The sequence below is a fragment of the Urocampus carinirostris genome, chromosome 17 (genome assembly GCF_059441175.1).
Source record: "Urocampus carinirostris isolate Australia breed hairy pipefish chromosome 17, RoL_Ucar_1.0, whole genome shotgun sequence".
In the NCBI taxonomy this organism is placed as follows: Eukaryota; Metazoa; Chordata; class Actinopteri; order Syngnathiformes; family Syngnathidae; genus Urocampus; species Urocampus carinirostris.
The window spans coordinates 33,763,523-33,833,859 of NC_142365.1; the positions used below are offsets into that span (position 1 = coordinate 33,763,523).

The 70,337-nt window shown below is 41.1% G+C and overlaps 1 protein-coding gene and 2 pseudogenes across 1 annotated transcript; 1 reads left to right on the plus strand and 2 right to left on the minus strand.

The window, feature by feature from the left end:
* Window positions 1–447: 447 nt before the first annotated feature.
* Window positions 448–24,577, plus strand: chrdl2 (chordin-like 2). Its single transcript, XM_088321721.1, is given in 12 exon segments — window positions 448–547; window positions 726–835; window positions 891–984; window positions 3,783–3,925; window positions 13,670–13,763; window positions 16,359–16,417; window positions 16,512–16,589; window positions 16,591–16,659; window positions 19,548–19,716; window positions 21,682–21,849; window positions 21,920–22,012; window positions 23,962–24,577. Coding segments are annotated over 12 exon segments (1,311 nt in total). The 3' UTR covers window positions 24,096–24,577.
* On the minus strand, window positions 19,043–19,190 carry LOC148349863 (U2 spliceosomal RNA; annotated as a pseudogene).
* A 27,978-nt stretch (window positions 24,578–52,555) lies between the features above and the next one.
* Window positions 52,556–55,076, minus strand: LOC148349864 (insulin-like growth factor 1 receptor pseudogene; annotated as a pseudogene).
* Window positions 55,077–70,337: the final 15,261 nt, after the last annotated feature.

Sequence of the window (70,337 nt, forward strand, 5' to 3'; positions counted from 1 at the left end):
AAGCATGAATTTTAATCCCTGCATCAGACTGGGACAGCATAGGGTGAATTTTTGCAATGTTGGTACGATGGAAAAAAGTTGTTCTAGTAATTTTCTTAACGTGTAACGTGTGACACCTGCACTTTTGACTGAGTCACTCTGGGTGATATTACATTTGTCCATATTCAGAGCAGTTTCTGAGAACAAAACACGGTATTTAGATGGACGAATAACTAACAGGTTCTGTTATTTAAAAAAAAAAAGTTTGCAAGGACGTGTCCACTCTTGTTTCTAAATTAAGCGTGCCCCAGCTATACAAATAAATGTGACTTGACTTTTTGGTTTACATATTCTCTGTCCTGGAGGGGGCGCCACAACTGCTTTCGTCTCGTCGATTGGATCCTGTGAAAACATACGTACGTGGAATTCTACTGGGTAACTATTGTGGAGTTTGCATTAAGGAGGACAATGAAGTCTCTCTTGGTGTCTTTGATTCTCATTTGCTGCGCAGAAGCTCAGCAGAGAGGTCGGAAAGGTAAGATGAAGGCAATTGTGGATCTTCTGAGGCAAAAGCTGCAGTTTCCTTTCTCTACAAGCTTTTTCTGAGAAAGTCTACTATTTTTTGGCCAGTCGGACTCTTCAGTGGAATCAGATGACATTTGCTTTTACCGTTTGGAATTATTTGAGGTGACGTGAGCGTCTTTTGTTGTTCTTTTTGAGCGTATTCTGTGACTTGTATGCAGGTTCAGGGGCGCCGTGCATCTTTAAAGACAAATCCTTCAGACCAGGAGACACTTGGCATCCTTTCTTGGAGCCCTTCGGACCGCTTTTGTGCGTGCGTTGCTCCTGCAACCAGGTAATTGAAATGTTGGCCATATTTATGATGTGAGAAGATGCAAATGCGCTTTTAGAAAGGTCAGGTCAAATGCAACAAAATCAAGTGTCCTTCACTCTCCTGCGGGAGGACTGTTGCTGACCCGCAGCACTGTTGTCCCCGATGCTCAGGTACAAGTCTGTCTTTATTGCATTTAATGGGCATACATCTTTTCAGATTTCAACAGATGTTTTTATTTGAAAATAGATCTGTCCAAACCATGGATGAAACCAGTCCATTTTGGTGGGTGATCAACCACTCCCAAATTGAACCAAGAACCCCAAAAGTGTTAGCATTACAAAAACTTGTTGTTCCTTAATAAGAGACGGGATAAGTTTAAATATGATTTTTTTTTAAAAAGCTGGAAAAAAATCAAAAAAGAAAAAAGAAAGGGAAAAAAAGAAAACAAAACAAAATGTGACATCGCAACTGCCTTGAAATGGGTTAGTCCATGGGCCGGGAACCTATAGCTCGTGGGCCATATATGGCTCTTTTCATGAGTACATATGGCTCGGAGATAAAAATGAACTTGTGTAAATTTTAATATATTACTTAATGCTAAGATGATTTCCACATACAAGGAGGTAAGACTTTTGCAAGAGTTCGGTCTAGTATATATAGGACACAATTTCAACCACAGTTTACAATCAGGGTGTCACACCAGCAGACCCGGTTTTGGCTGTAAATCGCTAAGTTAACCTTTATATGGAAGCTCATTAAACAATTGGGGTCCACTGTTGAGACACCTAATGATAAAAACTCACAAAACATTTAACCCAAATCAAATGTTTTACCCAGAAGTTCTAACAAAGCACAAAGTGCAATTTCATTGGATCAGCGGTAGAAATGGGCAGGACTATTCACAGGAATAAACGCGCCTGCGCCCCTTCTTGCCCAGTGCCATCTGCACTAAAGTTGGTGTCCCCGTTTGCAGTTTTTTTTTGACATTCATTCAAAAAACTTGCACCTTGTTTTGAAAACGATTATTTAGGGAAAAACAAGAGACAAAATGAGCATCAACACTCTTAAATAACTGTGGGAGGGAGTGGAATCTCAAGTGGTATATGCATTGGGACACATGCATTATATTTTATTTCCAAGATTTTATCAAACCATCAAACATCACACAGTGAAATGAAAAGTGCAGAATAATTCTTTTTTTTGTCAGGAAAGCAGGTTTGGCAGTTTTGTTGAATTTTGTTTTAAAATACATAGTGTGGCTCTAAAAAAAAATCAAAATATTTTTGCATTTATAGCTCTTCAAGTCAAAATGGTTCCTGACCCCTGGTTTAGTCCATTTGATTGCTAGCACCGCTCTTGCCCCTCTCCCCGCTCCTCTTTTGCTCGGCTAGTGTAACTTGGGACATTGCAAAAGAGTCTGTGGAGGCTCTGGATAATTACGCTGAGGGTATTTAATACAGTCGTTATGTTGAACAAATATCTTAGGACCAAATACCTTGACTTTGTTATCATCAACAACTTTCAGTTCTCATTTTAGCCGCATTGAATCGAATGCAATGACCAGCCTTGCTTAAAAAGTTATGTGTGTGGTCATCTCCCCAGCACCAGCATCTCTCATCTCATTAGCTGCACCGCTTATCCTCAGTAGGGTCGCGGGGGTGCTGGAGCCCATCCCAGCAATCATCGGGCAGTGGGCAGGGGACACCCTGAACTGGTTGCCAGCCAGTCGCAGGGCACACAGGGACAGACAAGCATACACTCGCTCATTTACACTTAGGAACAATTTGAACTGGCCAATTAACCTGAAATGCATTTTTTGGGGGGAATGTGGGAGGAAACCGGAGTGCCCGGAGGAAACCCACGCAAGCACGGGGAGAACATACAAACTCCACACAGGAAGTCCGGTAGCTGAATTTGAACCCACACAGGAGGTTCCCAAGACCTTAGAACTGTGCCGCACACGTGCTAACCACTGCGCCGCCGTGCTGCCCAGCATGGACATACCAAAATTACTTTAAGTAAAATGAAATAAAAATGTTTAACCAGCTGTCCAGACATTCTTCCTTTTAATGCTCAATTACCTGCAATTTCAATTAAATCTGAAACAGTCATAAATTCACTAAAGCACAGGTGTCAAACAGGCGGCCCGCGGAAACAACACTCAGAGAAGCGCAAGAGAAAAACAAGTTGCAGGGTGAAATATGTCCATTAGATGTTGCCAAAGAAAGGTGCCTCGAACAAAGACACTGTATTTGTATTTATTTTTCTCCAGCTCTCTTTCTCCCTCTCTCTTTTCCACTCCTTTTCTCCCACTCCCTGTCTCTGTCTCTTTCACTCTGTGTCTCTCTTTTTCTCTTCCTTTGGCTTTTTGTCCCTTTCTCTCTGTCTTTTTAACTTCTTTGCTCTAACTTCCTTTTTTCCTTTTCTCTCGTTACTCTTTCTCTCTTCATACCCTTTACGCTTTCTTTCCTCTTTTTTCTCCTTCTGTCTTTCTATTTCTCTTTGGATTTCTTTCTTCCGCTCCCTTTCTTTCCCCCTTTCTCACGACTTTTTATCTTTCTTTCTCAGGCTCTCTCCCTCTCTCTTTGTTCCGCCCTCTCTTTTCTTTTCCCTCCCTCTTTCTCTTATTTCTTTCTTTTTCTTTCTTTTTAATCTACTAGTCCGGCCCCCGACAGAATGTTTGTTCTATCGTGTGGCCCCCGAGATAAAATGAGTTTGACACCCCTGCACTAAAGAATAAAACTCAAAATGATTCATGTACACAAATGGAGTAGTTTGCATATATACTTGTTCTCAGCGACATCATGTGGCAAAATATTACACTGTGTCGCTTTAAGGCATGTACCCTTTGCCACGTGGGAATAAGGCCAATTAATGCGCCACTTGAATGTTTCACTGCAGCAAGAAACACAAGGACAAAAACCCCTACATGCTATACGCTAATAAATTCTACTTTGTGTTTTCTTAGACCAACCCAAGATGCCTGCAGGTCTGAGAGCTCCTCTGAAGTTGTGCAGATATAATGGAAGTGTATATCAACCAGGACAGACTTTTACCAAGCGTAATTTAGCGGCCAAGCCAAGCAACCAGTGTGCCATGTGCTCATGTTCTGTGAGTTGTCTAGTCTTCCTTCTTCACTTTTGTTTGATTTTTTATTTCCTTGCCCAGCAATCAGGCTTGGGAAGTAACGGAATGCATAAAAAGGCGTGACGTAATACGGATTAAAAAAAGGTCATTGTTATCTGTAACAGTTTCAGAAAAAAAAATCTAATTTATTTGGTTAAAAAAAGCATAACTCTGCAAGATTACAAGGTTGACAATGTGTATTGTTTGTTGATGCCCTTACGAAATACATTTCGGTTTGGTCATCCTGGATGGGGGATTATCTCACTTGCGGACCCTTCTCAAGGTTCCTTCATTTTCCACACGTTGAGTTTTTGATTTTTTTTTTTTTCTTGACCTCATGTAGGTTTTATATCAGCGGATGGTGAAACAAGTGTCTGTAGTCTGCAATAGTCTGAAGTCTGTACAGCAGCCCTTTCAGACTTCTTGTGAATAGGGATATACAAATAAACATGACTTGACTTGACAATTCAAAAGTATATTTACAGGTACTCATTGCGCCAATGGACAAATTATGTTTCATACGTATTTGAGCGGGCGGCATGGTAGCTGAGTGGTAAGCGTATCCGTGGCACAGTTCTGAGGTCATGGGTTCAAATCCAGCTACCAGCCATCCTGTGCGGAGCATGTTCTCCCTGTGCTTGTGTGGGTTTCATCCAGGCACTCCAGTTTTCTTCCACGTTATTTGGCCAGACCGAATTATCCATAGGTGAATGAGCGAGTGAGTTGTATGTCTCTGTGTACCCTGTAAGTGGCTGGTAACCAGTTTAGGGTGTACCCTGCCCACTGCCTAAAGATGGATGGGATGGGCTCAAGCACCCCCAGACGACCCTACTGAGGATAAGCGGTGTAGATAATGGATGGGTGTATTTGGGCGGCAACCAAAAATAATTGTCATAATCTATCAATCTATGAATTTTGATGACTCGATAAAACTAATTTTCAATGTCCTCTTCTTTATTCAAATATTGTTTTGCATGGATCCACAAAACAACCTAATATTCTTTAGTATAAACCTATTTTAAAAAGCAAAGTGTTTGTCAATTAACTTGACTGTTAACAAAAATACATACAAATATATTCCATACACCTGTAAATATGTAAGATACTCTCTTCCTACCACTGTATCTAAAGATCATATTATACTTTGACTTATCATGCAAAACAAAAGGTAAAGCGCAATACATTGCGTGTCATGAGTTGCATTTTTTCAACCACAAAATTGTTTAGCCAAAAATGTAAAAACCCACTTTTGAAAATATTGTTAAAAAAATTGGGGGATAAATATTTGAATAGGGCAGCACGGTGGCGCAGTGGTTAGCGCGTGTGCGGCACAGTTCTAAGGTCTTGGGAACCTCCTGTGTGGGTTCAAATCCAGCTACCGGACTTCCTGTGCGGAGTTTGTATGTTCTCCCCGTGCTTGCGTGGGTTTCCTCCGGGCACTCCGGTTTCCTTCCACATTCCAAAGACATGCATTTCAGGTGGATTGGCCGGTCCAAATTGTCCCTAAGTGTGAATGAGCGAGCGAGTTGTCTGTCCCTGTGTGCCCTGTGATTGGCTGGCAACCAGTTCAGGGTGTCCCCTGCCCACTGCCCGATGATTGCTGGGATGGGCTCCAACACCCCGCGACCCTACTGAGGATAAGCGGTGCAGCTAATGAGATGAGATGAGATGAAAATGTGTAGAGCTAACTGTTAGGTTCAAGTTTCCAACATTTATAATAAAACGCTCTGCAATATAGGACAAAGAGAATCGGTTCTTTATAATTAGTTACTTTATTAATCATCATATTGAGAGCAGCCGAGATTCTGCTGTTAGACATCTTTTCGCTCGCTCTGCCCTGCTTGCTGCGCTCTGGCTCGGCTCGGCTCTGGCTCTGAGGATCTCCTCGAAAAACCTCCCTTCTAATATTCAGTTTTTGCCTTTGCTACGTAGAGTTGATTAGTCTTCTTTCGAAGGCCTGCTTTCCATCCAATGATGACAGGTGACCTTGGTCCTGGGAAACTCCTTTTTCCCAGGCTCTTTGGTGAAGAACAATCTTGAGTTATGGGATGCCAGGTCAGGATGTATTTCGTTGGTATGTGAGAACAAAACACAGTCTGTACATCAAAACACAACTCATAGCCTTGGAGAGTAGTTTACAGGCTGAGAACTCTTCAAAATGGCTGAGAACACATATAACATATTAAATGTCAACTGTAGGATAAATACAACTCCATTATTCCCTCCTCTTTATCCTACTGGTGATATAATACTTCATTCAACTGTCATTTCGCAATACGATTTTTAACAGAGAAATCATGAACACAACAACAGTTGTTACACTTAGAGGTTGTCGTCATAATGACCAGGATCTGAGTAAAAAACATGAAAATGCAGAGACAGGCAATCATCATCAACATTTGTGTCATTACAATTTTCACCATCGTCATTTTTATGGTAATTGCCAGAGTCATCGTCAGCATCGGTGTCCGAGGGCAACAGAGCATACAAAGGTACCATCTTTGCCTGCATTGGGGCAAGAGCTGTTGTAATTAGTCTCGTTAGCAATGTTCTTATGCACGGAATACAACAACATCCACACAATGTGAGAATTGCCGCAAAAACGGCTATCGCCATCATAGCTGATATATTATTTTTTATATTTTCCAAACGTATCTCCAAAACCATCCCACATTGATGTGTCAACTCCTGAGTGGTCTCTCATCTTGTTGTTAAGTGACCTGAGGCCTTCCAGGGCCTTTGTCAGACTTCCGTCTGCTGCCGTGTTGTTCGGTATGAACGTGCAACATTGGTCACCAAAGATAGAACAGACCCCTCCCTTTTCAGCCAGTAGCATATCAACAGCAATCCGGTTCTGGAAAGCCATGAGGGAGGTAGCAGAGAGTTGCTCGTGTATGGCGGAGAAACCTTGTTCTGTTTTGTTTCCTAACTTCTGCACATTGAAATGGATATAGTTTTTTCTGTCAACATTTTTATTAATTGTACACCAATAACAAATCAAAGATTCAAAACCCGCTGCTACTTGATCTGCTAATTTGTATTCATCTGGTACGCCTCTTGGAACACCGATGCTGTCGATGTATGTAGGATCATTGTCACTCCAGGCATAGGTAGACCTTTACTTTTCCATGCATGTGGTAACAAGCTCTTCACAGATGTTAGCAATTCAGGGATTGTGGTGGCGGTTATAGACACAGGTAAAATAAGAGACACAGATGCACACAATCCTGTGGTATTGTACGGTAGTCTATCATACAACTTGTCTCCTCCACACCACCACCAGATGTCACTCCGGGAGAGTGGTTTAAATGTTATATTGACTGTCAACATTTGGTGACATTGTATACCCTTCAGACTACACACAACACAATCAGTCATGACAGCATGTGCCGCCTGCTCAGCCATTAGCAACCAGTTGTTATCTATCCTTGAAATTCCTGTGGTAACTTTGAACCACCCATTAATGTCTTCGACTGACATGCTTACTGATGTGATATTTGTCGTTACAGAGTAGTTACTTAATTTTGGCTGATCAGTCGATTTCATACTGTCATTTACACACACTACGACCGGGAAAAAGAAGGGGTCCATGCCCGAGGACCAGGCCCATAACGTGAAACCCCAGCACGTGCTGTTAAAAAAAATCTGATTCCGGAGGTCGAATTGTCTGGTTTGTAACGGTTATAGTCAGTTGTAAATTGCTTCCTTGATGCTGCAATTTAACCCGATTTTTTTTTGAAATACCGGGCCTCAAAGCTGTCCCCTGGGGTCCAGTACTCCCCTGCTTCCGTTATAACCAAATACTCCCACCCTTGGAACGCTCTGTGTCCAAACACGTACCACCAGTACTCCTCCCACCCTTGCCCAGTAATATGTGTTGGCTGTCCCCCTAGACTGCCTCACTGGAACCCTTTTAAAGAGGTTATCGGTATGGACATCACAATGGTGGCATTTGGTGGCACAGTCACTGTCACAGAGTTGCTATAGGTCCACGATATTAACCAAGGAGTGCACGTTGTGGCGTGTTTACTGGAGAGTCGGCACATTCCACTAACACCCCTGCTTTTATTAAATTTTCAATCACTGGTTGTATCCCAGCCATAGCATCTGGCTTGAGTGGATATTGTTTTATTCTAGGGCGATGCTCTGTTTTTGGTCTGACTACTACAGGAGATGCCCCTTTTACAAGGCCCACGTCCGTAGGCCCCTGAGACCATAATTTCTCGGGAATCTGCGTCAACGATTCCTCGTCCTCTCCGGTTAAAAAGATTTGTCATTCTTGTTCTTCTATTAAGTGTACTTCTGACTGCACTGTCACCGACCAGAAAAGAGCCTTTCTTGTTAATCCTGTGGAGTTGCTATACGAAGTAATCGTACCCGTTTCTCTCCAATCTTTGGCTCTTTCTCCTTTGTACACTAATTTTTCCAAGTCTTGCCATTTGATGCTCTTCTTTTTGCACAACGAGATATGCGGTACGCATCTATCCATAAGCCAGTTATGCTGTTTAAACAGTGACTTGAGTGGGTCAGGTAAGAATACTGCTGCTATGGCATTTGACTTTATGTCTGAATACTATCTTGGCCTAGTCACGCTGTTTGGTGTTGCTCAGCAGAGCTTTCTTCTTCACATTCAAAGGACATGTGACCTTTCGACCGCAGGCCCAACACTTTACGTCTCGTCCTCCTAATTGAATGCCTTCTTGTTTTGACTCGCCGTGTGTGTTATCCCCACTCCCTTGAGCTCGTTGTTTATGAGCGTAGCTGGGATGTGCTCCATATCACTCCCTTGGCATCGCTGTTGATAAGCGGCGCAGACAATGGATGACTGATGTCTTTGGCTCTTTCAGCAAATTAGTCCATGGCCTCTTTTTGACAGATTTATATGTCCTTTGGAGACTTAGAAAGAGTCTTTTTGCGGAATTCACTGGCACTTGAGAGTCTCGTTAATTCCACTGTGCTTACGTAGTGGGATTTTTTTAGTAAATTGGCCGGATTACTCTGTCTTAAATTTTTCTCTAAATTTAAGTACTAGTAGACATTATCTTAGTTTAATCAATTTCTACCCATTTATTTCCAATGCAATTATTTTTAAATTAGCATGATATGTCTCAAAATCAATTAATCCGTTATTTTCGTTTCTTATGAACCTCTTCAAGATTGTTCAATCTATTTCTCATTGTCTTCTAAAAATTCTCTTCCATGGAAACCGTTCCCTTTTTAACTTAACCAAACCATAAGTCAGTATTTGTTACACATTTGCTTATCACTTGTCAATCGTAACACTCATTCTAAAAAAAAAAAAAAATTCAGTGTGTAATCATTGTCCTTTGGGCTAAATTTGTCAAAATTCCAAACCCTCACACTAAACATCTAAATTCTGAAAAGATCAACAAAAAATTCTCAAAAAATGCCAAATCGAACTCATGTCATAACTTTTCTTATGTATTTTCTTATCTCTGTAATCATAATCAATCTTTTGTTATTGATTCAATATAGAACAATACATACTTGTCACTTATGAATTATCTTGTTGAGTGTATCTATTTTGTTTATTCATTATCTTTTATTCTGCGCAACAATCTTTGTTTCTACGCACTAGTCTTTGTTCTATGCAGCCCTTCGAGATCCCTTGTGATCAAGGCTATACAGATCAACATGATCTGGTCCGACTATTAATACTTTTCTTTTTTCCTTTGTTTAAAGGAAACATTTCATTCATTGACTGAAATAGCTTCAGCTACGTTATTAATGATTTCTAATCTCGAATTTTCTTTTCTGTGTTAGTTTGTCGTCATTTTCAAACTTCTTTCAAAATTTTGATTATTTTATTGAGAGTAATGTATTATTGAATACGAGAACAACTAAGGAAATAATCTTTTTACGTATTACGCCTCTTTTGAATTTGTCCATTTACGAACGAGAAGATTGACACTAAAATTATGGACCGTTTTTAGTCATCTTCATTGCTTTAATCGTCCTTGCTTTATTAGGAGCAAAACTACACGTCTTAAAGTTATTACCCTTTGCTATTCGCATTTTCAACGAAAAATGATTAGTTGTTTACTCAAATATCCTTTCTTTTTAAACTATTCTGTATAATTATCTTGTATTATACACTCAGTGTTTTCATTTTCCCACTTACCTGTCCTAGACGCATCATTTATGCTACTTTTTTCCTTTAAATTGTCATTATCATTTAGTTTACTCTTTGACAAGGATTTAACGCATTACAAACCTTATCGTTATTTTGGTTTTGCTGTATGAGTTTTTTTATTTTCCTGCACGCCGATCTTCACTAATGAGATCTCGTCGCTTCGAGATTACGTCATTGTTGTTGGTAATTCTTGTCGAGCGAAGGTCAGTCTTTTTATTAGACAAACGGCTTTTTTCCTTGTTCAATTCATCAAAGAGAGCTTGCTTTCAAACGGCTCATTTGCTTTGATGATTGATATCACGAATTATGTTGTACTAAGATGTTAAAGAAAAGTACAGTAAGTAGAAAAATGGAAAAAGACAAGCCTGTTATTCGCAATTACCATCAACAAATGCAGAAAATAAATTAATAATTCGATGATCAAAACTGAATGAATACGCAGATATCTACTATATTTGTCACCGATTTATAAGTTCGATCTTTGTATCACTAAATCTCAGGGGTTCTGCCAAGATCTATAAATCTTTTAGCAAGCTAGTACACGGAATTCAAAATTCCTATCATATCATCATTATTGATAGTTCAGTTTAAAAAAAATCATATATACCAGGGTGTCCCCTGCCCACTGCCTGATGATTGCTGGGATGGGCTCCAGCACCCCCGCGACCCTACTGAGGATAAGCGGTGCAGCTGCTGAGATGAGATGAGATATATATTATATATGTGTGTGCAGCACGGTGGCGCAGTGGCCAGCACGTGTGCGGCATTACTAAGGACCTGGGAACAGGTGTGTGTGTTCACAACCAGCCACTGGCTCCTGTGCGAAGCCTGCATGCTCTCATTGTTCACGTTAGTTTCCTCCGGCTATCCGGTTTACTTACCTCTTTCACAAACATGCATTTCAGGTGGACTGGTTGGTCCAAATTGTCCCTATGTGTGAATGAGCTAGTGAATTGTCTATCTTTGTGTGCCCTGCAATTGGTTTGCAACCAGTTCAGGGTGTCCTCCAATCGCTGCTCGATGATCACTGTGATGGATTCCAACAAGATGAGATCTACTTATCATAGTTATGGTTCATACCGGCCGAATATGAACACAAAACTTTTCTGGTTCTCACCTGTAACGCCTTTATTGTTGACATATTCCTTTAATATCATAAAAATTGGTTTTTCACTTACCATCGTTCATCCCATTCAAATATCTTCATCATCGTTAGTAATGCTACTTTTTTTCCTCACCGTTCTTCCATTTTCGCTAACCATGTCATTATTTTTACTTTTCTTTTTTACTTTATTTATTTTAAGATATTTCTTTCTCTGTACTTCTGGAGCACTTTCTGTTCCCTTGAAAATTGTTAACTTTGTCTCATGATGAAACAGTTAAACACTACAAAGTTGAAACTTTCACGCCATTTTTTTTTACAATTATTCAATGTTCAAAAAAAAGATTTAAAAAGCTCTCTTACAGACTTGAATGGTACTACAAATCTCAGCGTCACAATAGAATTGTGTGCACGCTTATTTACATTGATTTAACAAACTCAGTGGCTCAGAAAGCACATTATTATTATATGCACTGCTTATCCTCAGTAGGATCGCGGGGATGCTGGAACCCATCCCAGCTATCTTCGGGCAGTGGGCAGGGGACACCCTTAAATGGTTGCCAGCCAGTCACAGGGCACACATAGACAGAGAAGTGACTCGCTCATTCACTATCTATCTATCTACCTACCTTGGTCATATCCCTCAAGAGGGGTGACTGACAACAAGACAAACACATACAATAACAAAGAAAATAAAAAAGGGGAAAAAAAATAGCAAAAACACACACAAACATTTTTGGACCATGGCCAACCCAAATATCCAAACACCCAAACAAGTGAAGCCCCTCAGCACCTAAGTTGGTCATGCTTTCGTCCCTCCAGATGAAACGGGACACAAGAAAGCGGCCATGTCACTCAGGTCAGGGCGACACAACACACTCTTTTGTTCAACAGCAGGGCCCGGCAGCTTTCACTGGTTTACCCCTGCCGCATCATACAGGTGCCCTGCCCATCCCTTAGAACGCGTCCAAACATCCCACTATTCTTTTACAACACCTCTCCACTCGTTCCTATTACTAACAAGAGCTCTAGCTTCCACTAGATTTAGACCTCATTCCTGCTGTGCATTCATAACACCATCCATCCACGTCAATCGTGGCCTTCCTCTTGGTCTCCTTCCATTTACTTCTGCTCTGTAGATTCTCTTCAACATTCGCTCTTCATCCATCCTCTCCATGTGTCCAAACCAACCTAGTACTCGCTTATCCACATGCTTGCTCAGTTCCACTACTACTCCAGTTCTGTTTCTCACAATTTCATTTCTCAATCTATCCAGTCTTGTCACTCCTGACATACTCCTCAAACAACAATAACATTTTCTTCACATTCACACCTAGGGACAATTTTAACCAGCCAATTAACCTGAAAAGCATGTTTTCAGAAGGTGGGAGGAAACACACGCAAGCACGGGGAAAACATGCAAACTCCACACGGGAAGGTTCGATCTCATGACCTCAGAACTGTGCCGTACACGTGCTAACCACTGCTTAGAAAACACATGATACAATACAACAAATCGATGATCTAATTAGTTGCCAAGGTGTTTAATAATCAATGTTATCGACTTATTGTTGCGGCCCTCATATGTATGCATGTTTTTGAATTAAATCACTGACACGAGAGAGACGGAGAAAATAAAGCTTAAACATGGCCGTGCACGTGGATCGTAGTAACATCCACATCTGTTGGGCAAATTGTACAGATTGTATGTTTGTTACACTGAAAAAGAACCTTTCTTTTTGTCCTTATTTTATTTCTCCTCAATGTCACACTCATTTAATTGCCGCGAGCCTGCTTTTTTGCGAGGCTGTTTACATGTGTGCGCTAGTGATGCGGGACATTTACTCAGTTTGACTGATTCTCTTCCTTTGATATTTTGCAGTTATTTTTGTTTAAAATCCACTCTAAGATGTGAGCTTAATCAGAGCATATCTTGTCTGCCATGTGAAAGATAAAGAATTATTTTAGCTTAAAGCGACAGTGTGTAATATTTAATGCCTGCTTATGGTACAAAAACTTTCATCCAGTAAAAAAAAACATTAATCTGATTTCTTTCACACAGTGGAATCCCCACTTAAGTCGGCACAATGTTTTTCCGGCATCTGTTGTCACGCTGTGCTGTGCATCACAGGCCTTTGCTCGTATCAGACAACACAGCGCCATCTAGTGGTCAAATACTAAACGTTGGGACTTTAATTTACTATTTATCTAAATTATGTTTATTGATTTGCTCATTTGGTATTGCAGTATTGCAAAAGTAATTTGAAGTATTTAAGAAACATTATTGCAACTTTATGGAATTAACATAACGTTACTGGTTACATTTTAAAACAGTAATTAGTAACTGTATGGGATTACATTTTTAAAGTAACCATCCCAACCCTGACAGAGTTAATTTATCGTTCAAAAACACAATGTTTTTGTCTTCACTGCTAGTTTTGGGAATTGAAAGCTATTTTTTTCCTGTCCTCAGAATGGAAACATCTTCTGCGCACTGAAAACCTGCCAAGCAATCAGTTGCTCCTTGCCAGTCACGCTTGCTAAAACTTGCTGTTTGGTGTGCAAAGGTTGGACCATTTTTTCCATCTGTGGCAGGGGCTTTACCAGAGGAGGGCAGGGGTGGGCAGTGCCTACCCACAGATACACCCTATAAGAAAAGTGAATGTAGGAAAATGAAACAAAAGAAGGAGAAAATAAAAAATGAAAATAAACGACAAAGGGAAGAAAAAAGGGAAGAAAAGAGGAAAAAAATAAGTAGAATCTAAAAAAAAGAAACAAAGAGAAGAAAAAATAAATAACAAGGAAGAAAAAACCAGGAAAAAAAGAAAAATGACAGATTTTTTTGGGGGGAGGTCCGTTTGGCCTGTATAGTACCATCCATCCATCCATACATCCATACATTTATTATAGGGTTGCGGGGGTGATGGAGCCCATCCCAGCTGCATCCCTGCACGACTCAACAAAATGTCAATTTAAAATATATATTTACTTTTCACTGCAGCAACAGATAAACTACAAATTACAGAAAAAACTAAGTTTTTTAAAAAAAAGCTAATTGTAAAATCTCAAAAACATTTAATTTCCTTCTCAAATCTGCGTTCAGGCTCCAAGTCTCTGCACCATGCAACACAGTCGGCACAATCACACTCTCATACAGTTCCCTCTTAACATCTATACTCATACTGTTGTTGCTCATCACTCTCCTCAGAGCACCCAAAACCTTGCGTCCTTGATTCACTCTGTGCAATACCTCGCACTCCATTCCACCAACTGTAGTCACATCACAACCCAATTAACTAAAGCTTTCAACTTCCTCCAGCACCCGTCCAAGCAACCTCATTTCAAACGCCATGCCCACTCCATCATGTGAACACTTCATCACCTTACTCTTCCCAACATTCACACATAACTTACGCCTATCACACACTCTTCCAAACTCCAATACCAACCTTCTAAAAAAAAAAAAAAAAAAATCATGTTCGGAGTGACAAGATTGGATAAATTGAGAAATGAAATTGTGAGAGACAGAACTGGAGTAGTAGTGGAACTGAGCAAGCGTGTCGATGAGAGAGTACTCGGTCGGTTTGGACACATAAAGAGGATGGATGAGGAATGAATGTTGAAGAGGATCTACTGAGCAGAAGTAAATGGAAGGAGACCAAGAGGAAGGCCACATAGACGGTGTTATGAGTGCACTGCAGGAAAGAGGTCTAAATATAGTGGAAGCTAGAGCTCTTGTTGGTAATAGGAATGGGTGGAGAGGTGTTGTAAAAGGATAATAGGATGTTTAGACGTGTCCGAAGGGATAGGCAGGGCACCCGTAAGATGCGGCAGGGGTAAACCAGTGAAAGCTGTTGGGCCCTGCTGTTGAATAGAAGAGTGTGTTGTGTCATCCTGACCCGAGTGACATGGCCGCTTTCTTGTGTCCCTTTTCATCTGGAGGGACGAAAGCATGACCAACTTGGGTGTCGAGGTGCTTCACTTGTTTGGGTGTTTGGGCATTTGGGTTGGTCATGGTCCAAAAAATTTTCGTGTGTGTTTTTGCTACTTTTTCTTTTTATTTCCTTGTTTTTGTATGTGTTTGTTTTGCTGTCGGTCACCCCTCTCAAGGGATTTGACCAGGGTAGATAGATAGATAATTGTAAAATACATCCCTGAAAAACACTGGTAACATAAATATATTTACAAATCTAAAAAGACAACCATAAATACAAAACAATTTTAACCTTTTATGGTTGGTTGGTTGGATCCCTTAACCACTAGGAATGTAGGGGCATCATTTCCTGTGGTGTACCTTGGGCAAGAACAGCCTGGTGGCGCCTATCCCTCCTCAGGCCAACATATGTTTCCACCTGGTCACGAACTGGCGACCTTTTTGCGTGTTAGTCAAATGTGCTAACGACTGCTTGACAAATTTACAGTCAACAACACAGAATCCATGGAAAAAAATGCATGTTGACCAATCATGGGGGAAAAAGCATCTAGAAGGGAGCTGGCTGTCTATTGTTTTAATTAATGAAACCTGATGTAAGCTGCTGCTGATGTGCTGTTGGTTTTGTTTAACGTGCAATAGTGCTGAGTAAAAATACTGGTGGTTAGCGCGTAGCCACACGGTGCCGAGGTTCAGGGTTCAAGTCCAGCTACCGCAGCCTCCCCGTGTGTAGTTTACATGTTCTCCCCGTTTCCTCTGGGCACTCTGGTTTCCTCCCTCATTCTCAAAAACATACATGTCTGGTTAATTGAACAGTCCAAATTGTCCCTTGGTGTGAATGAGCGAGTGAGTTGTCTGTCTCTGTGTGCCCTGTGACTGGCTGGCAACCAGTTCAGGGTGTCCCCTGCCCACTGCCCGAAGATGACTGGGATAGGCTCCATCACCCCCGCGACCCTACTGAAAATAAGCGGTGCAGATAATGGATGGATGGATAAACAGTGGCTTGCGAAACCATTTGGCCCCCTTGAACTTTGTGACCTTTTGCCATATTTCAGACTTCAAACATAAAACTGTAATTTCTTGTGAAGAATCAACAATAAGTGGTACACAATCATGAAGTGGAACACACTTTATTGGATTTTTTAAACTTTTTTAACAAATAAAAAACGAAATCTACTGATTACTGCAATTTAGGTGGAATGAATTTACATTCAAATTTTTTTGCCTTTAGATTCCAACAGCAGTATTCCATCATCACTAGAGGATGGAAACCAGCAGCTGAACAGAGTTGTATGTTTGTCAAAAAAACATCTTATCTTTCCACATTCAAAACTATTTTACATTGCTAAAGTCGTGCTAATGCCCAGTATGCGTGTTGAAATAGAGGCAGTCGGTGGAGCAGTGTTCGGCAGACCTGACTCATGCACAGTCTCCACGACTCAGGACTTCTCCCACAAACCTGAACCTTAAATCAACTTAACCTCAGAGGGGCTTTAGAGACCACCGTTTCATGCAGAGGACGCATCGTCAAGGTGGGTTTAGCTCCATGCTAGTCTCATTCACAAGCTGAAATTAGAAGTAGGATCTTAAGCCCAAGCACGAGCCCTACCAATCAGAAATTATTTTAATTTATAAAAATGTAAAGTAGAAAAATGTCAAGTCAAATTTATTTATATAGCCCTTAATCACAAAAATGTCTCAAAGGACTGCACAGGATTACAATGGCACAATTACCTGACCTTAAATCAACATGCGGGCAAGGAACAACTCAAAACCTCAGCGTGAGGAAAAAGAGAAACCTTGAGAAGGGACCTCACAAGTGGTATCCCCCTTCCAGGATGACCATGGTGAATTACATTTAGCATTAAAGTACACAAACATAGTAAACACTAGGTAACATGTTGAAAATTTGTCCAGAAAGTGCATGACAGCAGCGACGCCCCCAGCCTGTAAACTAGTCCAGAAAGTCTATGACGGCCACGACGCAGCTTCCCATCTCTGCCAGCTGGTCCATGCAGGCGTTCACATGCTTCAGGTCAAACGCTGGTCCGCTGACTCATCTCAAATCGTCCTTCTCCTTCGTATCACCGCCAGGCAGGCGGTCGGAAAAAGACAGGACAATACAGTATATGAGGTGGGCATCAATCATAAGCTTTGGAATAGAAGTGTGTCTTAAGCCTTGATTTAAAAGGAACAAATCAGAGAGATAACAGGGTGCAAGTCCATGCAAACCTTTATATGTTAATAAAAGAACCTTAAAGTCACATCTTAAGTGGACAGGGAGCCAGTGCAAGTTGACCAATACAGGAGTAATATGCTCAAATGTTTTGGTCTTAGTCAAAAGTCTAGCTGCTGCATTCTGAACCAGCTGCAAACTTTTGATGCTAGACATCGGGAGACCAGAAAGCAATACATTACAGTAATCAAGCCGAGAAGTAATAAACGCATGAATTAAAACCTCTGCATCTGATTGGGACAGCATCGAACAAATCTTCGCAATATTACAGAGGTGGTAGACAGCTATTCTAGCAATATTTTTCACATGTGACTGAAACGAAGGATTAGGATCAAATATAACTCCTAGATTTTTGACTGATTCACTCTGGGTGATATTACATTTGTCTAGGTTCAGGGTAGTGTTTGAAAACAACTCACATCAGTGAGCTGGACCAATAATCAACATTTCAGTTTTTTGTGGGTTAAGGCGCAAAAAATTAAGTGACATCCATTGGCTGCAACAATGTGTGTCACGGTTGCCATGGTGCCCAATTGGCCCTGCCCGTGTGTGTCACAGTTGCCATGGTGCCCAATTGTCCCCGCCCATGGGGCGCCAGCTGTGGCTCGTTGAGAGATTTGCTTTCTCTCTATATTAAGTTCAGCGCTCTCTTGCTTTTTTGCCCGTCTAACAAACTTCTGCCCCACAAGACGTGGGTTCTGGCTCGGCCCTCTTTTGCTGTTGGTATTTCAAGTCTGGTATTGTTCTCGTTTATTTTTGTCCTGTTTAATTTCGGGTTCCAGTTTTGTTTCCGTCTGTTTTTGTCCTGTTTGTTAGTTTCTCCAGTTTTTGTTCCCGTCTAATTTCCCCTGTTTATTTTGGTTATCCTGATTCGTTATCGATCTCGTCGGTCTCTGGCTTCCCGTCATTCCACGCCAGACCGGCTACCTAACGTGCATGACTCCCCATTTCCCGTAAAATAAAGACTTGTGTGAGAATGTCACACGATTAGGTCCTGATCCTGTTCTGGTCCTGACATTCAATAATAGCAAGTTGTCAGTTAATGTAACTTTTGCAAACACAGAACTAGGAAAATCGTAAATGATTATACAGTGTTGTTTAAGTTAAACTTAATCACAAAATACAGGCTTTACTTTGTTATCACAATCACTTCTCCTGATCTGATCCCGCGTCCTAACAAATAAAATGTGAAATTTCGGGTTTGTCTTCAGGCTCAGTCCTTCAAATCAAGTGATTTGGTTGGGCTTGGGCTGGGTCTGTCTTTATTCATTAAACACATCAAATAAATATTTTTTCAGCCAAAAAAGCTCCACTCTGAAAACAAAATTGGTCAAAAAAGGACAGGTCACTACTTGGTTCAGAAGTCACCAACCTTTCTGAAGCTGAGAGCTACTTTTTGTAACTGATTGTACCAAAGGACAACCATTTTATACCTAATTTTAAAATAACAATTTGTTATTACTATGTTATTACCAGGTTGTAATAATTAGAATGAAGTCAACCATTAAAAGATGGGGGTTTTGGGGTTTTTAAGGGTTATTGATCTATCTTCGTTATTCATTATCCATTATCCGTTATCGGTCAGTTCATAATACGCTACAAAGCCTAGGAGCCGGGACACTTACTCTCAGCCAAAAGGCCAAGCTAAGGTCCTAGCCCTAAAGCCTTGCTGCGATCATTGCGAATGCACCGTTCCCGGAGGTACTGCAATACCGGGCCGATGCGTGGAGTGGACAGAGCAAGCTCATATTCCATCTCCGAAATGCAAAAATCAAAGATAGTGACTTCATAGAAAGTACACAAAAGGCCAAGCTAAGGCCAAGCTAAGGACCTAGCATCAAAGCCTTGCTACCTCGTCGTTCGCCTCTTCTTCAAAGCCAAGATAAGGTCCTGGCTAGAGTGGGCACACCTGCCCAACCTCATTGGTGTCAGTCAGAAATCAAATTTACCAGGGATGTAGATGACATGGGAAAAGGCATTAGATTAAATCTCATTATTACACTGTTTTTACTTATGGTACCAGAGATGAAAATGGTCCAACATTATTAGATGTAATATTTCGTATAGAAAAGATAGCTGTTGGAAAGCAAGACGGGCAATGCCATGTGCCAGGAAATTGTATACTTTGCTTAAAACACAATGAATATCTCCCCTCACCATTTTGTCTCATCAGCATGTTTATAGACGTACTCGCACGGAGAAACGTGGCACCCGGTTTTGGAGAAGGTCCTTGAATGCATCGTGTGTTCCTGCAGCGACGGCCTGCTGGAGTGCCAACGTGTGGCGTGCCCGAGCCACTTCGCCTGCAAACGACCCGTCAAGTCGCCAGGACAGTGCTGCAAGACCTGTTCAGGTAGGAAAATTTGGCTTGATATCAAATTAGTCATTCGCAATTTTAAAATGTTATCTGTACCACTGATGGTCTCGCGGTGAAATTTTGGCGCCCTCACTGCCGCGATCTGAGGTTGTTTCCTGTTGCATACAATACTTTGCAATACCAATCAACTAATTATCCATTGCAGACATTGAAGTGTTGTATGCTGTAAGTGCATCGGAAGCTCTGACTGTAATCTCAATTTCATGTTTTTTGGGGTGGGCCTTATAATCCAGAGCGCCGTATAGTGCGGAAAATACGGACTTTGTGTGTCCTGTTTTTTATAACCACATGATGATAGCATCTATGTTAAATCCAGTCATATTGGTCTTTGTTTAGGGGTACTATGCATTAAATTTATAGAATAGAATAGAATAGAATAGAATATACCTTTATTGTCATTGTTACAAAATGGGTTAACATATTGTGACAACGAAATTGGGCATGACACTCCAGTTTTACACATTCACAGTGAGGTATGAGCCAAGAAGATAAAGGAACTGAGAAGATAAGGTTATAAAACAAGGGGGATAAGGCTATAGTTATAATTTACATGGTATTTACACAAGAAATGTCGGCATGTGGGATGTTACATACAGTGTTATCGTGATACCGTTGGTATCGTAAGGGTTGTGCAATATTGCATTTGGTACAAATGCAAGGGTGTCTAAACCTTTGAGCGGTGTCTATTTGTGGCTCAATTTTCAAAAACCAGGAACAAATACTAAAAATTAGATTTCCTCCTAATTTCCCTTTTTTCCTTTATTGAACAACTTATCCACACTAATACATTCAAAATTGGTATTATTATAATGTGTATTATTCAAAGTCTCCTAGTAGTAAATAAAGCTTCAATCATTAAATTATTTACTAAACAAAAACTAATCAACACATGCATTTAAAAAAAATATGATATCCCGAGGAATTTGCATTTATTTTACATACAATGAGTCTCATCTAACATGATTGTCTGCCATCTTGCTGCTCTATTTTCTTTTTTGCCAACTGTTTTCTTAATTCTTAGCTTTTTTTGTTATTGTTTTCTATTTTTTCTCCCCTCTCTTTCTTTCCTTTTTCTGTCTATTGTCTTTTGTCATTTTTCTTTCTGTCTTTTTTTCCATGTTTGTTTTTCTTTTTTTGTCATTTTTGTCATTTTTGTCCCTCTTCTCCTTTTTCCCTCTTTTTGTACAGTTTGTCCTTCTTTTTGTCTTTTTCTAGTTTTTTACTTTGATATCCATCCATCCCTTGATCAATGCATCCATCTATTTTCTGCATTGCTTATTCTCACCCGGGTTGCAGGGCCTTTTATATCGTTTGAGAATTTGACAAATTGTTGCTATTTGGTCACTTTGAGTGTCTGTAGTTTGTATTCTTCATTGTGCTCCTTTTTTCGGTTGTACAACATGATGCTGCCACATCTAGTGGTCAAATAATGCACACTGTAACTTTAATGCAAGTGCAGACCACAAAAATTATTCATTAAATAAATACTGATTGATTGATTTATTTTGATATTAAGTATAATGTTGTTATTTTTTATTTTTTTATTTTGTGCAGAAAAACAAAACAAAAATCGGGCCGTGGAAAAATGATTTGGCCTAACCGCAACCAGACCCTAGCTTTGGTGGCCCCCAAGAAAATTGAGTATGAAAACCTTGGTTTGGAGCGTAAGGAAACCTGTTTTGAAAACACAAGGGTCTTCAACTCAATTTACCAGGGGGGCTATTCATATTTCTATCTTAGTTTATATTTTTTTCTTATTTTTCGAATGAACATTTTTTTTTAATAAATGGTTTTTTCTTTAACAAGGAAGACCCAAATAATACACACTGTCCCTTTAAACTTCATATTAAGACCAGGACCTCAAATTATCATGCCCCGGGTTAAAAGTTTAAAACCCTTGCTACAAACTGATCTCTGTTGTTTGCTCTGGTCCCCTTACAGAAGTCAATCCCACAAGTAACCAGACTAAGTGTTACTCAGGCCGCAAAAACAAACTTGCGGTATATAAACTGCAATGGGTTTTTGACTCGCCCGGCAAGGTTGCAATCTTGGCCATCGAAAGGGCCAACACGGCCCAGGTGGAGCTGCAAATGTGGAAAGTGGTTGATGGTACGCAATGTTTCTTATTTTTTTCCCTCAAACTATTTGCTGTTGCATTAAAGCCACTTCTTTAATACAGGAATTTTTAAAGTGATGGAAATAGGAAACGTTCAAAGGAAAGACTTTCTTTACCATACCGCTAACTACACGCTGCTCACAAGACTTGATGAAGGTACATTTTTCAAATACTAATGGCAACGATGTAGTCCCTCTTTTTTGCAGGGATTACACTCTAAAAAGCTCCAGCCATAGTTAAAACCCGTGGTAGAAACCTTCATTTCTCGATTCAGTACTACTCTATTAGAGTGTTTTTCAACTGCAGTAATTAATTGTCATACTGAGCTCTGAGGAATGTGTGTGCCTCTGCAGACTAGTGAAAGCTATCTTTCATTTGGATATACTTTTATCGTAAATGCAACAGCATTGACTGGTGGTGTCCCTCTGGATTTTTTTAATGAAAGAGATATGTCTAAGCTTAAAAAAAGTTGGAAAACACTGTTCTATTATACATTGAAACCAACACCTATTCAATGGCTCAAGCATTTGTTTAGAACAGAAAATAACTTGTTGTCATTGTAACATATGAAATGCACAGAGAAATTAAATATTACCATACTGATGGTGCAAGAGCATTTACAAGAGAGGGAAAGTTGTGGTCTTGTGGACACCGGTGGACCCAAACGCAGAGGGCAAGGTGCTAAAAAAATGGCATTTAATAACAAAATCTTCCATAAAGTAAAAAACTCATGTCTGAAACAGAAAAAACAAAATCCAAACCTCAGAAACCACGGTAGGACTATGAGAAGGTGATAGTATTGATGGAGGAAAGTGGATGATGAAAATGACCCAACAACGGGCCCTATCCTAATTGGGGATATTTGCAGTTTCTTATTAGTCTTATGTGGTCTCTGTTGTGTTCTCAATAGTAATCCATGTGTCCCCCAACTCCGTGGCCTTACGTTTTTTCCATGGCGGCGATTTTGGTTTTAGCATGACGTAGTTGAGCATTCTCCACACTGATTGGCTGTAAACGCAAACTTTTGGTTTGGTTCATCGTCACTGTATCTTGGGTGGAATCCTTCTTTCCAAAAAGACAGTTGCACCATCCGATAGGAACCTGTGCCCGCCCGTGAAACCCAGGGGTGGTTAGATTTATCCAAATATCAGATCATCCAGTTAATCTGTTATTAAACAATAAAGGAGACTGCTGGAAATGTGAATTACCCCACGGGGATAAATAAAGTATCTATCTATCTATCTATCTATCTATCTATCTATCTATCTATCTATCTATCTATCTATCTATCTATCTATCTATCTATCTATCTATCTATCTATCTATCTATCTATCTATCTATCTATCTATCTATCTATCTATCTATCTATCTATCTATCTATCTATCTATCTATCTATCTATCTATCTATCTATCTATCTATCTATCTATCTATCTATCTATCTATCTATCTATCTATCTATCTATCTATCTATCTATCTATCTAAAAAAAGGCATTTATAACTTCCACTTGGCAACTGGAAAGCACTTTATTTACCACTGCGTATGACGGCTGATCCACTACACACAACACTAAATATATAACGTACTGTATGCCATCAAACTTAAAGATACTTTTTACTTTATAATCTTGAGTTGACTCTTCACCGCTACCCAGTGCCGATAACATGCCGTCAGTGATGGCGCCGGGTTGGAAAATACCCCGGATATTGTGACATCATATGGGAACAATGTAGTGTATATATAACTAACTCAATTGGGGAAGGGTTAAATTATACAATGATCATGACATTTCCAAGCAAACAGTATCGGTATTGGTCCATACTATTTACCGTACTTAGATTTGATCGATACCAAAATTCCCAGTATGGCCCAACCCTCGTGCAAACCACACTGATTTGAATTAAAGGTAGAACCTCAATGCTCTGGTTCAAGATCAGTCTGAAATGTAGCAGTGTCAGTAAACAGCAATGGGTGAAAAGTAATGGAACTTATTTTCTTTCTGTTTGGCCCGTGACCTTACTACCCACGGGCCAGTAGCGTTCTGCGGCCCGCTGGTTGCCGACCACTGTTGTGTTTAATGCTACTGTATTTTTTTATCTGCAGAGACATGGAGCAAATTCAAAGAGAGGGCAGGCAAACTGGGTCAAGCAGCAAAGGTCTGCCGGGACGGCATTCGAGGAACAAGGAGCGTCCTCAACCCCGAGAAGGTCCAAGGCCTTTGCCCGCCCTCATTTTAAACACTTTAACTGCATGGAGATTTTTGGTTATTCTTTTATAAGATGACACAAGCTATCTGCTATGTACAATGATGAATTGTAATACACATACAGTATTTAGTTCACTTTTTGCCGGGTTCAAGCTTAAAATGTCAATCATTAAGTTGGGCTTCTCTCTCACGCTTTTTTTTTTTTGTGGAGGATCTGCACAGCATTCACTTACTATTACTCAAGTAATTATTTCGATAAAGAAAATGCTTACTAAACTATCAGTTTAATCAAAAATCACTACATCCAAATACATTTTACTCCTTGGTGTTGGGGTAAAAGACGTGCGGCTTCCTCCTTCCACCTCCCTCCAATTTGCCAACAGCTTACAAGCATTACAAACTTTCCTTCTGCTTTTTGGCCATTTTTTTCACTATTTGCATCTTGTAATGTGCAGAATATGATTTTCTTTTTGGTGCCATTTTCTTCAGTCTCACTATCATTCGCTGCACGTCGCCGAGATGCGCCCTTCGGTGCCAAACCGTTCATTTAGGCGCTGCACTTTTAGTGCACACTTGATTTGAGGGACTCTGCCCCAAGTAAGCCCCAGGCTGCGTAGTTCAGCACAGTTTGACGCTGAAGTACGCACGGCCGGAGTAAAGCTTAGTGTTTACTTTGGCGGCAAATTAAAGGTTTGGGTTTATTTCGGGCTCGTTAATCAAATCAAGTGAATCCGTTGGTTTTGGGCGGGTTCGGGCTTATATATCCGCGACTCGGGCTGAATTTTTTGTGACTTCCTGCAACATCATCATCCCATGACTTCCACCAGATGTCTACACACAATAGGCCAGGGGTTGGCACCCTATGACACGTGTGCCAGCAGTGGCACGCGAGGGGTTAACGAGTGGCACGCGAGCGCACCGCAAAATAATAATGATTATATTTTAAAAATGCACATTTTTACCTGAAATTTAGACATTTTCAGTTGTGCGCAGTGTTATTAAGGCTTTACGTTAGTGGAGCAGGAGTCCAGCAAACAAAATACACTTACGCGATAAATGAACAATTCATGATGGCTCCTCCAGTGAAAACATCTCGTTCTTTCCAGCCAGCTTGGACAGATGAATGAGGCTTTGTGCAAAAAAATTACCATGCTGTTTTGAGCATTATGCCTCGAGAGGGTTGTACCTCGCACAGCAAGTGTTAATCGTCATTACAAGACGAAACATAAACATGAATTCAAGCATGAGTCCGACAAGGCGGAGACATTAAAACGCGCTGTGTCTAGGTATAAGGAGATGATAATAGATTTCCGTACTAAGCCTCCCCCGCATGTGCCACTGTCAATTAATGGTAGTGAGGTCGAACTGGTCCATTCATTTAAGTTTCTGGGTACTTACTTGTCAGCTGAACTCACATGCACTGTCAATGCTATTGATATTCTAAAGTCAGCCAGACAAAGGCTCTACTTCCTTCGTCAACTCAAATCATTGAGAGTCCGAAAGAAAGAATTGTCAAAGATGGAATCAGTAGTGAGGACGGCAGAGGAAATAATAGGTACTGGCCTCCCGTCCCTGCAAAGTATCTACATCAAACGAACTAGAAAACGGACACTAAAAATTATAGACGATCCCAGTCACCTTGCTCGCAGGTACTTTGATTACCTCCCGTCAGGTCGCCGTCTTCGCTCCATTGTGAGCAAGACTACACGTCTTAAAGAGAGTTTTTACCCTTCCGCTATTCGTATGTTCAACGGGAATTGATTAGGTTATTATGTATAGTATTATTATGCCAACAGCGTTCCTCCGACCTATTCTACTCTAGTCTTGTTATTTACATATTCTTTCTTTTTAAACTATTATACTAGGCAATTATTCAGTATTTTTGCAATCTTCAGCGAGGAACTGTAACAGCCATCCATATCAGTAGGTGGCAGTAAATTTTAATATTCTTTTTATATAATAATTATCCGCTCTTGAGGAAGCACAGTACAATTTAATAACTCAATTTGTTTAACAAAGCGGTTTAAGATTGCACTGTAAAAAATAAAAAAATAAAGCACATCATTCTTTTTTATTTTAAATTCTACTTTCTTCTTTGTTTATACTAATTATCTGCTTATGAGGTAGTATAGTGAAATATTTGACATGACTTCATTTTCATCCTGTTGTATTTGGAGTGGTGTAAATTTATAGCTCTGTTGGATATAAAAAAATGTTTTGCGAGTCATTAATCTTGGTGTGGCTCACTGATTTACAAGGAAATTTGAAAGGGGCACTCCACACCGAAAAGGTTGCTGACCCCTGCATTAGGCTATTGTCAGCTACAAGACTTGCTTCAAGTTAATTTCCGGTTCAACTTCCCTTAACATTAGTTATTATCTACTTTCTACACCAATCCTCCCCTTGGGAGTTAATCTCCCACACAGATACTTGAACAAAAAAAATAATACAAAATAAAGGTAAAGTAAACTAAATCATAGCTGTACTTCTAATACACGGTGACCTGAATTGTATTTTTAGCTGCCGGCGCGTCAATCTGCTGAAATTAATTGATTTAACTTTTATTGATAACGCTTTGCTTAAAAAAATCCGGTAACATGGGTAATAACAGTGCAAAATTACAGTAGTAGTTGTCGATATATGTCAGTATGAGTATATGAATGAATATGAATTTAGTATATTTCCATTTCGGCATTTGGTGTTGAGACCATGCGGGGTCAGAGACAATTCCAGCAGGCATTACGCTCAGCTTTTGTGTAGCCCAATGTCCGGAAGGGATGTTGCATCCTGACCATCTTAATCGACAGCTTCCTCCCCGGTGGTGTGACATACATTCCAACTAGAGAATCACAATTAGAAAACAACGAAATTGTAGCAATTATTCCTAGCGCTATACTATATTTTGTGTCTGATTAGCGTACTGTTGGATATTGTAACATATGGAATTAGTCCGGATCATCGTTTTTGTTGATTTTGGTAGATTCCAATACTAACTTTATTTATTTCTATAATTTTTATTTTATTTTATTTTAGTTACTTATTGTAATGTCACTTGTTGGCGAGAGAGTAAACTGAGCCAAAATGAGTCACATAAGTTCTCTTACACGATCAATGCGTGCTGTATACCACACCCTTTAGATAAAAAAAAGAATGCCATGGCACTCACAAACGCTCACGGCGCGCACACACAGACACGGACACACGAACACATGCACATTTTGGCTGCAGCTTCTATAGCGACACAAATAACACACACGCTTCACGCACAGATACAATGACACATACCACGCACACGCTATAGCCACGACTCAATGTACTTGTATCTAGCTCATACCGGCACACACAAAAAATTCTCACAAGTTCGGGGGGCAGGGGGATGGGGTGGTTTATCACCCACACTCTTAAACTTCACAGACAGAGAATGGGTAATCTTCGCATAATTTTGCAGAGGAGAGAGGAAACAGTTAAATATTTAGTCAAAGAATTAGACGTTCACACACCATTTACAATCTTCTTCCATATCTAAACAAGAAAAAAAAAACAGGGATATGATGTTATTTTGGTTGATAATTCTCTCTCTCACACACACACACACACACATTCTTTTTTATTGCTTTTTCTATGCAATTTTATAATAATACTAATATCATTTGATTAACTAACCAATACTTAATGCCGGACCAACTTATTCGGTTGCATGGGCGATAAGGACCACTCACATTCTGCTTTTTCTTTAACATGAAACATGGAAAATCATTACCAGCCTTTTCAACCAAACTATAAAGATACAAAAAAACAAGTATCTTCCGTATCAATTATCGATAGACTGCCTAATCTCGATCTGTCAAATACAGCTGTGTTCTCGCATATCTCAAGACAATCATACGGTTAGCAAAATGGCGGCGCCCTGTACGGCTGCGGCTGCATCTGCTCCCAACAGTTTCTTACATTTTGGTCAAAAACCCCAGTCTTCGACTCAGTTTTTGAGGGCGAACAAAGACAACTCTAACTGCAGATTAATATACGATCGCAGTTTTTTGCTGGATATGCGAACATCCAGAAATCCAGCGCTCGTTGCTACGATCACTCTGGAGTGTTTACTTAGCCTCGGAGTGCTACGTCAACAAGACCCAGCGGCCTACAAAGCAGCGAAGAAAAGTGGCAAGAGGAGGCGCTGTGACCGGGGGAGGAAGCGAGGTTGTCGGGCCGGGCTAACGGCTAGGCTGAAGGCTAAACCCTTCAAAACGCCTCTCCCATCCATTTTCCTCTCCAACGTTCGCTCCCTGGACAACAAACTGGACCATTTACAAGTGGAACTTGCATCGAACCGCGAGATGAGGAACTGTTGCGCTTTAATTCTGACGGAGACATGGCTAAACTCATCTATCCCGGATGACGCTGTTAGCATTGTGGGGCTAACTGCTTTCCGCGCTGATAGAAGCAGCGAGCTCACCTGTAAGAGCAGGGGTGGCGGACTATGCATTTATACCAACAACAACTGGTGTAGAAATGCTAAGATAATCTCGAATCACTGCTCACGAGACATTGAACTTTTGACGGTGATCTGCAGACCCTTCTACCTACCGAGGGAGTTTAGTGCTACCATCATTACTGCCGTGTACGTGCCCCCCAGCGCTAATACTAAGGAGGCAATGGACGTTCTCTACCGAACTGTGAGTGAACTGCAGCATGCTTACACCGAATGCATTTTTATTGCGGCGGGGGACTTTAACCAGGCCAACATGAAAACAGTTCTCCCGCATTTCCACCAGCATGTTGACTTTGCTACAAGAGGTAGGAACACATTAGACTTGGCCTACACAAATATCAGAGGAGCATACAGAGCAGCCCCCCGCCCCCACCTTGGCTCATCAGATCACCTTTCTGTTTTGCTAATTCCTGCATACAAGCCCCTGCTGACCAGAGAAAAACCTACAGTGAAGCAGGTGAGGGTGTGGACTGAGGGGGCAATGGAGGCACTACAGGACTGCTTTGAATGCATAGATTGGGACATGTTTAAATCGGCTGCCACCTACAACAACAAATTAAATATAGATGAGTACGCCATGTCTGTGTCAGCCTACATCAGTAAATGCGCAGAAGACGTCAGCAATACCAAAACCATCTGCACCTGTGCCAATCAGAAGCCCTGGATGACTGCTGAGATACGCAAATTGCTAAAGGTACGGAACCTTGCCTTTAAATCTGGTGACGCGGAGGCGCTGAGATCAGCGAGGGCTAACCTGAACCGTGCTATCAGACTAGCAAAGCGATCGCACAGTCAAAAAATCCAGGACCGTTTCCTCAGCTCAACCAACACCAGGGATATGTGGAAAGGCATTCAGGCCATCACCAGATACAAGCCAACCACTGCCCCAGTGCAGGACACTAGCATGGACTTTCTGAATGACCTCAACAACTTCTTTGGGAGGTTCGAGGCACAAAATGGCACCCCTGCAGCGAAAGCGGTTCCACATCAGGACGAAAGAGCACTCCTCCTGGACTCAACTGACGTGAGGAAGACCCTGAGAAGGGTCAACACACGGAAGGCTCCAGGCCCGGACAACATTCCAGGGCGGGTCCTTAGGGAGTGCGCCGATCAGCTGGCTTGTGTACTAACAGACATTTTCAACACCTCGCTAGACCAAGCCACGGTACCATCATGCTTCAAGATTGCCACCATCATCCCAGTGCCAAAGAACCCCCAGATCTTACCGGCCCGTTGCACTGACTCCCATCATAATGAAGTGCTTTGAGAGACTGGTTAAAGAGCACATCACCTCCAGTCTCCCCTCCTCACTCGACCCCTTTCAGTTTGCCTACCGGACAAACCGCTCCACCGGGGATGCCATCTCCTCTGCGCTTCACCTGAGCCAGACACACCTAGAGGAGAAGAACACCCATGTGCGGATGCTGTTCCTGGACTTCAGTTCAGCATTCAACACCATCATCCCACAACACCTGGTAGATAAAATGAGACTCCTGGGTTTCAACACCCCCCTGCGGAACTGGCTGCTGGACTTCCTCACTGACAGACCCCAGTCAGTGCGGATTGGTCAGAACATCTCCGATGTCATCACCCTCAGCACGGGCTCCCCCCAAGGCTGTGTCCTGAGCCCCTTGCTGTTCACCCTGATGACACACGACTGCGTCCCTAGGTCAGCCACAAACCACATGGTGAAGTTTACGGACGACACAACAGTGGTGGGCCTCATCAGGGACGACAACGACCTGGCCTACAGAGAGGAGGTGGAGCAGTTGGTGGGCTGGTGCAGGGACAACAGCCTGGTCCTGAATGATGACAAAACTAAAGAGATGATTATCAACTTCAGGCGAAACCAACCCAACCATGCCCCACTTCTCATCAACAACAAGGCTGTGGAGGTTGTCAGCAGCATCAAGTTCCTAGGGGTGCACATCACAAACAAACTCACCTGGTCCGTGAACACTGCATCACTGGTGAAGAGGGCACAGCAGCGCCTGTACTTCCTGTGGAGGATGAGGAGAGCCCACCTGCCCCCACCCTCCCTCATCACATTCTACAGGGGCACCATAGAGAGTATCCTGACCAGCTGTATCTCTGTGTGGTGTGGAGGCTGCAGCGCTTCCGACTGGGGTAGTGTGAGGAGGGTGACAAGGACAGCAGAGAAAATCATCGGGACTTCTCTCCCCTCCATTCAGGACATTGGCCAGAAGCGCTGCCTATCCCAAGCTAAGAACATTATCAGGGACCCCTCTCACCCCCATCATTGACTGTTCACTCTGCTAGCCTCTGGGAAGAGGTACTGCAGTGTGCGGTGCAGGACCACCAGGTTCCACAATAGTCTTGTCCCCCTGGCCATTAGACTGTTAAATGGTCAATCAAAACTAAACTGCTGCTAATCTGTACATCTGTTGGTTTTGTTTGACTTTTTTGCACTACTGACAGTTCTTTATAGCTAACCACTCCTTGCACATCTGTTCTCCTCTGCACTATTGTACTACAGTGTTATTGTTACTGTTTACCTGACTTGTTTACCTGACTGCCCATTTTGCACATCTGGTTAGCTGCTCCTCTTGCACTATTTGCACTACTGTAAAATACTATACATAGCCATAATTATTTAGTATATTATTATATCTGTACATTCAAGGAAACTGTGCGGGTCAGATGTGTCGACATTTCGTTCTGAATACACGTGTACTAGAATGACAATAAAGTAGATCTGAATCTGAATCTGAATCTGGAGTTAACCGTCCCTCATTAGTAATGGTCTGTCATGAACCAGAACGGACTCTCGGATCCAATAGCGTTAGTTTCAGAGTTTTTATTTAAAAGAGTTGTTGGAGCTGGCTTGTTGGTCGTCAGACTCTTCGGGCGGAATAGCAGCTCCGTGACGGGTAGACGGAAGGTGCAGCTTAGCGGGTAAGTCGATGGCCGGGGCGTGAGAGTAGGTCGCAAAACGTAGAACGAAAACAGGTCAAAAACGGAAGGCAGGCATGAATCAGGCAAGAGGAGTCATGGGTACCTTGTAGTCTGGAGAAACACTCAGGGATACAAAGAGTACACTCGGACGACCATCTCTGGACACAGACCGCTTAAGTGGAGAACGTCAGCCAATTGGGAAGTGCGCTCCAGCGCGCCAAACGATTGCCCCAGGTGACTTCACATTCAAGACATGGTCAGCCACGCTGCTCACTTTAGCCGTCATAACCCTTGGGTGGAAAGCGCAATGCTAGACAATCGTTTTCAACTATTTCTTCCGCTTTTATCCGGTTAGAGGGTTCAGACTGCAGATAAAGCATTAACTCAATTTATTTCATTGCCTGAAAATCTGGGGTCAAACTACAGACAAGATATTGTGTACTCTTTAATTTAGCTTGGCCCCACGCTGGGCGTCACTTATTTTGGAGGGAACGTCGTTGGGCATTGCCCCAAAATATGCACGAAAAGAGAACGCTCTTTATTGCATTCGAGACATGTTCAACGTTCCAGACACGTTCATGATTTCACGTTCAACTTCGTCTTTTAACATCCGCCTTTATACTGTGCTCAAATTCGTGATAACTCGTGATGGTTGCCCGCTCCGGCTCACTCAGCAAACAGCTTGTGACTTCTTGCATCATCATCATCCCATGACTTCCGTGAGATGTCTACCACAATAGGCTTTTGTCACCTCCAAGACTTGCTTCAAGTTAATTTCCGGTTCAACTTTCCTTATCATTAGTTATTATCTACTTTCTACAACAAAATAACAAAGAAAGTAAAAAAAAGAAAGAAAGAAAAAGAAAAACAGATAAAGACAGAGAGAAAAGAGAAAGAGAATAAATAATGCGGGAGATAAAGAGAGAGAAAGAGAGGGATAAAGAGAGGAAAAGTAGAAAAATAGAGATACTGGAAAAGAGAGAGAGAGAGAGAGAAAGGAAGAAACAAATAGAGGGAGAAAAGGAAATTCAGCTCCAGTTTCTTTGTGAGTGCTGACTGGTTTTGGCATCATTCAGTGGACATATTCATAAGAGCATCTTATTTTTCTCTTGGGTGTTATCGCGCAGGACGGATTCAAACCCTTGGCGGGCCTGATCAGGCTTGCGTGCCGCAAGCTTGATACCCCTTGTTTAAGCGCTTATGCAAACCTGTTTGATCGACAGTATTCAATTTTTGCTTGCTTTTTCCATAATTCAGCTCTGCAAATGTCTCCTTCTTGTATAAACTCTCAGTCTGTCTCACTTGTACTACTTTTCCCACTGCGGGTATCAAATTCCGTCACTGCGAGCTGTTCACAGTACACATTGCCTGCATCCGTCATATTTGAATCAGTCTGTCATCTTTATATGCGTCAATCTGGCCATCAACTGAGCTTCATCCTTTATTTAATTTCTTTCACCAAATAATTGGTATGCACCTCATTAACGGCAAATTTTATCCACAAACCGAATGCTATCCTCATACCATAGGTAATTTTTATCAAAAGTTATGATTTTATGAATTAATCCAAACCAAATGCTTTCTGCCGGCTAGAGAACAATGAGTTTGTATGGAATGGCAAGTTGGTTCAGGTGTAAAAGTGCATTTACTCAACTGTTAAAATAGAGCAGTAACACATTTAATGCCAAACATAAAAATCTTATTACCCCATTGTTTGTGAAATAATGAATACATTCCAACCTTATGACAGTAAAAAGCAAAAGATTTTATTGCACGTGTAAACAACAACGTGTGCTTGTTTAAAACCGGATTCCGCAAAATTTTACCAAAATGAAAATCAAATGCTATAGTTTGAGTGGTTTATCCATGCACACTACTTAATCTGGCTTCCAAATAAATCCGCCGTAGACTAAAATACTAGTGTCAAATCAAAACAATTTGAAATTAGCGGTAGATTTTTTTTCAAAAGCAGTAAGCGTTTTAAAAGGGCGAAAAGTCTAATGCGTAAAGTTTTAATGTGATGGCGTCATCCAGTGTAAATGTAAATGCGTTGTGTTTAGAAAGGATCCCTTGTCATCTGTGATCATAATATGTAGGATAGGGTACTAATTTAGGCCAAATTATACAGCACACTACTAAAAAATCGCAGAGTGGACATTATTTTATTGATCCGGCCCGCCTCAGAACACGAAGTCTGGATCAGAGCCAAACTCACTCTCACATCCCTGCCTTAACTTATAAAAGAAGTCTACGTACTGCTCCTTTTGAATAAAAGCCTCAATAGACTGTCCCCCAATATGGAAAAACAATCCATGCAACGAGATATAAATTATTGGGTGGTTTAAATTGATCTTATCTTTCAAATGGTTGGTTGGATACTGTAACCGCTAGGGTCGTAGGGGCACCATTTCCTGTGGTGTGTCTCGGGCAAGTACAGCCTTGTGCCAAAAGGTCTTTCCTATACTAATTCTTATTTTATTGTTTGGGCCTGAGGTGTGCGTCCGATCAGAATCCTTGGTCTGACTATAGCCCTCTGCCATGAGTGCCTTACTCTGCATCAGCAGACACTCAGCACAGTAATATGTTACTTACTTACTGTATTCATAATATAATGTGGAAATCAGCATTTTTGATTAAAAAAAAACCCAACATAAATTTAGTTAAAGGTGGGGTGCTGCTTTTAAAAACTTAAGACTGCAATCATGACTAAGCCTTGAGATGGCAGCAGAATAACAAATAATGTGTGTGTGCGAACTTCTTAGACACGCTCAAATAAACTCTTATTTTTTTATCTTTTTGGGGATTTTTTTTTGCCCCGAATAGGCGCGATAAAAGTAAGATAAAAACAGTTAGGCGCGGTGGAAGATAAAGCTTAAGAGCTCTTTGAACTCAGTTTGACATTTTTAACACATACTTAATAGCGAAAATATTTAACTTTCAATTTTTTAAGAACACCTCAAACTATGCACCCCACCTTTAAAAGAGACACTGTATAGATCTATCCATTTTATATATTTTTATTTTATGTTTCAATGATGACTGACTGAGTACACATCATTCTTTGTTCCATTTCTTTGTAAGCGAGCTTAAGTTTCAAACAGTTGCAATGAATAGTTGAAAGCTACTTAACCCTCACAGAAAGAATGCTTTTCATGGCCAATTAAGCATTCTGCCTTGTTTATACTTGATGACATATTGTCTTTAGCGATACGCCCTTTCTTATCACTCCCTGGTGTTGAGTCATGAACAATAATAGCAGAAATGTCATGAACACTACAAATGTGAGTTTTTTCATTATGTCTGCTTGAAAAGTGACAGTGATAATAATAATAATAATAATAATAATTTCCTTGTATTGTCATTCTGTGTAACAATGTACACAGAACGAAATGTCGATTGCACCTGACCCGTTGTAGCGAGCCGATGCAGCCGCAGCCAACAGAGGGCGCCGCCGACCACTTTTTAAGTCTTAGGAATGACTCGGCCGGGGCGCGAACCACCGACCTCCCAAGAGAAAATAAGAGAACTTTTCAGTACTTGGGTTTAGTTCTGGTGATAGGATCTAAGGTTTACAAATGCGTGAGTGGATTCTGGCAAAGGAAAGTTGTGAGCTAACTCATTTGGCACTTGATTTCTCAGTTTTTGATGAGGTGGATTTTTCCTCACAGTCACATTTTGTGTCCAGTGCCTTCTTAGCCAAGCTGAAGTGGCTGACCTTCCATTCTACTCCCGGTTAAACACATACGGCGGGGTGTCCAAACTTTTCAGAAAGCAGACCAGATTTGGTAGGCTGAAAATGTGTGAGGGCCGATCGAGTCTTCTCAACTGTTTTTATGACACAGTCTTAATCAATTTACCCTCCATCAAAGGTTTGCTGTTCTTGGTGATCAGTGTTGCATCCTGGTAGCTTGCTTTTGTAACATATTAATTTGGCTCACAGGCTCCCGTGAAAAAGCCCTGCTGTACAGTTTCCAGATGCTTCACCTTTTCAAAGCGTTTGTTTCCAGTTAAGTTTTTGTAGTCAGCATGTTTGGTCTGGCAGTGCCTTTTGTTATTTTATTCTTTAAAAAGAGCCACAGACTCTTGGCAAATTAGGCAGACAGGGTTATTTCTTGTTTGCATGAAAAAAATACCCAAATTTCCACTTGTCCTTGAAGTGGCGGTCCTAACAGTCAACTTTCATTTATATATGCAAACGCGGTGTACCCGTCCCACCAAAGATCCACATTCACGCTGGACTGGATGATGAGTTTTTTTTATTACAGATGCTGCAAATGAATGAGTCACACACAACACGTGGTTAGCTCCTCTGCTGGCTTTCAACACGTTAGCAGCGCTCTGTAGACTGCCCAATACATTTCTTTGCAGCTGAGATACAATACAAGTTCAGAAAATCAACCATGACAATTATTTTTACATCAATTTTAACAAAATACTTTTAACAAGAGATCGTATAGTGGTTTTATACGTTTAAAAATAATTTCAACATATTTTTCTTTAAACTGAATTTTAACCAACATAATCCTTTTTATATATATGAGAAAATAGAAATAATAACAATAACAAGTATAAAAACGGGTACAATTTACCTGCAAATGAATGAGTCACACACAACACGTGGTTAGCTCCTCTGCTGGCTTTCAACACTATAATGGGAATTAGCATTTTAGCACAATATGCAACGTCTGGCAAAACTAACAAAAATTACGACAGAACATGACGAAAATAAATCCAAACAGCTTGACAACATCAATCACATTACTATGCATGTTGAGAGATTTGTCAGCTGTGGTTTTAATGTTTGAAATTAACTTTTTGCGGAGCACCAAAACATCGTGCCTTACCATTAGCAGCGCTCTGTAGACTGCCAACGGCATCCGCCTTCCGGTCACAAGATCAAAAGCCAAACCAAACCTTACCCCATGCCAGCAGGTGGCACTGTTGGACTTATCATTGCAGTACACTTACACAAAAACTATACAACATATTTCAGCAGGAATTTCAACAATACAAAAGTTATTATTACACCCGTTACATACAACCCCCTGAAATTCTGCAAAATATGGGACTGCTACACTAAACAGAAAAAAATCACATGCAAAAGTGCAAATACTGATGAAAAAAAAGGACACAAAAATCGTGTACAGTATAACAAGGAACAAACTGAAGTGCATGTCAGTTCTAAAACTCTCTCAAAAAGGAGTGTGAAAAGAAAGGAGGCGATCAAACTCCAAGCACAAACTCGAAGATGCCTGTTACATCTCTGAAATATAAAACATTGTTCCTGTAGTTTCAATATATATATATATATATATATATATATATATATATATATATATATATATATATATATATATATATATATATATATATATATATATATATATATATATATAAAACTGGTGTGAACAACACAACTCAGTAATGACCTTTCGCATGCTAATGTGAAGAAAATGTTTGTACTATTCCCAAGTTTTATTTTTGTGGTATTTTTGTAGTATTTTGCAGTTTGATTTTTGAAGTATATTTGTAGTATTCTTATAGAATTACTGTACTTTTATTTTGTAGTATTTTGTGGCATTTCTACAATTTTTTGGTAGTATGTAAGTATTTTTTAGTATTACTGTAGTGGTTCTTTTGTAGTATTTCTGTTGTAATATTTCTGTATCAGTAGTTTTGTAGTATTTCTGTCATAGTATTTATATAGCAGTATTTTACTGTTATAGTATTACTGTGGTGGTATTATTATTATCATTCTGGAGAAGTATTTTGAAGTATTTACATATCTTTTTAGTATGTTGTTGTAATATTTCTGTCATAGGATTTGTGTTGTATTTCTATCGTCTTTTTTGGATCACAATAAAGACCAAATAATGAATTAGATCCCTAAATTTGATATTTAGTTTTTTAAGTACTTTTGTAGTAAATCTGTAGTACGTTTGTGGTATTTTTGTCGTATTTTCACTAACTGAGTGGATACGTTTCACCATCGATCCTGGTAACAACAATGAAGCTATATTTCCTGGGACAAGACCGAGTATTCATACTCTTAAAATAGAGCTGGATAGAAGCAGTGCAGTTGAGGACATTACAAAGTTTCAAAATAAAGATAAAACAGGATAAATGTAAAACTGAATTCACTCCAGATCGATCAGGACCACAGCACAGGGGCCCGGATGGAGAGTCCATTGACTTTCAAAAAATGTCTTTTTAGTGGAAATCAGAATCCTGTTAAATCAATCAAGTCATGTTTATTTGTATAGCCCTTAATCATAAAGAGTCTCAAAGGGCTGCACAGATCAACGAGTATTGCAAACTATTATTAGATAGATAGATAGATAGATAGATAGATAGATAGATAGATAGATAGATAGATAGATAGATAGATAGATAGATAGATAGAAAGATAGATAGATAGATAGATAGATAGATAGATAGATAGATAGATAGATAGATAGATAGATAGATAGATAGATAGATAGATAGATAGATAGATAGATAGATAGATAGATACTTTATCCATCCCCGTAGGGAAATTCACACTTCCAGCAGGCTACCCTGTTGTTTATTAACAGATTAACATGATGCCCTAGGGGTGCTTGTAGCAGGGTGGATGACGTCACACGCTAGTCCAAAAGTTCGACATCCCTGCGGCAGATGGAAATATTTTTCTTTGTGTCCAGGGATACACCACCTCGTGTTAGCGAGTCCGTCTCCTCTCCGATTCCCGTAGGCTTTCGTGTCTCTGTATAGCGGCGCTGAAGCCGGATAGCTCCGGGTAGCTCCGGGTGGCTACACGTTAGCGTCCGGGGTGCTAAATGTGAGCCACGTTTCCGCAAAACACAGCAACTGCGCTCCCTGTGCGCTTCAATGTTTTCCACCAGCACTCGTTGGTCTTATTTGGTAGTGAGTTCACATTTACCATGATTACGGATGGTACCGAAGACTTATAATGCCGCTAGCCGCTTAGCTAGCTCCGGCTCTTCTTCCACCATAGGCCCCCTCATCACGCCGGCACGATAATTCTTCAAGGCAAGGAGTTGATCCCTCGAATAAACTCATTTTTGTGCGCTAAAACCCATGTCCAGACTATTATGACACATCCTGTCATCTAGAACCTACCTGAGGGAAAATAATACACAATAATACACATATTATCAACATAAAATATAGATTATTAATATGCGATAGAGTAGAAGTGTGTTTTAGGCTTAGGCTGCGTCCCATTCTTCTCACTTTCACTCGCTATTTGCCCTTGTCACGCAGTTTTGCACGTTCACATGAAAATTAGATGTGTCCCAATACTCTCAAGACCGAGGGAGAAGTGCCCGCAACCCATGACATAACCACTTCAGATCGAGGGAGGTCGGTACCTCACTTGGAGCGAAGTGACTACCCAGAAGGCTTTGTGAATTCTCTATCAACAAACATGGCTGGAAAGGAACCGCACGAATGTAAGTAGTTTCCCACAACTACGCATGTATTTGTAACGAAATATATTGAGATATCTTAGTTAGATGTGAATGCAATAGAAAATCGTATTTTCGCGTTAAAACATGACGATTGCAAAATCGCTACTTTAAACTGCACAAATTTACCGAGGGAGCCGCACAACTCTTCAACCGTAGAGTTGGATAACTGCAGAAAATCACGGTTCAGCCTTTCCCTGTTTTTATCTTAAATGAGTCGTGCTTTTACATCTACATGGCCAGTCGCTAAAGCAGCATAGTCACAATAACGTTCTGGATATATGCGCTTGTTTACTGCACACAATTTCGGGTGTCGTGTTTTATTTACAATATGATTCTTTCATGTGAGATCAGAATGCATTAGTTTTCATCATGCATCATGGGTAATGTCTCAGAATTTCACGTGGAAATACAGATGAAACTAATAACTATGACATAATCCACTGCCTCCTCTGTAAACACGTATTGAATAAACTAATTACCTTCTCAAAATGTTGTCCAAATGTGGAGACAATTCTAAAGCATATGTGATGCTGGCCAATGGAAGGCTCTTACAGCCATAAGAATAACATGTCATGTTTGTGTATCTATTCACTATCAAATAATTATCCTGAACACATCCTATAATTTCCTGTCTCACATCAACTTGTTCAGCATCCTATACACAGTTGTTTTTGTACAATACACCAGGATTAAGTAATTCTTGTTTTTTCCACCCAACCTAAAGGCCAATGTAGAACGTCCCGTGGAAGAGCTGGCCACCATCACAGCTACCACACCATCCACACCACCGGGCACGTCGTCTGCATCTTCCAATCCGGCGCCAAACCCCAAATCACCCAGAAAAAAAGGAAGCACGATACACTCCTTGACTTTTTGAAAGAGGAGTCTGCCAGAGTGAAGAAAAGGCACGAGGAAACTGAGGCCAAAACTGAGCGGTTCGCGATCCTTTTTGGGAAGCTCGTAGACACATTTTTAGAACAGTGACATCTCTGCAATGTTTTCCTTTGTTTTATAAAAGGAAAATATTTTATTTTATTAAGAATTCATTGAAGTTCCAGTTTGTGTTTTCCAGTTTTATGGAAGTGTTGGTATATTTTTGTTACATTTTGTGACACATTATTTATTTACTGTTATGTATTTTGGCCCAATGTGAGTTTGTTTTTCTGAAAGTAAACTATTATTTAACCCAGAGTGATTTGTAGTTGTTTTCTGTCCAACAGTCACATAGTTCACACACAGTATCTCACATCATTTTGAAATAGACCACCAAGGTGTTACTCAAAATAAAGATGTTTATTGTATAGTAATGCAGAAAAGCACAGGATGCAAATGTGGGTCTGACTTCCAGAGCCTGAAACATGGCTTTGGGGCAATTTATTCCATATTAACTGTGGACAATTCTGTGTACGGTGGGCCTGGGAACCCTGAAGACCCGTGACACCACACGATAGGACAGACCGTGGGCCAGCCAGTACACGTAGATCAGGACCTCCAGCCATGTTCCTGTTCCCTCTTCAGTCGCTCTGCAGGGCCCACATGACCTTCTTGCTCAACCTCAAGTCCAGAATGAGTTCTGACTTCACATGGAACCATAAGCACAGGATGGGAACATTCCTGTCCAACCTGTCCATGCTTATGGGATGGGCACTCTGGAACACAACAGATAAGATAAACAATTTGGACATAAATGTGGGCATAGAAAACAAAAAGACAGCTTTTACTGTGAGGTATGCATCATGAAAAAATGTAGAAATTATCTTTTTTTATATCCAATGACAACTCTTTTGAATTAAATTCCTTATGAACTAAGGTGTTTGGGTCCTACAGGGAAGTTTGGTGACGATCATGTCAGCTTAAGGGTCAGGTGGACTGTTCTTGTGTTTGTTTACTTTACATCGTGTCACACATTAAAGACCCCTACTATATGTCATAAAATGGCATTAAGATACTAATAAGTAGGTTGTCATTTATGTCTACACAAACATAGGGTATTATGTGAACGTGCGTTGGACGTTAACCCTTACTGCATTTGACCAAACGGGTCATTTTTTTTAATGAGTGGACGTACCTCGTAAAGATGAATCAGTGCTACATAGCGCCGAAGCAATCTTCAATATTGCGCATTTCTCCTCCGTTGATTGGAGACACGGAAGAGGTGATGAGCTTCCAGGCAATCGGTAATAACACAGCTGTAGCAGGCATTTTTAACGTTGCACTGACTCTCGAACTGCCACACCACAGTTTGAGACTTAAGTTGTTTACATGTGACGTAGGCCAATACGTCACTGAGGTCGACAGCCAATTCGTATTACGGCCATCTACTGGACTGGGGTGGAACCTTGCAAGTCCCGTCCAATTTCTTAGGGGACAATCTTCACTTTGCACTCCACTCACCGAGGGGACTTCCCTATGGAGGGACCTCACTGGAGGGTTCTCAGGGCCAAGTGAGAGGAATGGAATTGGGCCTCAGATTTAAACATTTCAACTGAGGTTGCAGATCGAATATCAGGGGGAAGAGCATTACACAGCACAGGGGCCCGGATGGAGAACGCTCCCGAACCTGCGGATCTCTTCTTGGCTCTTGGGATCACTAGTAGACCAACGTTTTCAGAGCGAAGGCTCCGGACCGGAACATAGGACGAAATTTAATCTGAAAGATATGAGGGAGCAAGTCCATGGCATGATTTTGTATAATACCAACAGAACCTTAAAATTACATCTTAAGATAACAGGGAACCAATGCAGGTTAGCTAAAATCGGGGTAATGTGATGAAACTTTTTTGTGTTAGTTAAAAGCCTTGCTGCAGCATTTTGTACCAGCTGAAGGCTCTTGATTTTGGACTTCGGGAGATCGGAGAGTAATTACAGTAATCGAGACGGGAAGTAACGCGTGAATTATAATCTCCGCATCTGACTAAGACAGCATTGAACTCAATGTGAAAAACTTTTTTAATTGTAATTTCCCCTCACTCTAATCAACTATCTTTCACATGGATTCAATATAGAATGACGCATACTTGTCACTAATAAATTGCCTTACTGACTCGCATTTCATTATCAATACTCTTGTGCTTTTTTTTTTAAATAGAAAGCACATCTCATTCAGTGATTGAAACAGAACAGCCAGGTTATTAATAATTTTCAATCTGACTTTTCTTTTCCTCTGTTAATAAGTCATTATTTTCAAACTCATTTGAAAGGTTTGGTTATTTGAAATTATTCTGATCACTTGCTCTTTTGCGTGCAATATTCTTTTGTTTTCCATGTATTTAGATATCGCCATAACATTTAATATTTACGTTGATGTCACTTTCAATATCCCGCTTTTCACTTTCCTGTTCTTTCTCCAAACTCGATATGACCTTAATGTCACTTACTATATCCTGCTTTTCACTTTCCTGTTCTTTCTCCTGTCCATCTTTTTCTAAGTCCTCCTGTGCGACTAACGGCTAAGTAGTCCCCGACAGTGCTGTGAGTCTCTCCCTGTTTCTCTTTTTTTCCCTACCTGTTGGAACCCAGTTCCGTGGAACCCAGTTCCACTGCGGACTTTTTCGCGGAGGCTAATCCTTTCAAACCAATTCAATCTACTACATTAGCTTCACCAATTTAATGTGAAAATGACGTATATTCATCCGCAACGAGTTATCTTACTCATTTGTATTCCCATCAATACATTTTTCTTCCATATTTTTTGAAAAGAAAGTACAGTATTTATTAACGATTTTTCAATATTTTTGTATAAAAAAATGCCGTTATCTCAAATTAATATATTCCAATTCTCTCAATTAGATTTTTCTTACTCCTCCCAGTCCTTAATTTACCAATTCTGAACTAAAAACAGGGATATTTGATCTTTTTTGGTAATAATTGGGCATTATCTTGAATTAGCGTAACCAAAATGTTTTTTTTTAAATTCTCACTCCTTAATTTATCGATTTTCAACTAAAAAAAAATTCAGACCGAAAAAAAAAAATCTTTGTGACCACTTGGCTCCCTATGTTGAACACCAATTTCTCAAAAAGTCCATTTTTTTGACTCCATAGCATAGTTTCTATCAATTCTTCTTAAACATCACTTTTTAAACAATCTCAGCTCTTCTGAAAGCGTTTTTTTGACGTTTAAAAGCACAATTTTCTGAGCCGTTTTTATTTTCTTTTTGACTAGTATGACACACAAACACAACAAAGGACTGGAAATAAAAGTTTATAGGATAGGTGACATGACATACACCAACACAACAACAAAAAAGACATACGCAGGGCCCCCAGACAATCGAACGTCTAATTCCTATTTTTCTTTTACCGTTCGAATTCAAATTATTTTACTTAAGTTCTTTTAATTTAACAAAATTTGGTAATTTGCGTTTCTTTTGAATTTTAAATTTTTGTTAGTTGAAACGTGTACCCGGCTCAATTTCCCTTCTGAAGATGCAACTTGGTTTATTTTAATCACTTTTATTACAACCCTTTTTCAGTTAGTCTGAGACTCAAACCCAGTCAATGCTTCTTCCCCTGAACAATACACCCTCGTGTGTCCCGGCCAAATATCAAACAAAAAGTCAGTCCAAATTGTATGACACCAGTCACACCGCTTCCACTTTCACACTCTAAAATACAACGTCCAACTTTTTGTTATTAAACTGACTTCGTGATATGTAAATACTAAAGTTTACACCGTATCAGAACCACGAATAGTACCAAACTATTCGCGTAGGAAGTATACCAAGTTTTACACCTTCGTACCAAGACCACGAAATAGCACCAAAACCTTCCTATTTCAGTGGTGTCCCCGAAATAGTACCAAAACCTTGCTATTTGAGCAGTAACTATCCCCAAAATCGTACCAAAACCTCCCTATTTCAGTAGCAAGTAAATCCCAGATTTTACACCTTACTACCATCCCTACATTTCTTATACAATATCCAAATTACCGCCGTTTTCATCCGTTCAATTTATTAGTCTCCAATTGTGCAGAATGTATATTTTAAGTAACAGGTATTCTGCTTACCTTACAGAACGATAGCCACCAGAGGAAACAGGTGCAATTTGCGATGTCTAATTTAGCAGGTCATCACCTGGGTGGATGTGGACGCTCTGGGTTCCAAACCCTACAATTCTTTTCAGATTCAGATTCAGATCTACTTTATTGTCATTCTAGTACACGTGTATACAGAACGAAATGTCGATGCATCTGACCCCCACAGTTTCCTTGAATGTACAGATATAAATAATGTTGTATTGTATTTTGGCTACGTATAGTATTTTACCATAGTGCCGATAGAAGTCTTTCCCCCTCAATCACGTCGGGGTTACCAAAAATTGTTGGGAATTAACTATCAAAATGTACCGTTTACCAAATTGTTCGAATTAGTTATCTGAATCCATTAACCAAACGACCTACATTCATCCAACAATTATGTGCGCTCGTTTCTTGAGAGAAAAATGACCAGGAAGGCTGACAGTTGCACACGGGGGCGGATGTTTATTCACAACAGCAGATTTAAGTGTGCCCTCAGGAGACGACTACTCCCCGCATGACGGTGTCTTGGCACCTCCCATGGGCGGGCTCCACAATCTCACACCAGACACTCCCAGACGTTGTTATCAGAAGTATGTCTCTTCCTGTAAACAACATCTGCCACCACTTATGCCTACCCTGACATTTCATTGTACATTGAATCATATGGTAAAGAGTCGGAAAAAAAACGATTTTTTTGAGAAATTGGTTTCCAACATAGGGGTGTTAAACATATGGAGCGCGGGCCACAAGTGGTCCCAAAGATAAAAAAAAAATTGCAGTCCGAATTTTTTTATTGTTTTTTTTAAATTGAAAATCGATAAATTAAGGACTGAGAAGGTTAGGAAAACATGAGTGAGTGATTTGGGATACGTTAATTCAAGATAATGCCAGATTAATACCAAAATGATAAAATATTCCTGTTTTTACTTCAGAATTGGTCAATTAAGGACTGGAAAGAGTAGGAAAAATCTAATTGAGTGAATTGGAATATATTAATTTGAGATAACAGCATTTTTATACAAAAATATTGAAATATCGCTAATAAATACTTTCTTTTCAATGAATATGGAAGAAAAATGTATCGATGGGAATACAAATGAGTAAGATAACTTGTTGCGGATCAATAAACGTCATTTTCAAATTAAATAGGTGAAGTTAGAGTAGTAGATTTAATTGGTTTGAAGGAAAAATTAAAATCACGTGAGTTCAACTTTAATAGCGTCGATTGAGATCAATTGCACTTTTCAACATTGAACTGTGTTAAATCTAGATGAATAAAATGGAGGGTGAATTTGATAAAGAATGTAATGATTGGGATTTATGTAGTAAATTGGCAGATACATTTGTGACATTAAAATTGGAAAGACTAGTGGAAGACCAAATGGAGAAAATTTATTAATGCATGGATCCGCCGTTCCGCCGTTGAACTTTGAATTATTCCAAACAGTCCATATTGACTTTATACCAACTTCCTCTATGTGTTTATAAGTGGGTAAGTTTACCATCAAAATGTATCAATCTTCCTCAGATATGTAGACATTTTGTCAATAATGAAGACTCTAATGTGACTTCAGTCAGACATGTGTTCTTGAATTGTTCTTTGTGTTCAAATTTGGCTGTTTGCACTGTTCCAGTCACTGAATTCCTTAACTACCATCATCCAATCCTTTTTATAAATGTCCTCATTAGATCTTCCCACTCATGTATTGTTATTGAGTCTGAGCCATCCCCAATAAATGACGGCGGTTCCTTAACCTTTCTCTGCGTAACCACCTGACTCAATCTGTTTGCTACATCTTGTGTGGCAGCAGCGTTAGGAGCTACTATATTATGTGACTGTATATTTGAGAATATGCTATCAGCCAATTTATGTCCTATCTCCTGAATAATATTTGTCATGTGATCAGCTAAACCCTCAGAAATTTCACTCGTGGAATTTGGCGTAGATGTGGGTCTGACCTGAGGTGAAGGTAGGCTAGCATGTTGGTCAGCTGCATTATGGGTGCTCACACTGGAACTTGCCTCTACTGTATGTGTAGCACCACCTGGGGTAGAACTATTATCAGAGGAGATGGGGGTAAACATGCCCCTGCCCCTGCCAAAGTGAATAGGTGTGTCAAATTGTGGAGCTAACACATTGCTCTGATTAAACATGTTTCAAAGATTAACAGAAAAAAATGTAAATAAGTCAAAATCACAAAATAAATCAGCAGCCTTCGTATCACTGTGACACTGCACTGTAATGAGCTAAACAATATCGCTCATGTAACTAAAATTTCAAATACTGTGAGCTCATGTGGCAGGTAGGACAGTCCTCGGTTCGGCGAGTTTGATAGAAGTCACGGGTCACGGCACCAATGTAACCGCGTTGTACGTGTCCCACCAAAGATCCACATTCACGCTGGACTGGATGATGAGGTTTTTATTATTACAGTTCTGCAAATGGATGAGTCACAACATTAGCTTTTTCTGCTGGGTCTGATCTCTTTGATCTCTTTGTAGTACAAAATGGCGGCGCCCTCTATGGCTGCGGCTGGATCTGCTCCCGACAGTTTCTCACATTCTAGTCAAAAACCCCAATCTTCGACTCAGTTTATGAGGGCGAACAAAGACAACTCTAACTGTAGATTAATATACGATCGCAGTTTTTTGCTGGATATGCGAACATCCAGAAATCCAGCGCAAATTTCGACGATCACTCTGGAGTGTTTACTTAGCCTCGGAGTGCTACGTCAACAGAACACAGCGGCCTACAAAGCAGCGAGTAAAAGTGGCAAGCGGAAGCGCTGTGACCGGGGAAGGAAACGAGGTTGTCGGGCCGGGCTAACGGCTCGGATGAAGGCTAAACCCTTCAAAACGCCTCTACCATCCATTTTCCTATCCAACGTCCGCTCCCTAGACAACAAACTGGACCATTTACAATTGGAATTCTCATCGAACCGCGAGTTGACGAACTGTTGTGCTTTAATTCTGACGGAGACATGGCTAAACTCATCTATCCCGAATGACGCTGTTAGCATTGTGGGGCTAACTGCTTTCCGCGCCGATAGAAGCGGCGAGCTCACCGGCAAAAGAAAGGGAGGCGGTCTATGCATTTATACAAACAACAACTGGTGTAGAAATGCGAAGATAATCTCGAATCACTGCTCACGAGACATTGAACTTTTGACGGTGATCTGCAGACCCTTCTACCTACCGAGGGAGTTTAGCGCGACCATCATTACTGCCGTGTACGTGCCCCCCAGCGCTAATACTAAGGAGGCAATGGACGTTCTCTACCGAACTGTGAGTGAACTGCAGCATGCTTACACCGAGTGCATTTTTATTGCGGCGGGGGACTTTAACCAGGCCAATATGAAAACAGTTCTCCCGCATTTCCATCAGCATGTAAATTTTGCTACAAGAGGTAGGAACACATTAGACCTGGCCTACACAAACATCAAAGGTGCATATAAAGCAGCCCCCCGCCCCCACCTTGGCTTATCAGATCACCTTTCTGTTATGCTAATTCCAGCATACAAGCCCCTGCTGACCAGAGAAAAACCTACAGAGAAGCAGGTGAGGGTGTGGTCTGAGGGGGCAATGGAGGCACTACAGGACTGCTTTGATTGCACTGATTGGGACATGTTTAAATCGGCTGCCACTTACAACAACAAAATAAATATAGATGAGTACGCCATTTCTGTGTCAGCCTATATCAGTAAATGTGCAGAAGACGTCAGCAATACCAAAACTATATGCACCCGTGCCAATCAGAAGCCCTGGATGACTGCTGAGATACGCAAACAACTAAAAGTACGGAACCTTGTCTTTAAATCTGGTGACATGGAGGCGCTGAGATCAGCGAGGGCTAACCTGAACCGTGCTATCAGACTAGCAAAGCGAACGTACAGTCAAAAAATCCAGGAACGTTTCCTCAACAAAACCAACACCAGGGATATGTGGAAAGGCATTCAGGCCATTACCAAATACAAGCCAACCACCGCCCTAGTGCAGGACACTAGCATGGACTTTCTGAATGACCTCAACAAATTCTTTGGAAGGTTCGAGGCACAAAACGGCACCACTGCAGCGAAAGCGGTTCCAAATCAGGACGAAAGAGCACTCCACCTGGACTCATCTGACCTGAGGAAGACCCTGAGAAGAGTCAACACAAGGAAGGCTCCAGGCCCGGACAACATTCCGGGGCGGGTACTTAGGGAGTGCGCCGATCAGCTGGCTTGTGTACTAACAGACATTTTCAACACCTCGCTAGACCAAGCCAAAGTACCATCATGCTTCAAATTTGCCAACATCATCCCAGTGCCAAAGAAACCCCAGATCTTATCATTCAACGATTACCGGCCCGTTGCACTGACTCCTATCATAATGAAGTGCTTTGAGAGACTGGTTAAAGAGAACATCACCTCCAGTCTCCCCTCCTCATTCGACCCCTTTCAGTTTGCCTACAGGACAAACCGCTCCACCAGGGATGCCATCTCCTCTGCGCTTCACCTGAGCCTGACACATCTAGAGGAGAAGAACACCCATGTGCGGATGCTGTTCCTGGACTTCAGTTCAGCATTCAACACCATCATCCCACAACATCTGGTAGACAAAATGAGACTCCTGGGTTTCAACACCCCCCTGCGGAACTGGCTGCTGGACTTCCTCTGTGACAGACCCCAATCAGTGCGGATAGGTCAGAACAGTTCAGATGTCATCTACCTCAGCACGGGCTCCCCCCAAGGCTGCGTCCTAAGCCCCTTGCTGTTCACCTTGATGACACACGACTGCGTCCCTAGGTCCGCCACAAACCACATCGTGAAGTATGCTGACGACACAACAGTGGTGGGCCTCATCAGGGATGACAACGACCTAGCCTACAGAGAGGAGGTGGAGCAGTTGGTGGGCTGGTGCAGGGACAACAGCCTGGTCCTGAATGTTGACAAAACTAAAGAGATCATTGTCGACTTTAGGAAAAACCAGCCCAACCATGCCCCACTTTGCATCAACAACAAGGCTGTGGAGGTTGTCAGCAGTATCAAGTTCCTAGGGGTGCACATTACAAACAAACTCACCTGGTCCGTGAACACTGCATCACTGGTTAAGAGGGCACAGCAGCGCCTGTACTTCCTGCGGAGGATGAGGAGAGCCCACCTGCCCCCACCCTCCCTCATCACATTCTACAGGGGCACCATAGAGAGTATCCTGACCAGCTGTATCTCTGTGTGGTGTGGAGGCTGCAGCGCTACCGACTGGGGTAGTGTGAGGAGGGTAACGAGGACAGCAGAGAAAATAATCGGGACTACACTTCCCTCCATTCAGGACATTGGCCAGAAGCGCTGCCTATCCCATGCTAAGAACATTACCGGGGACCCCTCTCACCCCCATCATGGACTGTTCACTCTGCTAGCCTCTGGGAAGAGGTTCTGCAGTGTGCGGTGCAGGACCACCAGGCTCCGCAATAGTCTAGTCCCCCTGGCCATTAGACTGTTAAATGGTCAATCTAACATATAGTTAACTTAAATCTAAACGGCTGCTAATCTGACTTTTTGCACTACTGGCAGTTTTTTTATAGCTTGCCACTCATTGCACATTGCTCTCTGCACTATGGTAATTACAGCGTTATTGTTACAGTGTTAATGTTACTGTGTACCTGACTTGTTAACCTGACTGCCCATTTTGCACATCTGGTTAGCTACTCTTCTTGCACTATCGGCACTATGGTAAAATACTATACGTAGCCAATTACAATACAACTTTATTTATATCTGTACATTCAAGGAAACTGTGGGGGTCAGATGCATCGACATTTCGTTCTGTATACATGTGTACTAGAATGACAATAAAGTAGATCTGAATCTGAATCTGAATCTGAATCAAATTATGGACAAAACAGTATGAGTTTGATGGGAATATCAGAAGGCTAGTGGTTGATGGGAAAAAAAGAGCCTGTGTGAGAAGGCGCGTGAGGAAGGAATGTTATTTTGAGAATGGATTGTTGGCAGAACAGTTAGGGAAGTTACAAATACAGAAAGATAAGAGTAAGTGAGAGAAGGTGAACAAAGAGAGGCAAGGAGCATAAACGAAGGAAAAAAAATAAGAGAAAAGAGAGAAAGAGAGGGAAAAAGAATGTAAACATTAAGGAATAAACAAAAACAGGGTTTGACTCGCAGCACTGTAAGAGACAGCTTAGCGCTAGTCGCACAGGAGGATTTAGAAAAAAAAGAAATTAAGACAGGTAGAAGAAAGAACCGGCAAGTGAAAAAGCAGAATCTAGTAAGTGACATTAAGGAGATATTGAGTTTGAAAAGGAAAGAGTTATTAACGGAACCACATGATGAGCGGTCAGACTAAGGAGAAGGAGAAGGAATCCAAACTGCAAATGAGGTGAGTAAATGAGAAGAAGAATTATATTAAATTGTTATTAAAAAGTTAATATGTGGAAAACAGAAAGAGTGGGTGATCAGAATGATTTCAAATACCCCAAAACTTTCAAATGAATTTGAAAATAATGAAAATAACGACTAATTAACGGAGGAAAAGAAAAGTGAGATTGAAAATTATTAATAACATGGCTGTTCTGTTTCAATCACTGAATAAGATTTGCTTTCTTTGTTAAAAAAAAGAGAAAAGAAAGCACAAGAGTATTGATAATGAAATGCGATTCAATGAGGCAATTTATTGGTGACAAGTAGGTGTCATTCTAAATTGAATCCATGAGAAAAGATAGTTGATTAGAGTGAGGGGAAATTACAAATAAAAAGGTTTTCACGTTGAGTTCAATTTGGCATTTTTTGAGATTTTTGATGTTTGGGCAGTGTGATAGTTTGGAATTTGAATTCGAGCGTGTTACGATTGACAAACGATTAACTAATGCGTCAAATGTTGATTTATAGTTTGGTTAAATTAAGAAAACAATTTGTCTATAGAGAGAGCATTTTCAAAAGACAATGAGGAGCAGATTAATCGATCCTGAGAGCGATCATATGAATTCAAATTAGCAGATTAAACGATCTTGATAAAGATCATGGAACATTTAAGAATATAATGTCTACATGGTCATTTAACCTAGAGCAAAACTTTCGGCTATTGAATCGTCCAGTTTATTTAATAAGACATCCCAGTATGTAAGCATGATGGATTTAACAGGATTCTAATTTCCACTAAAAAGAAAAGACATGTTTTGAAAGTCAAATTGACTCTCTAAAAGAACAGATTGAACTGAATGAACAAAATACTGTTTGCTGTGATCGGGGACACAGCTGAAAAACTAAGAAGACATCCACTCATCCAATGTCTGAGCCGCTTATCACCAGCAAGGTCGTGGGGGTGCTGGACCACATCCCGGCTGTCTTCGAGCAGTGGGCAGTGAACTGATTACAGCCATTTGCAATGGAAAAACAAAGACAATGAAGGTCAGTGCAGCACTGATATGGACACATTTTGGAAAATATTTTTGATGGGCCGAGCAACATTCAAGCAGTGGACACGTCAAGGCCGTCAACGAGACGGGAACACAAAGAACAATTCAAGAACACATGTCTGACTGAAGTCACATTAGAGTCTTCATTATTGACAAAATGTCTACATATCTGAGGAAGATTGATACATTTTGATGGTAAACTTACCCACTTATAAACACATAGAGGAAGTTGGTATAAAGTCAATATGGACTGTTTGGAATAATTCAAAGTTTATTTTAGGAGACAAAATAAGAAGGAAAAATGTTTAAAAGAATTAATCTTCTACTAAATCAAGCGATTATGTTCATTTTTGCTGGAAAATTGGATTTTGAATATGCTCTCTCTCCATGAAACTTTGGCATTTCTTGCCAGATGCAGAAGCATCAGCGTGATTTTTAAGAAAAATAGGTAACAGGAAAATACCTTTGATTTTATGTAGGTTGACAAAAGCACTAAGCATTTACATTGGTAAAATTGTGCAATTAAAACCTAGTAACGAGAAATTTAGAACACTTCAGAGTAAACATGATATTAAGATTTAAAAGGGAATAAAAGATAAAAAAGCAAAGAAGAAAATGTTTACAGGAGATTGGCCTAAAATGATAATGCATTGGTTATGGTTGAAAAACTGTCAGGTTTAACCCAACAGATGTACAAAACCTATATACAAAAAGACACAAAGAATCGTGAGTATAACTTACTTGCAAGGAGAAATATCCATAGTCTACCCTAAGGCAGTCTGCTGGATACTCTGAAATATTCTTATGCTCCTTGTCTTTTTATTGTGTTCGGAAGGCCCTAATTTACATAAGGTCTCCTCTGCTAAGGGAAGGGGAGTAACAAAACAAACAGTTGAGACCTGTTTATACGATAACATGTTATCTATAGCAAACAAAAACTAGGTGTGCCTGCGGTCAGCGAGGTCCCTTATCTGGCCGCAAATAAGGTGTTATCCTGTTTCCTCCTTCTTCAAACACAAGCAAGAAAGGCGCATTGTATGCAAAGAAGCTTGTGCAATAGTAGAATAACATCTTTAGAGTTTAAATCCATCATTTCCCTCCTGTTTATTCACTTTGCACTATTTCTCTTTGTCATCCAATAACTTCTTCTCTCGATTTTCAGTTACAGAATCATGTTATAGTACTCATGTTACACTTAGAGGTTAAACGTTGTCGTCTGATTCACCGTAGTCAAAAACTTCTGAAAAAAGATCTGGAAAATGTAAGGAAGTGGCATTTGCCAGGCCAAAAAGGTCCCGGCGACGACGATCTTGAGGTCTTTGCAAAAAAAAAAATGGCGTTGTGGAGGAAGTTCTCAAAGAGCTTGAGAAAGACGCGGTCATCCTTCTCCCGGTCCTTCTCCTCTGGGGTCTTTGGGCAAACGCAGCAAGAACCCTTCTTGGCCCCGGACAATTCCGACTTGGTGGGCTTGCTGATCTCCTCCATGTCGCTAAATCCCGTGGCAGGGATCCGGATCGGGATCTTCAGCTCTTTGGAGTAGTAATTGTGCAGGTATAGCTCTCGGTCTTCTGGCTGCCGCTGCCATCTGACGAGGTAGTAGGTTAGGTTGCCGTTGGGAAAAAGAGGCGGCGACCATTTGACCAGCAGCTTCGTGGATGAATTTGCGTAGGCACGGGGTTCTTTGGGCACGGTCGGCAATGACAGACGAGTTCGAATTCAAATAATGTCACTCTTTGCACCAGGAATGTGCTTGTCCTCCACCCGCAGGGTAATGGCCTTGACAAAAATGGCATACTGGGTCCAGGGTTTGAGGTGGTGAATGGCGACTTTGGGGTCCGTATTATTATCCTTTGGAAGATCCACGTCCACCATGTGCCAGCTGTTGGAACCGCAGCCGTCCTGGCCGTCGAATTCGGTGATGTTCTGAGAAGGGGCCTCTTTGTAGTAGACCATAAAGCTGATAAGGCCTTTGTAATCCCGTGGATGGTAGCGCTCCCACATCAGGCGGATGGCATAGCTGGACGTGCTGTTGGACAAAATCCTGAGGACGTGGCTCACACAACTGGCTCTTTCGCCGTTATTGCGAAAGTCGCCTTCCTGGGGCTTTTCCGTGACGCTGGTTTTCTCCCACATGGTGTGGATCTCAGACATGCAGAGTTTGGTATTGAGGCGGAAGAAGAGGCGTCCCGCACGGATGGTTAGGTTGTGCTGAGTCCAGTCCCAGAGGTTGTGAAGGTGCTGGATGTTGATGTCCAGATTGCCGGCGATGACGGTGCAGTCCTTGAGGGACTGAGCGGCGTTCACCGAGTCGATGACGGAGGTGGAGCAGATTTTGTCGCATAGGCCGTTGCAGGCGCTGCACAGCATCCGATTACTCTCGTTGGTGCGGACCCGGAGGGGCAGTCGGGCATGCACTCGCCCTCGTGGATGACGAAGTGAACGTCGCTGGGCAGGTGAACTTGTGAGCAAAGGTCCATGGTGATGCAGCGCCAGCCCTCGAACTTGAAAGTGCCGGGCGGGCAGTCGGGCACGCAGCGGCCTTCGTGGTAATAATGCAGGCAGGCGGCGCATGCCGTGTCGCTGTTTGCGTGCGTGCAGCTGCCCAGACATTGGCGGTGGCAGCATTCGCCTTTTTCGGTGCAGGCGTGCTTGCAACGGCTGGGACACATTAATCGTTGTCCATTCGCAGCAGCTCCACCAGGATGGAAAGTTCTTTTTCCTACCACACTGCAGCACGGTTGTATGCCGCAAACTTCCAGTGAGAGGTTTTGAAGTGACCCTGCAGCGCCCTCCAGAGTTGCAGGGTTGGAGCTCTCAGCAAGGAGTGTCAAATATGGCTTCACCACTGCCGGGTGGAAAAGCATCTCAGCGCCCGTGGGGTTCTTGGAGAAACCTGGGGAACGCCATCCCAGTTGTCTTCCTGAGAGTTATTTTACTTTTTCTTCTTCTCTTTTGCACATTAAGGTTTTCTTCAAATAACAATAAAAACGTTGCTATAATTGCTACTATCAATTCGCCTACCGCTACCATTCTACCTGTTAGCATTCTACCTGCAGATCTGCAATTCCTCCTAACACTTCCAGAGTTGTGGACAATCTTCACTGGTTTGAGACGACTGCAAACTATAATTGCAGCCCCCTTTGTAGCCAGACTTCCTCTGAAAGTTTTGTTGAGGAATAACAGCTCTCCAGTAGGTACCACAGTGCTATTACAATGACGCAACTAAGAACAATCAAAGCGTATGCTAAAATAGAAACATTGAAACAGTTATTTTACTCATGCTTAATTACTTTCTTACAGTGTGTCAAATGAGCTCATGTGTTTTTCTGCAATCTTTACTGCTTTTTATCAGGACCCAATCACCTGGTTCAACTAATTGGCTTTCCTATGGAGACATAAAAAGTGTATCATCGTTATCATTACGATCCGCCAGTTGCTTCTGGTGCTGCAACATTTTTCTCATGTAATCAACCAGAGTACTTTCATCATCAGTTTCCCACATATTTTTAAATAATGGTAATTCACCAAATATTACTTCATATGGTGTTAGCACATTTGTACTGATGATGTTAATATACAGTTTTACTAATTCTAGACATTTAGTCCATGGTCTTTTGGTTTCTTCCATACACTTCCTAAGTCTGTTTTTTTATAGTTCCATTCTTTTTTTTTTCCCACCAACCCTGCACTTTGTGGGTGATAAGCACAGTGATCTTTTAGGTCTATATGAAATGCCTATTTTAGTTAAGTTTTTAATTTACAAAATGTGAACCATTATAACTATAGATCTTTTCTGGAATCCCATAACATGGAATTATGTCTTGGCATAATGCTTTAGCTACTGTTAGCGCATCTGGGTGTTTTGTAGGAAAAAGCTCTATCCATTTTGAGAATGAACCTATTATCATTAAACATAACTTTTTCCCTTCACTATTGTTAAGTTCTATAAAGTCCATAAAAGGTGATTAATTACAGTTCTCTATCTTTGGAAACTGTCCTCTCTTTGGTCTTAGATTACCCTGAGCATTGTGCTTTGCACATATCAAACATGTTCTACAATTTTTTATTTTATTATTATTATTATTATTTTTTTAATAGGAGTTAAAACCATAGGTTATCAATATCTGGTTTATCAATCCTACTATCCCTCCTGTTGAGACATGTCTTCCCATGTCTCAATATTTCTGCCCATTTGTATAGATTTTTTGGTAGGATTGGTTTATCTTCTTGTCATTTACAGATTCCATCTTTTAGGTGTACTCCTTTTCTTTTCCAGAGTTCTTGCTCTGGTTTAGCCGATTGTTGTTGCATTTCTTGTAGTATTTTGTTTTTTTAAGGCATTTTCTGTTAGACTTAGAACTGTTATTTCTCGTTGTGCAGCTTGTTTTGCTATTTTATCTGCAAATGCATTGCCCTTTGAAACTGGGTTTGTTTCTGGTGTGTGGGCCACACATTTACATATAGCTAACTGTTTTGGCAGCTGCACTGCTTGTAATAGTTCTGTTAGCAGTTTTGCATGTGTCACTGGTTTTCCTGTTGATGTTATCATACCTCTATTTTTCCAGTGTTGTGCAAACGTGTGAGTTGTTGCATAGGCATACTGGCTATCTGTGTATATTGTTCCTATCTTATCTTTCATAAGTTTGCAGGATTCTGAAAGGATCACTAATTCTGCAGCTTGAGCTGAACAATGTTGAGTTAATGCTTCTGCCTTTAATACTTTATCATGTGTTACTATAGCATAGCCTGTCCTCCTTTTTCCTGTTTCATCTGTCTTTCCTATGAAACAATACTTTGTCTGTTATTTTAGCCTCTTTTTCTTTTTGTTCACGTTTTGTTTTCTTTTTTCTTTTAGTTAAATGACTACGTAGACATTATTTTTTATCCATACAGATATATTTTTAAATTCTCATAATCTGTCTCAAGATAATTAATCTGCTATTTTTAAATTCCTATGATCCTACCTACTCAAGCTCAATCAGTTTCTCGTTATCTTCTGAAAACACTCCTTCCATAGAAATTGTTTCTTTTTAACTATAAGTCAGCATTTGTTACGTATTTATTAATCATTTGTTAATTGTAACATGCTTATACTTAAAAATTAAGCGTGGCTTATTTCACCTTCTCTTGAAAGACTTTTTATCAGTTGTCCTCCTAGGGGATCTTGTCCTTGGCGCTAAACTTATCAAAATTCCAAACCATCACACTGCCTAAACATCAAAAATCTCAAAAATGCCAAATGGAACTCAACGTCAAATCTTTTTTAATTGTCATTTCCTCTCTCTTCAATCATAATCAACTATCTTTTCTCATTGATTCAATATAAAACAACATATACTTGTCACTAATAAATTGCCTTATCAACTCGCATTGTATTATATTATATTATTATCATAATCTTCGGTTTGCAATAGTATTTTCTCTTTGCAGCCCCTTAATATCCTTAGAGATTAAGAGCTATACAAATAAACATGACCTTATCTGAATTAATACTTGTGTGTCTTTTTTTTTCCTTTTAAAAACAAAGCACATTTCATTTAGAGATTAAAACAGAAAATTTAATTTCCAATCTCACGATTTCTTTTTCTGTGTTAATACGTCGTTATTTTCAAACTCATTTCAAAATTTTGATTATTTGAAATGACTCAGATTTCCTGCTCTTTAGTATGCAATATTCTTTTTCTTTCCCTGGTTCTACTAATATATCATCTACATAAGTTAATAGTTCGCTCTTATTTAGAGGCTCGAAACTTACTTGAGAGTAAATTCTTGGACTTTCACAATACCCTTGAGGTAATCTGGTGTAGGTATATATTTTCCCTTTAAACGTAAATGCAAACCAGAATTGACTGTCTTTATGCACTGGTACTGAGAAGAATGAGTTGCTTATATCTACCACTGTGAAATACTTGGCCTTTGGGTTCAGAGAGTTCAATAGCGTGTGTGGATCTGCCACACACTGGGACCTCTGGATCACTGCGTTATTTACCGCTATCAAATCCTGAACCATTCTCCACCCTGAAGATGGGGGTGCCTTCTTTACAGGAAATATCGGTGTGTTTACGGGTGACTCAGCGTATTCTACTAGTACTCCCGCCTTCTTTAGATCTTCTATTACTGGTTCTATTCCTTCCATTGCATCTGGTTTTAAAGGATATTGTTTTATTCTGGGCCGATGTTCTGTTTTGGGTCTTATTATTATAGGTTGTGCTCCTTTTACTAGTCTTACATCTGTGGGTCCCTGGGACCATAGTTTATTAGGAATTTGTTTTAATAGCTCCTGCTGTTCCTTAGTAAAGTAAATGTGTCATTCCTTCTTTTTTTTTCAGATGTCTGAGTTTACTATTATAGTCCAGAATAATGCCTTTTTGGATAGACCAGTATAATCGCTGAACCATGTGTTAAGGCCTGTTGCTACCCAATACCGTACATTTTCTCCTCTGTAATATTATTTGTGTATAAATATTGTGGTATTTCTTTCTTCTTCTTCTAAAGCAAAACAACATATTATGTCCATGCTTATTAGCATTTAATTAGATATTCATCCCCTTGCAATAATTTTTTTTTATATTTGTAGCTTTTCTATAAAAGTAATGTTATAAATGGTAAATGGTCTGCATTTATACAGCGCTTTTCAAGTCAACGAAGACCTCCAGAAGCACTCTATAATGTGCTTTTAGTCATCTAGACTTAACACAATTCAATGTTGAAAAAGTAAAGTTATTTGTCCCAATCTATGGTATTACGGTTAGTCTCACTTAATTTTCAACCAATTATCTTTTTTGATATTTAATTAACTTTCCCCTTTATGTTTCTCTTTCTTTTTTTTTTGTATGCTCCTTTTCTTAATATTTATTTTCTTTTCCCTTTATACCTTCTTTTACTTACTCTTATCTTTCTGTATTTGTAACTTCCCTACCTGTTCTGCCAACAATCCATTCTCAACATAACATTCCTTCCTTACACGCTCTCTCACAATAGCTTTTTAGCTCACCAGTTTAATGCGAAAATGACGTTTAATCATCTCACTTAATTTTAATTTTTTCCTTCAAACCAATTAAATCTACTATTTTAGCTTCACTTATTTAATGTGAAATTCACATATATTGATGTGCAACAAGTTATATTACTCATTTGTATTCCACTCAATACATTTTTCCTCCATATTCATTGAAAATAAATTATTTATTAACGCTTTTTCAATACTTTTTGTATAAAAATGCCTTTATCTCAAATTAATTTATTCCAATTCACTCAAATAGATTTTTTCCTAGTCTTCCCAGTCCTTATTTTACCAATTTTTTTTTACTGAAAACGGGAATATCTTATCTTTTTCTGTATTATTCTGTCATTATCTTGAATTAACGCATCTAAAATAACTCACTTATTTTTTCCCTAAATTTCTCAGTTTTTAATTTATCGATTTTCAACTAAAAAATTCGGACCGCAAGAAAAAAAATCTCCAGAACCATCTGTGGCCCCCGGTGCCTGTGTTAAACACCCTTATGGTGAACACCTATTCCTCAAAAAATCTACTTTTTCCAACTCCTTTAATCTGTTCTATCAATTCTTCTTAAATATCACTCTTTAAACAATCTCAGCTCTTTTGAAAACGTACTTTTTTTTTTTTTAGCGTTTAGCTTTCTTTTTGACGAGCAAGACACACAAACACATAACATAAGACATACACAGGGCCCAAACAATCAAACTTCTAATAAATTTAACAAAATTTGGTGATTTAGGTTTCTTATATTCTCTTTATAGAGTATGTTTTCTAAGTTTAAAACCTCTTCTTCAAATCTCTCATGGCGAGTTTTGAAAAGATATTCTTCCTCTTCCTCATTTTTATCCTTTAGCTTTATCTCTATCTCAAATTTCATTTCAGGCTTTGGTCCTGGTTCCGGGCCTAGTCATGCACTCTGATGGTCTTGTGGGGAAGGGTTGCTTCTGCAATTTATAGCAATATGCCCTTCCTTCCCACAAGACCAACAGGTTCTAGGTTTATTGCTTGCACGTGATCCAAAACCTCTGCCTCTACCTCTAGATTGTTGAAAGAACACTGTGGTTCCTTCATCTTCTTGGTAGAAAATTGTTGATGGCTTCTTCTCCCCTTTCTTACTTTTGATCACTTTCTCAGCATGGAGGGCATGATTTATGTATTCTGCAAGTGTTCCTCCATTCATGCTTCTATAGTGGCGATTTACCCATCCACTAATCTCTGGTAAGGAGCCTGAGTGCAATGCATTTTTTAATTGTTGTTTATAGGGGCCCTCGTCAGCTCCATCACCAGGTTCTAACCCACTATGTGCCCTAAACACCTTTTCCATTCTTACTCTGTATTCATCAAATGGCTCATCTGGTTTTTGTTTACATCTCCCTATTTCATTGTAATTTGCTCTTTTCCTGTATTTAGTTCTGATTCTTTCTAGGAGAGGGGTCACCTGTTGTGTCAATCGTTCAGATTCGGGTGCAAGTATCACGGGAGGGTTAGCGTCATTAGTTGGAGAGTATGCTACTTTTACGTGGAACCAATCTGGCCCTAATTGTGTCATCCAAACTTGCTGTACTTCCATTCCGTTTAGATGATAAGATCGCCTTAGATTTTCTATCTGCGTTATGCATTCCTCTACATCCTCTCTCTCCTGTCTTGGCCTCCTTTCACCTTCCTCTCGCTGTCCTGCTATTTTTATCCAGACTTGTGTCTGTTCATAACCTTCTTTTCTCATCTTATTATTTTTCTGTTTGCATTTGTTTCTTATTTTTTGTTGCAGTTCTCTAATGCCTGCTGTGGACAACTTCCCATTAAAGTTATATTGTTTTATCCAGTAACATAGGGGTTCTATTGCTGAGGAATCTTCCTTTTCAATAACTTTCCAGTCTTTGCACGAAAAATCTTCTAAAAGCTTCTGTTTTGCTTTACTTTGCCCCTTTCCCATTTTTAGAACTAAATTTGGACTCAGTGGTTTTTAATACCTAGTGTATTCTAACACTGAGTTTCTCTTTCAACAGGATGGTGATAAATAACCTTTTGTGGTAAAACTCACTTCTACCTTTTTCCCAGGTGGAGTTTTCTTGCCTACATGCATCCACAAAGGCTCACCATTTATTCCCTGTTGCTTTGGTATAAAATACAATTACCTAGTGGTAATAGTATTTTCTTTCACACTCACTTTCACTCTTTTTGAAGAACAAAGAACTTCCCTTGAGTTCTTTTTAAACAGAGAGGAACCCTTGCCCTTTTACTTAGAGGAACCCTTGCCCTCTTACTTAAAGAACTTCCCTTGAGTTCTTTTTGAAACGGAGAGGAACCCTTTCCCTCTTACTTAAGACTTCACTGTGTCTTAAGGCCCACTGGCCACGTTTCTCTTTTACCTAATAGTGCCTAGGATTGTTAGGATTTATTTTCTTAACTCTGTTTTGAATTCTTCACACTCATACCCTTTTACTTTAGTCACATGCATTCCTTTTTAAAATAAAAGTTTTACTCACAGTTCTCTGAGTCCTTGGACTTTCCGTCAACCTTCGGATCCCAACTTGTAAGGAAAAGGACCAGTCCCGAAAAGGGTCTTAATGCTGTGGCCACAGACTTGCCTGGATCTTTACTCACACGCTGGGATCGTCAGGTATCTTGGAATCCGGCTCTCGAAGGACCAAATAAATGTCAGGTTTAACCCAACAGATGTACAAAACCTATATACAAAAAGACACAAAGAATCGTGAGTATAACTTACTTGCAAGGAGAAATATCCATAGTCTACCCTAAGGCAGTCTGCTGGATACTCTGAAATATTCTTATGCTCCTTGTCTTTTTATTGTGTTCGGAAGGCCCTAATTTACATAAGGTCTCCTCTGCTAAGGGAAGGGGAGTAACAAAACAAACAGTTGAGACCTGTTTATACGATAACATGTTATCTATAGCAAACAAAAACTAGGTGTGCCTGCGGTCAGAGAGGTCCCTTATCTGGCCGCAAATAAGGTGTTATCCTGTTTCCTCCTTCTTCAAACACAAGCAAGAAAGGCGCATTGTATGCAAAGAAGCTTGTGCAATAGTAGAATAACATCTTTAGAGTTTAAATCCATCAAAAACAAAAGAAAAACAAAGAGTGAATCATAACAAGAGTAAATCAAAAGTGTTTTATTTGGCTAGGGTATAATTTAAATAGTGGATAATGAAAATGATGATGGTAGTTAAGGAATTCAGTGACTGGAACAGTGCAAACAGCCAAATTTGAGATTTAAACAAAAATTGATTGACAATTCTGAAGAGGAAATTGTTTGGACTGTGTTTATTTGATTTAAAATGTTGTGATGAAGATTTGTTGACCATGTATTTGTTTTTTTGGATCGCCCACTTCCAGGACAGACTGCAGGGGACGTGCAGCGGAGGGCCTCCGCGGCTGTGCGGTTGGCCGCCGGGGGTTCGGGGTGGCGCTGTGGAGTTCTCGTCCGTCCTGCACAGCCCTCAGAACCGAACTCACAGTGACATTTTTCATATACTTTCATATTTCCATCATGACTCATTTTAATGGGCTGAGTAATCCCCAGTCCAAAAGGGGGAAAGAGGTTTCGAACACTACTTTTTCTGATAAGTGTGTATTTTAATTTAAATTTACTACTACAGACCTACTAACACTATAATTCTATAAAGATAGTATTATAGAAATGCTACAAAAATAAAAGAAAATGATTGCAAGGATAAATATCTATTTAAAGGCTTAAAAACATGGACATACTATATTATTTTGCTTTAGAGGAAGAAGAAAGAAATAGTACAGAATTCCTACACAAATAATACATTTTAATTAAAGTATTACGATAATAAAAGGTTCTACTACATAAATACTTTAAAATACTCCAAAAATATTAGCAGAGTAAAACTAAAACACAAAGGTACAACCACAGTAACACTACTTCATGAACACTACTTATATTGACCTTTTATTTATGGATAACGTATTGAAATTGCTACGATGGTATTATTTCTAATATAAGCGCTTACATACAGCAGAGTTCACAAAATAATTGAAATAAAGACATCATTATGGGTACTTATGCTGTGCCCCGCTTTTGAAAATAATGCAGAAATACAATAATAAAAACTACTGCTACTTAAATTCTTCAAAATACTTTAGAAATACCCGTACAGTAATACAATAATACAAAAGTACAGTGGGACCTCGCGACGTTCGCGGCTTCAGAGCTTCGCGGTCTGTAATGGTTAAAAAAAAATATATATATATATATATATATATATATATATATATATATATATATATATATATATATATATATATATATATATATATATTATATACCCGCTTGGCTTTTCGCGGTGTCGTGCGTATCGCGACCGAAAGTACCCGCGCCGCGGGTTAGGGGCTCGCTCGCGGGAGCGACCGAACAGCACCCGCGGTGCGGCATAAGTAAAAACCCTGTCGTGAATTTGTCTCCGATTGTCCCGGGTGGACGTAAAATCGCCCAGCTGTACGACTCTTAGCGCTGGATCACTCGGCTCGTGCGTCGATAAAGAACGCAGCTAGCTGCGAGAACTAATGTGATTTGCAGCTGCGATTGGCTGCCAACCAGTTCAGGGTGTCCCCTGCCCACTGCCTGGAGATAGATGGGAAGGGTTACAGCCCCCCCGCGACCCTAATAAGGATAAGCGGTGCAGATAATGAGATGAAATGAGATTTAAAAAAATGTTTGTTTTTTTTGAAGGGGCGTAGCTACTTCGCAGATTTTTACTTTTAGCTGGTGGTTTTGCTCCCCATTAACCGAGTCTAAAAAAATAATAATTAAAAAAATTATTATTTTTTTTTTTTTTTGAAGGTTTGCTCGTCACCTTGTTAAAATCATATGGGAAGAACAATTGTACAAGAGTCTATCTTAGTCCCGATATGATAAAGAATATGGAAAATCCAATGTTTCCTGTGACTGTATTTTTCAGAAATAATACAGCCCCAACAGTGCCACTGATAGGACAAGTTTATGGTGGCAAGGCCACTCATTGAGTGGTAACTACTCCCATGAATTTTAAATGTAATGAAAAACAAAGGAACCAAACTTGATTACCAAATTAATGATTAAGTGATTATGGCCTCAATTTGTTGAGGCCATGAGAGGGATTGAAGGATTTTATACATATGACTATAAAAGATTTTATACGATTGAATACAGGTTACATTTATTGAGTGCAATGAAGATTTTCACCAAGTAGGCTGAAGTTCAATGACAGGTCACGCTGATCCGAATGCGGAATGTTTTATCTAGTTCTGCTGATAACAGGACTCTGACGCAGGACAGCAGGCATTGTTTGGTCCAGACAGCGGGACGCTCTTCTCCTAATTAGTATTCTTTTCATTTGCAAACAGGGCCTTTCCCTGAAGAGAGTGTGAGAGTGGGGTGATGGGTGGAGGGATCTCTAGCGACAAAGGAATCAAGCCCGGTTACACTTACAATGTGCTATATACAAATGTGTGAAGTGCAGGTCATTGCTTATACATTGCCCATTGGCCATTCTAAAGACATTACGATATATATATCTCATCTCATCTCATTAGCTGCACCGCTTATCCTCAGTAGGGTCGCGGGGGTGCTGGAGCCCATCCCAGCAATCATCGGGCAGTGGGCAGGGACACCCTGAACTGGTTGCCAGCCAATCGCAGGGCACACAGGGACAGACAACTCGCTCGCCCATTCACACCTAGGGACAATTTGGACCGGCCAATCCACCTGAAATGCATGTCTTTGGAATGTGGGAGGAAACCAGAGTGCCCAGAGAAAACCCACGCAAGCACGGGGAGAACATACAAACTCCGCACAGGAAGTCTGGTAGCTGGATTTGAACCCACACAGGAGGTTCCCAAGACTTTAGAACTGTGCCGCACACGCGCTAACATCCAGAAATCACAATGATTAACATTTAACAATTTATTTGTGTGTTATAGCTGCAAATAAGTATTTGAATACCTGAGAAAATAATTTTTATATTTAGTACAATGGCATTTGTTTACTATTACAGAGGTCAAACGTTTCCTGTACTTTTTTGCCAGGTTTACACACACTGCAGGAGGGATCTTGGCCCACTCCTCCACACAGATCTTCTCTAGATCAGCCAAGTTTCTGGGCTGTTGCTGAGAAACACAGAGTTTGAGCTTCCTCCAAAGAGTTTTGATTGGGTTCAGGTCTGGATACTGGCTGGGCCATGCTAGAAACTTGATATGCTTCTTACGGAGCCACTCCTTGGTCTTCCTGGTTGTGTGCTTTGGGTCGTTGTCGTGTTAGAAGACCCAGCCACGATCCATCTTCAATGCTCTGGCTGAGGAAAGGAGGTTCCCAAAAATCTCACAAAACACAACTCCAGTCATCCTCTTTTTAATGCAGTGCACTCGTACCGTCCCATGTGCAGAAAAACACCCCCAAAGCATGATCCTACTACCCCCATGCTTCACAGTAGGGATGGTGTTTTTCGGATTATACTCATTATTTTTCTTCCTCCAAACAAGCTTAGTGGAATTATGAAACGGAATCATGAAAAGTTTTATTTCGGTCTCACCTGACCACAAAACTTTCTCCCATTACTCCTCTGTTTTGTAAAATTTAAGACGCCTCCATGGTTTCTAAGTGGGAAAAATGGCAGGGTGTTTACATACTTATACTTACTTCCCCCCTTTTTGTGTGTATGTATATATATATATATATATATATATATATATATATATATATATATATATATATATATATATATATATATATATATATATATTGATTTTTTGATTGATTATTGCTCCAGCGAAGGTCGGGGGGTCCCGTCCCTGTGCGTTGAGCTGATCAGATGAACCAGGTTTTTCCAATGCTGGCGGTCTTGTGTCAGCTGTTCTGCATCCTCTACAGCAACTCCGTGTTGTTGGAGGTCGCCCGCAACGACGTCGAGCCATCGAGTGCGGGGTTTCCCTCGTGGTCGTCTCCAGCCTGCGTCCTTTGGGTCAAACTGGAGAATGGCTCGTGTCGGATGGTCTGGTGGTAGACGAAGGACATGGCCAAACCAGCGGGTGCGGCGTTGTGCGACCAAGGAAGATGCTCGGGGCTGGCACGTGCGGGCTCTGAGCTCTTTATTGGAGACTCGCTGGGGCCACCTGATGTTCTCGATGGTTCTGAGAGCCCTGCTATCAAAACCGTAGATTCTTGTGGCCAGAGTGTCGTTCAGGGGCCATGTTTCTGGGCCATAAAGCAGGATAGAGAGTACGGCGAGGTTGTAAATGCGGAGCTTCGTCTTGCGTGCGATGGTCTGGTGCCGCCAGAGTGGTTTCCAGAGAGACTGCAGAGCAGATGCTGCCAGGGCTCTTCTGCGGAGAATCTCTGGTTTTAGGTCCCCATTGTCTGTCACCCCTCTTGACAGGCTCTACGATGTCGCTACCAATTTGGATGGGAGGTGGATCTGGTCCATCACTGACATACATGAACTTGGTTTTCGTCCAACTCACTTGGAGGCCAAGCCACGCTGCCTCTTCGCTGTAAATGCCCAGAGCGTCTCTTAGCTGGCTGTAGGAAGTGCTGAGCATGATGGTGTCGTCAGCATACTCCAGGTCAGTCAGGTGGTAGTTGCCGAAAGACACTCCTGGGATGCGCTCACTAACCCTGAACATCAGATGGTCGATGATGCAATTAAAAAGGTCGGGAGCAGCCACGCAGCCTTGACGAACGCCGGTCAATGCCGTTGGTACGGACACAGCTCTCTTCGTTGCTGTAGAGCAGCTTGAACAGGGCTAGGATCTTGGGTGGTGCTCCGAGAGCTTGGAGGAGTTTCCACAGTGAAGAGTGGCAGACCGTGTCAAAGGCGGCCTTCAGATCAATGAATCCGATATATAGATGGCGATCTTTACGGAATTCACGGGTCTTCTCTATCAGCAAACGGACGGCAGAGATGTGGTCCGTTGTGGTGCGGTTGGGCATAAAGCCAGCCTGCCGGGGACGGCGGCAGCTTCTGATTGCTGGAAGGGCACGGCTGAGCAAGATCCTGGTAAAGACCTTGCCCGGGATGGAGAGTAAGGTTATACCTCTGTGGTTTCCACAGACAAGCCTGTCACCCTTGCATTTCCAGAAGGGCATGATGACTCCTCTGGTCCAGTCGGTGGGCAGCTGCTCCGATTCCCACACCTGGTTGAATAGGCAGGTTAGCCACTCCACCATGCCATCACCATGCCTTGAGCATCTCGCCGGTAATGGCACAGATGCCGGGGGCTTTCTTGGTGTTCAGCTTCTTCAGAGCAGCTCTCACTTCCTCGGGTGTTACAGGGTCTGTGCAGCAGGCGTCGCTAGGAGGTGCTGTGTTTGCAGCCACTAGGAGGGAGGGATCAGCCGGGATGGTGCTGTGCTGCAAGAGGAGGCTAAAGTGCTCCTTCCAGCGCGCGAGGCAGTTGGCTTCTGTCATGATGAGGTTGCCGTCTGAGTCTTTTACCAGGGCTGTCTTTATGTGTGGGCCGCTACGGGCTTGGCGTAGTAGACTGAATACGCGGCTCATGATGTTGTTGTTGGCCGCGGACTCAAGCTGTTGGGCTTCTGCCTGCCAAAACCTCTCCCTATCTTCAGCAATGGCCACATTGCGCAGGCGGTTCAGTCTCCGACACTCCGTGAGTTCGCCTCGGAGCCGGGCCTAACGCCGCTGGTCTATGATGTTTAGTGTCCTCTCTGATATCCAGGGCTTTCTCGGGGAGGATCACGGGCGTCCGAGGACATTGTGAGCAGACTGGAGGACACTTTCCTTGAAGGCCGCCCAGTCTGTCAGCTTGTCAGGAGCCAGGGCATCGAGAGTGCGGCGGATGGAGCAACTGAAGTCTCTGGCGATGTTGGGGTCGCTGAGTTGGGAGGAGTCGGGGCGAGGCAGAGTCTTGTGCTGGTTGGCTCGGAGCTTTAGCTTGAGCTGGGCCACCAGCACACAATGGTCTGTGTTGCCAAGCTGTGCTCCTCTGAACACCCGGAAGTTGGTTACTGCGTCGTGATTTCAGGATGTGGTCCAATGCCTTCCTGGTTCCGCCATCTGGGCTGTACCACGTCCAGTGATGGATGCATTTCCGGGGAAACCAGGTGTCAGCAACACAAAGGTTGTTTTGGTGGCAGAGGAGGAGGAGGCGGTTGCCATTGTCGTTTGTTGTGCTGTGAACGAAGGTGGTGCCGACAGGTGAGCCGGGGGACCGATCATTGCTGGATAGAGTGGCGTTGGCATCAGTGAGCATGATGGTGACGTCGTGAGGTGGGGCTTGGTCGACAGCCTGGTGGAGTTGGTCAAAGAACGCGTCCTTCGCATCCTCATCAGCGACATCGGTGGGGGCGTAGGCGACGATCACTGTCATCTTGCCGTGATGGTGGAGGAAGCGAGCAGACAGTAGTCTGTCGCTTATTGGTGTCCAGCTGATGAGGGACCTCCGGAGGGCTTTTGGAATGGCAAGAGCCACACCGTAAAGGCGGGTCCGACTCTCGGGGCCACTCCAGATGTAGCAATGGTTGCCAGCTGTTGTTTCACCATTGCCTTGCCATCGTACTTCACAGAGCCCTGCCAGGGTGATGTTATAGCGACAGAGCTCTCGGGACAGCAGGGTGGCAGCTCCGGGGCGAAGGAGTGTCTGGACATTTCAGGTGGCGACACGGGTCTTACGACGAAGGTCGATCCGTACTCATTGGTCGGGGGCAGGCTGGGGTCCGTTATCGTGTTGGTCAGTCCGGCTTCTTTCTCTGGTCAGTTTCATAACAAAGGGGGTTTCTCCTGGGTGAGTTGTTAGCCCTCCGCAGGATAGTCGGTTGGTGGGGCTGCCACCTCATAGCGTACCGACACGCTGGGGTCTTTGTTTGTCTGGAACCTACCCCGGAGACCGGCCCGCCATGGGTGACCCTACCAGGAGCAAGCTCCCGACGGTATCGCTCTCCAGGGTCACTGGAACACGCAAGCCCCCTCGCCGCATCAAGGCCAGACCCATCCGAGGGATATATATATAAATATATATATATATATATATATATATATATATAATATGTTCCGTCTTAGGGTGTAAATAGAATGGTCTTAAGCACCCTCTACAGTCCAACAGGTGAATTGTTTTGGAAAAGAAAGTGAACGCAGCAGGAACACGGAGACTAATGCACTACAGAAACACGGTGTTAGGCTCTGTGAAAAAAATCCTCAAATTTCTTGTTGTGTTGGACAATTATTGTCTGGGAGTATGAAACATTATGATGACTTTCTGGATATACTATTTTTCTTTATTTTAGGATTTTGTACACATTTACGTTCGTGTGTTAGCTTAGCACAATTTTTTTTTTGTCAGAGTTAGAAAGCTAACGACACTTTTTTGTACTGTTGTTTCAGTTTTACGACGACCTTTTAAGGGTAATGTTCCAGGCTATTGCCTGAATAAACAGCAATCACAAAGAAATAAGTCTGGTTATTCAGGTTGTCGTTCGCTAGCTGTCTAGTTGGTCAAATGTGTGAAATTTGGGGGCGAGGGCATCACAGTAAAAAGACATACACGTCAAGACGCTCTGCTCGCAAAGAAGGCACGAGGAGCAGCTCGCACAATCCTTGAGGATACAGTACTACATTCAGCCTACTGTCAGCAATGATGGATCAAGCAGAGCACAGACGGCCCTGTCAGAACCAGAACAGATGATAGACCCAAACGTGTAACGTTTCACGCAAAAGTTTATTGGGATATCGAGGAAGTCAGGTGCGAGGAAACAAACGCCAGTGATCCCGTGCTCGCTGGACAGGAGGAGCAAGCAGCCCACAGAGCGTGATCGGAATGCGGAAGTGAGTGGATTTGCCGGGGCGGGAGATCAGAGCTTGGTCGTTGGGCAAGAACGGGTCGATAGCCTGAGCGGGAGATCACAGCGTGGTCGGTGGGTAAAAACGGGTTGATAGCCGGAGCGAGAGATCAGAGCGTGGTCGGTGGGCAAAAACGGGTTGATAGTCAAAGTGCTTGCCTTGCGTTTGCGGAGGTTCTCAGATGGACTGACAAGGAGTGACTGGAGTACTGAGTTTAAATGGGAGGGGAATCAATTAGGCAACGAGCAGCAGCTGGCGCCAAACGAGCGGACACAGGTGAAGGCAATGAGTAATCACTCGTTTATGAATTCTGCTGCAATTCTATCAAAGGCTAAAGCGGGAGCTGTACGCACGAGGCTAGCATTCATGGAAAAAGAAACGTCCATTTTGAAACAAAAGTCTGAATTAGAACTCAATATACGTTTCTTTAGTTTTCAAAAAGATGTTGCAGTTGAGTTCTCTAATTATATCAGAAACCAATCATTAGTGGGAACATCAGCTGATCCGATGCAACGTATAACAGAATATGTTGAAAAACATGCAGTAATTGAACATGAGGTATCCACATTGATAGTTGACCCAGATGGCTGCCATGAAGCTGCACAAGAAGCAAATGAAAACACTATGCAATCAAATAATGAAAACAAAAGCACACATACATGGATAAAACAAATGTCATTAAAGAACAACAATCAAGTAATAATGTGACACCAAGTCCCCCAAAATTGAATCCATACGATGTTCTAAACGCCAGTAGGGGGTGTACAAGGTCTACATGACATTGCCAGATATTTGACTCGTAGGGAAGTGCTATGTACAGGACTTTGCCAACATGATGAGCGGCCAGAAAATTACTGGGCATGGAAGGCATAATTCAAAAATACCATTGCAGATTTAAATACTACAGCTCAAGAAGAGCTACAATTATTGATAAAATAGCTTGGAGAAGATTCAAAGAGACGAGCCAAAAGGACACATTCAGGACTAAAAGAACTATTGCCTACGGTAACTGCAGCCATCCCTTCGTACACTGGGTCTGTTGACTCACTTACAAACAACTTCAATACTGCTTTGGTTAATGTTCTTGATTCTGTGGCGCCCCTAAGGCATAAGTTTCGACCTAAGAAGAATACACCTTGGTTTACTGAAGAAAC